Source organism: Lygodium microphyllum, chromosome 11 (assembly GCF_053477565.2).
Source record: "Lygodium microphyllum isolate KBCC chromosome 11, Lygodium_microphyllum_v1.1.10, whole genome shotgun sequence".
NCBI classification, from domain to species: Eukaryota; Viridiplantae; Streptophyta; class Polypodiopsida; order Schizaeales; family Lygodiaceae; genus Lygodium; species Lygodium microphyllum.
This window is the reverse complement of record NC_141145.1, coordinates 152,334,441-152,404,991: the sequence shown is the minus strand read 5'-3', so window position 1 is coordinate 152,404,991 and position 70,551 is coordinate 152,334,441. Positions and strand designations below refer to the sequence as shown.

Sequence of the window (70,551 nt, the reverse complement as noted above, 5' to 3'; positions counted from 1 at the left end):
CCAGGATGATATAATGAATGAAACGCTTAGTGTGCTGGCTCAAAGGTTGAAAAACAAGAAGCATGGCATTGAGACCCCCAATGGCAGCACACCCCTAAAAAAGAAGGAAAAGAAGGCAGAGACTGCAAATAAGAACATGGGCCATTTGCTTGTTCTTACGCCAACAAGGAAAAGTAAAAGTAATACACCCACTTGTGTATCCACCTCATCTACTCATCTACCCAAAGCCAGGGCATGTAAAAGAGCATAATGCTTAATGTTATCTTGTATTTCCTTTTAATATTAAGAATGCAAGGGTCCTCTTCTTTTAAAGCCTTGTGTTGCTTGATCTTGTCAATTGTCTGTTTCTTTTCGATAGTCTCCTTCTTACATCAATGTTGAATTTTATTGAAGCTATCATTTTACTTCTGCCTCTTGTTAGTTTGTAAGCTTCCCTTTAATTATTTGAGCCCTAATGCATTCTATTGGGATTTAGTATGATGAGAGAATCAAGATGGAGGAGATCAAAGTGGAGGAGATAAACCAAACACCATCGATATATAAGACACCACCTGCTTTTAGTGAGGAGTCTCTTATAAGCTAGCATACGATCATATGTGAATTGAATGAGTTGTTTTTGGTTAGTTGCCACCAAGGACAGCCAATCCTAGTGTTAGCATGAGGAATCATGGAAAAAATGGGTTCTACATCAAAAACAATGGAGACCTCTTCTTGTTGGAGGTTGCCATGGTGGTACATGTAAATATTTGGACAACCTCATAGAAAGCATTAAGGTTGCATTTCCCTTAGCAAAGAACCATATTAAGGGAGTTATTGGGCAGGCAGGGTGCACTATTGCCAGTAAAGCCTTTGCATCCAAAAAGCCAATTTTCTTCAAGAATCTGAAACAGTTTTGGGAACTAATGCAATAGTCTAATCAAGATAGTACATTGATTGTGAATCCTGTGGACACCTTCATTGTGGTGCCTTCAATGTCAAAGATCAAAGTGTGGGTACAATGAACAATATTATGTTTGGTGATCTTGGAGTTCGGTTATTCAAATTGGGGAATTCCATGAAGCCCAGACAATGGGCACAAGTTGACAACTAGGGACAACAAGAGGATCCACGCCAATTGCACAAAGTGAATATTGCCAAGATGCAAACGACGACTCATGGGACAAAACTTGGCTAGAAAGAGTGGTTCAAATAAACTACAAGCAACCTACTCACTAAAGACAAATCATTGAATTAGCTATCATAGGTCCTAAACCCTAATACCATGGTATATCTCCCTTAATTATTTTGTCGATCAAGTAATGAGTGTATACTTATATACAAGTTTGTGTTGCCTTGTGTTTTCCAACACAAAATGGATGTATATTCTTGTGGACACTATCCAATTCACTAATGATGCATATATACTTTCTTTTGACTCAACAAACTATTTATGGCTATGAGAGTTACATTTGAGTACATGTTAAAATTATTACCATGGCAAAGAAGCACTTTGTGTTTAGTAGAAGCACTTTCCCTTGGAAAGAAAGATCTTTCTTGACTCCTAAGAGCTTTTGGACTACTCCAAAAGCACTTTGAGTAGTGCAAAATGTGCTTTTCCCAAAAATGAAAGCGCTTTGTGCTAAGACAAAGCACTTTCCCTTGGAAGGAAAGATCTCTCTTAACTCCCAAGAGCTTTTGCACTGTTCCAAAAGCACTTTGAGTAGTGCAAAAAGTGATTTCCCCAAAAATGAAAGCACTTTCTACACTGGGCAAGAAGCACTTTGACTACTGCAAGATAATTTTTCCTAGAAAAGAAAGTAGTTTTAGTGGTGCCAAAAATGCTTTCCCTAAGAAAACACTTTTTGTGATAGGCTAGAAGCACTTTGAGAAGTGTAGGAATACTTTTCCTAGGAAAGAAAGTAGTTTCTGAATAGCACAAAGGCTTTTGTATGTTAAGAAACACCATAGAGACATCTTAACATGGCCAAGATATGTGACACTTTGTGCTTTATTTCTTGAAAATGAAATACAAATTGAGAGTGGATAGGAGCTATCTAAATTGCTACATGCCAAAAGGCATGCTATTGTGAATATTCTCCTCAACCTCCTCATCCATTGTGTACAAGTTTGCATCACCTAGAATTGGATCCATCTCGAACTTGATGGCATGCACAATGTGTGAATACATCAATACATGTGGACTATCAACCAGTAGCCGCCAAGCATTACCCTACAATCTCTCATAATAGTGTCCAACAACGATCATTGCACATGCAAGCAAAACATTACCCCAATTCCTATCGTGCCCTTCCAATTCTAGTCTTTACACTCGTGCATTTGATGATGATGAAGTTTACATCTTCCTCTGCATTAAGAGCAAAAGTATGTCCCACTGATAATACATCACTTAGGACATCGGGGTGCCCTGTATACAAGGGTGAATTTTCCTCATCCTCGTCACTATTGCTTGCTACAACTTCAATCAACGACACAATATTGTGGTATTCCTAGCTCAGTACATATCACTTGTTGTTACATCTGGCACATCGCCCATCCATGCATTCATCACAAAAGCATGAGAATGAGTGATATCATATGGCAAGCATGTCAGTGGTGGAGTATCCATTTACTAAATGCATGGAGCAAGACTTGTCTATTTGCTTGAAATCCCAAGTGTTGTCTTCTCTAGACATCTCCCCTTCCTTGATCTCCCAAACAACCCTTTGCACATCATTGGAAGAGAACCTACCCTTCAGGAAAGCAACACAATCAATTGCACATTTAAGGGTGCAACCATTTGGTTTCAATTGCTCATGTGTGAGGGCTCATTTTATCACTCCACATGCACCATCATGTTCTCCCTTTGCGTGCCCAAAGCAAGGAAAACTCCATAGCATTTCTAATCTAGTGATGTTGAAAAATCTAGCCACAAAGTAGAATGGGCGTCATGCCTTGAATTGAGCTGCACAACCATCCAACCATACCCAATGTTGTTTGAATTGCTATCCCTATTCCTTCAACCAACTATCATGAAGAAGCGAACAATGCTGGACAAACATTATATCATGTGTTTTGTCATCAAAAATATAAAAGTGGTATGTGTTTTTCACATCCTTGTTCACATAGACATAGTTGGTGACCTGGTCACTGTACTAGTGCATGTGCTAAATCACATTTTGCTCCTTGAAAGTATAGTTCTCTGCAAAATCGATCCCTTTAAAAAAGACATCATCATGGAACCCTGTTAAGCCATCTTTAAATTGTTGTACTTGCCATTTGAAGATAAAGTTGTGCATAATGAAGCTTCCATTCTTGTTTTTCATGAAGGATATGAAATCTAGACACTTCATGTGCATGACCTTGAGATATTTTCTTGTGCCCCTTGCACCATCATTGTCTGCCTCATGGTCTCTTCTTGTGTATCTTACACCATCTTTTCCAGTTTGCTTTGGACACTCTTCAAACACCTTCATAGGTAGTAGCAATGATGTGTTCCCTTCTCATTTTCACACAAATGGAGCTTTCTGGCTCTAAAAATGCATTTTTTGTTGTGGAATGTGGAATGCTCTCCTTTGTTGAAAAGCAAAGACTCCCACAGTTGGGTCACACTACCGTAGACCTACTCACTTGCTATGCAAGCAGAACTATCAGGTATCTTGGAACACACTAGGCAAGTACAATTGCACCTTATGTCATGAAGTTTATTGCGCATGTAATTGAGGGCTTCCTTGACGTAAAACATCTGGACATGGGCTATAAAGCAATATGTATACCTGTCCTTTAATTTCCTTATGAAAAAAGGCTTCAATCCCTCAAAGCATCTTTAGGAAATCTGGACATGGGGATGGATTGATTTAAATCTTTTAAAAATCTCTGATTACAACAAAAAAGAAATGAACTTTAAGCCATAAGGAAATAGAGCTTTGAGATCGAAAAGTCCCATTCATATTTTATAGTGATTTTACTTTCAAGAAATCACTTTTTAAGAGTAGAAAAAGTGAACACAAACTGAATGTAGAGTACATGTAATCCCAAAAGTGCTTCCAACATAAAAAGAGCTTTTGCCTTCCAACAAAGGACTTTGATTGAGTAGAAAGTACTAATATAAAGTGAATGTATAGTGCATGCAATCTTGGAAGTGCTTCCAACTTAAAAACATGCTTATGCCTTGCAAACTAAGCACTTTGGATGAGCAAAAAGTGCTAATACAAAGTGAATGTACAATATAAGCCCAAAGGTACTTTATGCAGAAAAAGTGCTTGCGCCTTCCAAAAAACCACTTTGTATGAGCAGAAAGTGCTTGGATAAGTCAAGGTACTTAATCCTAAAAGTGCTTTGCACGTTAGATAGCCCTTTTTTGTAGTGGTTCTAAATTTGTTTTTCATAACAAAATGTACTTCCCTCATAGCAAATAGCTTCACACAAGAGGAAGTGCTTTCTTGAGAAGAAAGAGTTATTTTATATGGAAGTGTTTTTCCTCCAAAATGACAACTTCTATGACCTAAAGTGTTAACACACACAAAATCTGAAGTAATAATAGTCTTAAGAGTGATGTTGCATTCAAAAGTGCTTGCCAATATAGAGAACTTTTCCTTTGAAGAACACAGCTATTGCAACATGCCTTTTACCAACATAAAGAATATTTAGGAAGTACTTTTAATCATTGTTGTTACAATATAAATCAGGCCAATATGTACATGATATGCACCTAAGGCTCATCAAGCAAGTGAATAGAATGCACAACAACTACTAGTCATCCAATTCTTTTTTAGTAAACATTCTTTTGATTGGGTGATACACGCATCTCTACACTCCAAAACTTGCATACCATGCCTTCGATATCATTTGTTATTATGTAACTTTGAGGTGTTCTTCTATGGCATGTCTCCAAGGCAAAACTCCATGGACATCCAACTACAATCATGATTTGGCTACAAGCATATTTTGTTAGTGTACTCCCAAAACTTTTATTGTATTTACTATGCTTATAGGTCTATGTACTCCACTATTATATGCAAGTCCTTCACCATTGAGTATGCTCAATACCATTGACTGGTTTAGGAAGAGCTCGTTGTTTGATTTTGGTATTTTCACTTGAGCTAATGTACTTGGAACGTTGATAATAAATCCTTGATTGAACTTTGCTTTGTCACACTATAATTTCCTAAATTTAGGATGTTGTAGGAGCTTCTTAAATATCTATTTTTGTGTATCCATGTCCATGCCCTTCGTTTGTCTAACCCAGCTCTTTGCCATATTTTTGCATATCTTCTTCTTTAGCCTATTGTCAATGAATGTCAGTTCAACCCTCATATTCTTTAACTTATCTTGATGCTCTCTTTGCTTTGTAGCCCAATACTCTCTCATTACTCTCAAGCCTTCATATTGATTGCCCGAAATCGAACAAATGAATAACTCTCCTTGACACTGCACATTGTGTCCATGATTTTCTTGATCACTTTGCAAGTGAGGTTGATAGAACTCCTACATATCCATGCTTGGAAACCCATTGCGCTTTGGTTGGATACCCAAAGGGAAGCCTGAGTATGTTCTTGGCAAGGAAACTCCACAGAGAGAGAGAGAGAGAGAGAGAGAGAGAGAGAGAACTAGAGCTTTAGCAAGGTAATTGCTCTGCAAAATGGAAAAATGAGCAAGAGCATGGCCAACCAAGTAACCTAGTAGACACTTACACACACGCACACACACACAGGGAGGGGGTGGTATACTCATTGCTAAAAGCTAGAGAGAAACTATTGTAGCTCGTGGCACATCTCCCTCTTTAAAACTAAAGCAATTTAATAAAATAAGACCCTACTATTTCCTAAAGACCCATACCAATAGGCACAATATACCACTTACCAAAGGACTATCAATTACACCCCTTTTGGTACCACCTAACCATGCTTCCACCCTATTAGCTTGGATATATAATCTTTTAGGATCATCGAATCTAGCCAAGAGTTATTTATCAACCTTCTTAATGAAATTTTTAGTACATGTTCAATAGACATCACAAAAGTTGTGAAAACATCCCACATAATGGATAGAATGGCCTCAAAACTATTATTGGCATCATCATAAAAATGGCATACAAGTTAAAGAAACAACTTCTTATCATTTCATAAAGGTATTGGAATTTGGAGTAACTCCTTATTCAACACTCATGATAAAGTGTGTACACATCTTAATGCAAGGATCAATAGCAACACCTTTATCACTCTTACCCACAAAATCAAAAGGAAAACACAAGGGATCCCCATGGGCTTTAGTTGTTCACATACATTTAGGTACTATGACAACCTCTTATTGGTTAATGTGCATAAACCCACACTAGTCCTACAAGACAACTCAAACTCCACTTCATGATCTATAAAAGTGTTCCACTAAAGTTTGACATCTCTAGAAAATCCTTCTACTTCTCTAAATAGGATACTATGTCTACTTGTGTGCTATTACTATCACGTTAAACCCTCTTAACTATGTAATCTAAATGGCACCATCATGTGATTCATAGTATTTTATGTTGTTGTTGTCAAATAAAATGAATTATTTAGATGTAGAACATCCTTGAGGGTTGTCTACTGGCTATGTAATCTATCATACTCTATCATACTCCTTTGTGCTCTTTTGTTCAATTGCACTAAAGTATGGCCACTTTGTGCTTCTATGCAAGTACCATGCTTCATTTCATGATTATGTGCATCTTGCTACTATGCTCCTTTTGAGCATAGGAGAGATTTATCTAGTAGGTTCACTCAATTGCAACTTTTGAACATGCTAGTTCATGGAGTGGTTATACATCAACATGATTATGTTTGAGCCTTTTGGCAAACGGTTCAATGCTTCATGGACACCATTACACATACAAGTACTATTAGCTAGAACTATATGGAGCTCTCTAGAGAGCACTAAGAAAAATGAGGTAATACCACAAGAAAGCCTAGCTTGTATTATACACTTCCACCACATTCATCTCTTTAATGTGCAAAACCAAGTTAAAGAACAACCACTGGAACTACGTAGCACAAAGTATCGCAACTTTGCAAAGTCCCCCACAAATGTATCTTTATTATTGCACATCTTTACCTTCTTTAGCATAATAATATTCTCAATATAAAGAAAGAGAAACATCAAATGAATCCATTTTTAAAATTCTATTTATGGCACTAAATTATATGCTTAATCTTCGTGTCACATGTTCTCTCACAAATGCAATCTTTTGATAAAGTTGGTTGTCTCTTTTCTCACAATTACTCCTAATCAAAAAGCATAACAAAATAATCAGTAATCTCTCTTCTTTTTATAGAGGCACTCTCAAAAGTCATCTTCTAGTTTGTTAGCCTTCATAAGCACCTCACAATAGGCATGAATTGAGAGAGAAAGAATATGCATTTGCTTATTATATTTCAACCATGTTGACCTTTGTAGTTTGCTAGCAATTTGCTTTCATTAAACTTTGGATATATTTATCCCAACACTTTTTTATTCTCTTGGATTCATCACTTCAACAATTGAAGGAGTCCAACTTTAACTAAGTGTTGCATCATTAAATATATAATGTTTATACCTTGGGAAAAATGTCATGATTTGGTTGTGTTTTTTTCCTTGCAATTGTTGATTTTCCTAAAGGCTACATTCTCCTACCTAAAACCCTATATGCCATGATCAACCACCATTGCCATCCATGTGAATCTTTCCCACATAAGACTACTATCCACATGGCTCTTTAGCCATATTATCTACCCTTGCCCATTTCATCACCTACCCAACATACGAGCACATGTATGTGGGCCACTACCCATGTATACTATGACCTAGCTAGCCACAAACAAGTGTAAATCTATTATTTTCAAGAGGTTAAAATCCATAATCATCCGAGAAATAGAAGCCTATAAAGTTATACAAAATCTCACAAATACTTATAAGACCTCACAAAAGCATAAAGAGAAACTAATCGAAACTTAACTAACTAATAACTAAGAATATAAGCCATGTCAATCAATCAAACCATGTCAAAAAACCACAAATCAATAGTCTAAATTGTTCATCTACTTTCTACCTATCCAAAATAAAGGACAACAATACCTTTATAAAGCCATATAGAATCAAACAAAACCATACACAACACAACAAACTCAACTTTTAAGCTTTTAAAAATATTAAACCGATGAGAGTTAAATATCTCCAACTACTCCACACTCCATCACACATATTTAATCCAACTAATCTCAATTTATACCAAAAATCACATTTTTGAGACTCAAAATACACACTTTAATTAAGCAAGCACTCAATATATTCCCACACTTAGCTAAGTAGTGTACTTTCAACCTTTGAAAAAGACAAGGAAGATGAAAATTTTTGAAGCCATCTACCTTTCTTAATTAGCATCATCTTCAAACCACCATCCTCGAACACATACCTAGCCCCAATATAATCTTCCATTAGTCCAATACATCTAGATTGGACTTGGATCTAAACCATCCACTTAAAGAAAACTTGTTAACCATCAATATTCACACATTTATCATTGAGAGATTGAATAATCTATAAAGGAGATGAGAACTTTCAAGCATCTTCAATCCACACTCAACATCATCATATACTAAAGAAAGGATCTCTACAAATCGATTTTTCCACCCCAAAATTATTCGTGTTGATGGGTCAATAGTTTAGAATAGATGCATTGGATTATCAATTAGTTCAACTAAGGGAGAGAAATTATCATTGGGAAGGAGAAGAACATGGAAGGTAATAGGAGAGGTAGAATGGAGAGGAAGAAAGATATTCTAATAGTTCAAATGTTTAGTGTACCTTTAAGTGCACCACCAATCAATTAATTCATCATCAAGAAAAAACTACAATAGTGTGCATAGGAAATCATTACAATAGATTAAAGACACAAATACAAATATGAACACCATACTAAACAAATAAAAAGTGAGCTCTATTGTAGGCATGAACAAAGCACACAGAGTCGCAGGGTTGTGGGGGAGGGTGTTTGGGGGATTTAGAGTAAGAGCTCAAACATATGCGGGAGGTTGTTTCAATTGGAGATGAGAGGTACCAAGGGTGGGTTCAGACAAGCAGCGGCAAAGATATATCAAAGGGGCGTGCTTTTGATGTGGCATCCCCCAAATGGCTAAGACTTCCCTCCTCTTTCCGTCGAACCCACCCTCTTTCTACCGACCCCTCCTCCTCGGAAGAGCCTTGGCACTAAGAAAAAACCTCTCTTTACCTTCTTGTAGCACACTATGCCTTAGGCTTCACTGTTCACACAAAGGAGGCAGAAGGTTGATCATGGTTTGCAGTGCTACCGCCTCCGTCTCTGAACCCAGCCTAAAGCTACCTTAATAGGCAATCATTCCAAGTGTCCATCTTTGCATGCCATGAGTAACTCATAGTCCCATATTTTATCCAATTAAATCCTTTTATAAAAGATTTTGGGCAAGGAAGAAACCCCTTTCGGGACCACTTTTCAAGACTACCAAAATAGTGGAATTTTAGTACCACCTAAGAGTCCTTCTACCCAACAAAGTAGGGCTACTTTTTTATTTAGCTCTATATGATGTAAGTATGTATGGGAGAACAATTTAATATTATAAGTATACACAATTTGAAGCATTAGTAGCCATTTGAACTCAATTTTGTGTACTTTATGATAAAATTATACCTAGTAATAGTAGATTACAAGTGATTGTGGTGACTGCTAAATTAGCGTATACATGATTGTGGTGACTACAAGATATCTTACGATGACTATGGTGACTTTAGCTAGCATACAAGTGACTATTAAACTAATAAAATAGGTGACTATTAACTAGCATACAGTTGATTGTTAGCTAGCATACAAGTAATCTCTTGTAACTAACATACAAGTAAATAAAATGTGCATGTGAAAGCGACATTAGCTAGAGGCTTAATCATTAGGGGATAATTTTAACACGATCATGGATATGGTATAACATCAATCAAACTATAGAATATCCTAAACTTAGTCCAAGCTTCCATGACAATTGTAAATAGAAATGTAGCCACTTTTGAGTAACTAATATCTCTCAACAATTCAGAATTTGAACCTAACTTGAAATGTAAAGTTGTAGCCCATGATATGATTAAAATTTGTACAAAATCTGACCATTCATCTATTCCTTGCCAAAAAGATATTATCTATTCAATCAACCCCAAGTATTAGAAATCTCAAGTAGATTGTTTGCTACTAAGTACTATATAAACCCATGTATATAGCTAATGTAAACATACAACTAGAGAAATCTAAGTTGAAAGTGAGCTAGTGTGAGGATTATTAGTTCAATATCAAGGATTGAATCAATTCTCCTTCTTGTTAAGCCTATTGCATAATATACTCAAATTGTTGTAGTCTTATTGCAATACAAGCTTTCTATACTTCAGTCTCATTATCTGAATCATTCCATTCTATTCGTTAGTTTTTGGTTCACTTGTATTTACTAGAGCTCAGTCTAAGATCAAGCCATTAGGTGGTTTATATGCAACTCTAGTTGATTTGCTACATTAGTAGTGACTATTTGCAACGATAACTAGTCTATGACCACCTTTCTAACATGATAATAGAGTAAGTATTTTGAACTCTAAATTGTGCAAGTCTTTGAGTGTACATAGAAAGCTTAATGATATCTCAACTCAAAACATCACATCCTTCATTTCACAATGCTTAACAATATCTCAACTCAAAACATCACATACTTCATTTCACAATGGCTCCAAGTGATATGCCCTTACTTGGTGATGCAAATAACTTGACAAGACCAACTACAATGCATGGAAGTTTAGAATGCAAACACTTTTAATGATTACTAATATGTTGAAGATTGTCACTGGTCAAGAAGCAAGACCTTGCCCACAAAGGAGAAAAAAAGAGTGTTTGGTATGGAAGAGCAATTGAAGCTCAAGGTCTCATAAACATCGATGTCAATGACAACATAGTTGGCTTGTTAGCCTTATTTTCGAAGAGCAAAGTTGAAGGAAAAAAGAAGTATAAAATTGATAAGAATCAATTCTATAGACAGATGTGACAAGATCTTCATCAAACCAAATTAAGAATACTTAATTTTCAAAATGTCATTATACTTTAGTTGTATTACTCAAGAGCCACTGAGGATTTTGTCACTTCTTAGTTAGGAGAGAGTCAAATATTAAATCTCTAAACATGTGCATGTAACATAAGGACTAGTCAAGAGCCCAATAAAGAGACCAATTTTTAAGGGGAAAACCCTAAAATTTGAGTCCATGTATAAAAGGTTGAAATTTGAATGTTATTCTTGTATGTACCAACTTTGAGAGCTCTTCTTCTTACTTACATCTTATCCATTGGAGCATCTTATATATGTGTGTGCATGTGTATGTACGTGTGTGTAAGGAAGAGTGAGGGGCCATTGGAGAAGCTACTATCCAACTCTTGTGCCATTTCCTTCTTCTTCTCTTCATTCATAATCACTTGAAGAATATGTGGACTAAGTTGAAGCTATAGTGAATCAAGAGGCAACATTTGAATCATGGATCTACCTGCAAGCCCATCAAAGTGATGAAGACTACAATGAGATAGGTAAGTAGATGAGCTCACTACATCTTAAATCTAATCGTGAATTTGTTTTCTTGGTAGATCAAAGAGTGTGTATTGGATAGAGGAAGTGTATTATGGCTAGGTGAGAGATAGCATATGCAACATAGCAGGAGCTCTTCAAATAATAAGAGTCTTATCAAAGTCTTGCCATTGAGCAAAAAGCTCCGCATTTATTGTTGAGATGAAGAGAGAACCAACTATTGAGATACATACACTCTTATCTTACAATAACATAGCAGACTCATTAGGGTAGAGGTACTTTCAAATATTGATAGCTAGATTAAGAAGGCTAGATCAAGTTGATATTGATAGATTGGTTATTTTCTCTGTATTTTGATTTTTACGTGGTGTTTTGATTAGATTATGATAGGATTAAAGGTTAGAAAATGGAAAAAACCACATAAAAACTCAAAAAATATTTTTAAAAACACCCACAAAATGTAAGTCTCAATGTCTCTAGATAACTCACTGCAAACCCACAAAACTCCATTACATAGAATACACTTAACCACATGTATAGGACTTGTTGATAATGAAATGGAGAAACTATAGATACGTGAGCTTGTACATAAAAGAATTTCAATGTATGGGTTTGTGATTTGAGGGTCATTGAAGAGTGAGCATAGTGAGGAATCAAAGCTTGATTTGTGTATCCTTTCAAGGTATCATGAGTAGTTAATTGTATTGTATCTGCAGGACAAGGAGAGGAGCCTTTGCCTTTTGATTTTGCTTTTGTAAAGATTTAGTGCAATGTGCTAAGAAAGAATAGTTTTATTGATTTTGCTTTAGAGAAAAAAAAAAGATCCTCACTTTTTGCTTTCAAAGCAAGAAGGAGAGCAACCACATAACTTAATAGGATTGCAAAAAGGGAGAGGAGAAGAAAGAGGAGATGGAAGAAGATTAAGGGAGAAGAGAAGGGGATCACCATCATCAACATTATTATCATCTTCGCCATCATCTCTATAGATCCCAATACGATCGTCACCTTATACTGGTTGTTGTGTTTTCTTCTTTAAGAAGAAGGTTGAGACTCCTTTCAATTATCTTTGTGTACTTGGGTATGGCCTCATGATTAAAGCTTGTGTCCTAGCACTTCGATCCATCGACGTTGCCTCATATTGAGTTCATTCTGGGTGAAGATCCATTTAAGACTCTTGTGGTCCGTTACTAAGGAAAATTTGTTACCTAGAAAGTAATGTCTCCAAAGTTTGAGAGCATGGATGACAACCAACAACTTAAGGTCGTGGGTAGCATAATTCATTTCATGGCTCTTCAATTTTCTTGAAGAATATGCTACGGGATGACCTTCTTGCATAAGTACACATCCTAAAGCAAGTGCGCTAGCATCAGTTACCACTTCAAACTCCTTACTAAGATCAGGAAGTTTCAGGATGGGTGTGCTGATACTAAGCTTTGCTTTAGTTTGTCAAAGCTGGTCTGTTCAGCAGGTAACCATACAATTGCTACTTGCTTCAGGTACCTCATGATACCCTTGACAACATCATAATACCATCTACTAGGAGTAGCAATATAGCATGCCACAACTCCCATTGCAAATGCTATGTCAGGGCTATCATGGTATACATAAAACTACCCACTACGGATGCATAAGAGACCTTGGATATCTCAGCTTTTTGCTAATTAGACTACGGATAATTAGCTTGACTAACCTTCACATGAGAAGGCAAAGGACAACTAATAGGCTTGACATCATGCAGATGAAATCGCTCAGGGACCTTCTATCCCTTTCCTCCCTCGCGCGGGTATAAAGTGAGCTTGCTTACTGAATCTATCAATGATAGTCCAGATTGCATCATTGCCTGCTTGTGTGCGAGGCTCCATGATAAAGTCCATGGCTATACTTTCCCAAGGCTCATTGGGAATAGGTAATGGCTTCAGTAGACTAGGTGGTTTATGCATATCATACTTTACTTTTTGGCATATCTTGCACTCGCGGACATATCTTTCAATGTCAGCTCTAAGAGTGGGCCAAAAGAAATATCTTTCCAATGCTTGAGTAGTGGGTAGAATACCCCTATGTCCAGCATATGGAGATGCATGTGCTTCATCCATTACCTTGTGTCACAATGGTAATGCTACACAAATTGCTTGATGATGATACAAATAACCATCCCAAATCAAGTAAGGTGCAATCATGTGCTTCATCCATTAGCTTGTGTCACAATGGTAATGCTACACAAATTGCTTGATGATGATACAAATAACCATCTCGAATCAAGTAAGGTGCAATCAATTGATCTGAGTTAAGCTGATCCCATATGGTTGAGAAGTTGGAATCAGTTGCATACATTTTGGGTAAATCCATGAACTCATTATGGTAAACAGTTGTGATTGCATTCACTCGAGGTCGTCGTGATAGAGCAACTGCTACTACATTCTTAGTTCTAGATGTGTGAAGGATTTGAAAATGAAACATAGATAAGAAATTTGCCCCACGCATCTATTTCTCTGAGAGCTTCTTCTGAGTGAGGAAGTATCTTAGACTTTGGTGATCTATTTTAATAACAAAATCTGCACCAAGTAAATAGTGTTTCCATACTTGAAGAGCATGTACCACCGCCATAAGCTCTTTCTCATATACTGGAGCATGTAGCTCATGGTCCTTGAGACGTCGGCTCCTCAAATGCTACTGCATGATGCTCTTGGTTCAGCACAGCTCCAATGCAATCTTAGAAGCATTGTAGTGAACTTCAAAAGGTTTTTGAATATCCTGAACTATGAGAATTGGTTCTTGAATCACAAGAAACTTAATTCTTTCAAAGGCTTGTAGTTGCATTGATCCCCAGCAAAAAGGCATTTGCTTCTTAGTAAGGTCATGTAGAGGAGATGCAACATACGCAAAACCTTGTATGAATCTCCTATAGTATGAACATAGGCCCAAGAAACTTCTAACTCCATATACAAAAGTAGGTGTAGGCCATTCAACAATGGCTCGAATCTTCTCAAGATCCATTCTCACCAAATTGTGAGAAACAATATGGCCTAAGTAATGAATTTCCGAAAGGAAAAATTCACTCTTCTTAGCATTGACATGTAGTCTATGCTTGCGAAGCTCTTGAAAAACAATAGATATATGTTTTCTATGCTCTTCTTCAGACTGTGAAAATATTAGAATGTCATCAAAGAAGACACATGTGAACTTTGAGTGAGGTCTAAAAATTCTCTCCATCATTCGATTGAATGTGGTGGGTGTATTAGTCAAACGAAATGTCATGACTAAGAACTCGTATAGTCCAAATGTCGTACGAAAAGCTATCTTATGAACATCTTTAGGTGCTATCCGTATCTGGTGATAGTCGCTCTTGAGATCAATGCGACTAAAGATACTAGCCTCTTGCAACTTATCCAAGACATCATCTATCCTTGGGATAGGAAAATGATTCTTGATTGTGATCTTATTCAAAGATCTGTAGTCTATGCACATACATTGTTTGAGCTTGAGCTATCAAGCTCAACCAAACCCCAACCTCTGCAGACCTCAACCCCTCATATAAGTGTAAATCTATCCTTACAATGGCCAGGACCTAGCCGCAAATATGGGGGACGATTTAGTCACCTGCATCAGATGCTTGGGTGCCACATTCACCATGCTAGCAAGGAACTATGAACGGTTGGACTTAGGCCTCCTCGATAAGACATTAATGATGGAAGTGCGCTCCTTGCCATGAACTTGGGAGAACTATAAGTTTGTGTTCATCAAGATTCCCGAGGCATCCAAGGAACTGGTTGACAATGAGATCTCTCGAGCGCAATCTTGCACACAATGGCTAATCCCATCATATTGCAAGACCAAAGTCGTTGCAACAAGCCAAGAGCTAGAAATGCTGGCAAAGCTAGCTGACTCTGACTCCTCTTTCTTAATAAAATGGTATGCTCTCTGGCTTCAATGGGAGTAAGAGGGCTGCCAAATCATGACCAACGCTGAGCAACGACGTGCCATCACAACCTTAGAGTATGACCCCACTTATGTAGCTCTAGTCTCCTATAGGGTATCGACTACTATTTGTAATTGACCCCCCTAGAAGAGCACATCCTAACCCACCCATATTTAGATCGCATTCTATTTGAGGAGGAGTTACACATTGCCAGTCGAATTGACTCCGATGACTTCTCACAGATGTTCTCACCTACATCACTCAAGTAGGCATCTGTCCTTTCGACATGGACTGCTATGCTAATTTAGAGTAAAACCCAAACTTATATGATTGGCTCGTGTAAAAGTAAAACACTGCAAGCATGAGTTGAATACCCTTGACCTCTCAAACCTTAATCCTAAGAAGGATTCTTCCCAATTCCAAAGGGGAGGGTGTAAGGTGAATCAAGCATGTAAACAAACATGTAAACATGCAAGGTGAATGAAACATGCAAGGATAAAAAAGCCTCAATCAATGTCCAAAAGCGAAAAAGAGTGGATGAAAATCAACTTGTGATTGAGGAAAAGTGTCATAAAATTTTGAAAGTGGATAGAACTGCCTAAAGGAAAAGTTTCTTTCTATACTTAGGCATTTCAATTGCCCATAAGCACATAATCTTTCAGCGAGAATTTGTTTTAAGACAACTAATCGTGAGCATGGCTTCATGGCAAGCACCTACAATGGCAAGACAGGAGAAAACCAACAAGCTGTCATTCTTGGAGGAGGAAAAGGCGAAGTACACCCTCTCAGTGGAAACAAGGGTCTACAGCCAATTCAAATTCAAGCACATCCTGAATTTGGAAGACATCATAATGGAAGAGCCAACCACCATCAAGCAACTTGTGAAGCAAGTACATGGAGAAAAGGTAGGCCTGCAAGAGGAGAGTCCCCTGCTTCTAAGGCAACAAGAAAGGCATCGTCCTCAAAGGCCTCAACCATCAAGTTTGGTGGCTAAACTGTTATCATCAAGGAAGCCTTGGGGGAAGAACATGGAGAAGGAGAAGGAATTGATGAAACACCTTATAGGTCGCCTCCATATTAGGAACCAAAACAATCCAGTGAAAGAATAGTAAGTGACGAGAAAGGAGAGCAGCAAGCATCGTCTAGCCAGGAAGCGGCCAAGAAATCAAAGAAAAAAACTCCACTAAAGAAGGTCGAAGATGAGAGCAAGATGAAAGAAAAAGAAGATATGACAAAATCCCAAAGGGAGTCCAAAAGTGTCGAACAAAGAAGAAAAGGAAGAGAGGAGGAGGAGACAAAAAGAATAAAGGAGGAATCCAGGAAGGCCGAAGAGGAAAGGAGCAGGAAAGCAGAGCAAGAGGCAGAGGAGTTAAGGAGGAAGGAAGAAGAATACATAGCCCCCCTTGCCATCCACCTCTCAATGGAGCAGCCTTCAAGGGAAGAAGAGGTGGCTGCCATGAGTCCACCCAAATGCGAAGGTCCAAGCACTAGCCCGACGTCATTTATGATGAGCTAGTAGTGTTGTATAAATACCTACATAAGGAAAATGAAAATATACAAAATGCCACGGAGCAGCTAGCAGCAGCAAAAAAAGAGAGAAGCCAACAACGCCAAAAGCACTTAAAATATCTGAAAAATATGATGGCCTTAGAGCTTGAAAAGCAACAACGCTTGGAAAGACAAATCAAGGAATAGGAGAGGAGGCTAAGGGTGTTAGCCTACAGGCACAATGAAAGCCTAGAAGAAATGAAGAAAAGAGTAGATGAATGGGTGGACAGGAGCAAAGAAAGGGTGAGAGACTTAGCATGTCGGCTAGCCCTTATAGAAGGCAACAAGGTGTTAGTAGAGAGTAGGGCAGAGGCTACACAATGACTTTGGAAGCCCAACAATGCACCTTCCTCCACACTCTCTTGGATGCTATGCAATCTAAGGAAGAGGAGGCCATTGAGTCATTAAGGAAAAAGTTGGAGATCTTCAGCACGGCTCTAAGACATGGGTTGCATGTCCAACTTCAAACTGTAGGGCCCAAAGAAGCCAAGACACTAGAGCACAGGGGAGAAGAGAGGCAAAGGCCAACTAAAGACATAGGGCCAAGTTTTGAAAGGGGGCAGCATGACGTGGCTCCTTAGTAGAAGGTTTTTAAGACAAGACCCTACTTTACAAAAATGCCACTTCCCACCACTCTTCTTTGACCTCAACATTGGCAAAGATATCTATGCAATGGCTAGATCAATGATGCACCCAAAAAAAAAGGGAGAAATGCACTGCACGTAGGTCACAGTCACTGCACCTAGGGGTCCTCAAGTTAGAAATGTCCGGTGGCTTCGGTCGGTTGGCTCTGTCCCTAACCCCCTATTCCATTTTGATTCTCCACATCACGCCTAGGGCACATCAAGAGTACAATATGCCTAGGGAGGTCACCCACACCTATGGTTAGACCTGTCTTCCTAAACCACACTCATTGCACCACCCTTATGCACAAATTGGGTCCTCGAGCATGGGAGGAGGCTTGCATGTGGTATGACCCAACTCCCAGTTCCACTAGCATGAGCACAATGCACCACACGGTGAGGTAAACATACCCCCAGGTAGTGCACCTTCTTTTCTTTTTAGGAAATACAAATGCTACAACCCACAGACTTCGGAGGCCCCATCATCCACTCAATTCGCTCTCGACCTCCACCACCTCAACTGGTTGCTTAGTTTCTTCCCATGACCAATCCCCATGAGACCCCATCATCGTCAACTCCCATGATCACCTTTTAAATCACCGAATCTTCATCAACTCAAAACCGCAAGTGCCATGGAACTAGCACTCGTCTAAGAGGGGGGTAATGTTACATGACATGTCACCATGAAGTTGAAACAAATCAGAGGAGGACCAAACCCAAGTCAAAAAGTGAGTGAAGAAGCTCATTCTACCCTTGCAGGAAAAGTGGAGGAGAAAGCAAGGTGCTCTCCGAAGATTCTAGCAAGGTGCTCAAAAAGAACGTGGGGAAGCACCAAATGTTTTAGCAATGCTCTCTCAAGGATGAGGGAGAACCTCCAAGGGCTCTCGCAAGGAAAGTGTGGGGTGCAATGTAATTCATTTTATAAAAATGCCAAGCTCCATCCTATGCAAGTTGTAATGTCCAAACGGACATAGGTAAAGGGATAAGGCAACTTGAAGGGAATAGAAAAAAGCTAGGTTAAGATTGCATCGTATCGACCTCAGCGGTCAAGAGAAGGGATCCATCCAACACCATATTCAATTTCAAGGATAGATCCGTCCAGTCACCATTCTCCAAGGGGAATCCGTCCAACACCATCTTAAATTTCAAAGGACCAATCAACCCACCGTCAGCATCAGGGAGGGACCTGCCCCAACTTCATCTTCAATTTCAAGGGCAAATCCATCCAACACCATCCTCAACAAGGGCTTGTATACAAACTCAAAAGGCCTCTTGGCTACACCCATCCCACCTTCCAACAACTACCCATTAGTGCCATGGGACTGACACTCAACTAGAAGGGGGGTAATGTTAATCTTAGCGTAAGAAAAAGCAGAACAAGTGGAAAAGCGCAAGTCGGGAGGCTGAAAGAGGTAGCCCAGAAGGAAATCCGACACAATGAAAGAAGTAGGAAGGGAAACAACCGAAAGCATAAGGGCGGCCTCAAAAGCTAAGTCAAAGGAAAAAGTGCATTTTTAAATGCAAGGTGCCCCTGAAACTTTTGTAAAAGAGTGCCATGCTCCCTTATCTACAAAGTGTAAGGATAGACATGCGATAGAAAGGAAGATTGGAGGACAATAGGAAAGAGGGCCTAGGGCATGGCCAGCCATGTAAAAAAAGGGATGATCGCCCAAAAGGGATTAGGTTTTTGTATATAAACTCAAAAAGTGAATGAGAAGCTCATTCTTTGGTGTGTGGCAAATGTGATCTCTTCTTCTTCTCTTCTTATCTCCTTCTTGCTTGCTTGTGTGTGCTTGAGAGAGGGAGTGTGAGAGTGTGAGGGAGTGAGTGTGTGAGGGTGTGAGGGTTCTCTTCTCTTGTCACGTGTGGCTATGGAGGATGGAGCTTGAAGGTGGAGTTTGAGGTTCTTGAACTCGCATCTAGAATCATGGAGCTACCGGGTTGCTTGAGGGAGGAGGCTACTCGTTCTGGCGTCAAGGTAAGCTCACTATATCCCCATAGTATCAAAGGGGCATTGGCTAGGTGAGAGATAGCCATTTGTGCTCACTTGAAATGCTTGAAAGAATAAGTGGTCCGTGGGTCTTGGCGGTTGAGTGTGAGCTCCCACTACACTTGCAATCAGGTGCCTCAAGTTCACTAAATCAAAGGATTGAGTATTATCCCAATAACAAAACCATGAAACCAACCTTTCTTCTTAGAGAGGACGGTAAGATCTAATCGTGTACTTAATTATAACAATTAAGAAATGAATATAAACTGAAATACACACGTCACAATTATAATCTTGGACATTGAACACCCTATTGGTCCCCCAAAATTGGTGCTCCTTGCGATATTCTTTAATTTGTATTGCTATTAGAAGGAGTATAAATTGAGATATCTTTATCTCCTCCATTGATCCATTACTGTCACAAATGATCTATAAGTAACTCGGGCTAATTGCCCCTTGATCTTCACCCAGGACTTATACAAATGGAACCACAAACTAGCCAAATGCTGCCAAATCAAATGGAATGGGCCGGCATATGAAATCTTTAATAATTCTTTGAATTTCAACTCTCCTAATTTCAATGTATGATACATTTGACTAATGGCATGGAACCACAAACTAGCCAAATGCTACCCAAATCGAATGGAATGGGCTGGCATCTGAAATCTTTAATAATTCCTTGAATTTCAACTCTCCTAATTTCAATGTACCATACATTTGACTAATGGAATGGATCCCAAGGTGACTACTAATCCCTAATTTCTACAATGAATTTTAGTTTATAACAAAATTCTCATTGCTATCGTCCACAAATCTGACTAAGAACACCTTCAATTAGCTAAGAAATGCTGGGATTTTCAGAGAATAGGTTGGAGAAGGTGAGAGAATGTTGAGATGAGAGAGAAGTTAGAGTTTTCACATGAGAGACCCTCAAAACTGGTTGTTGCCCTATCAGATCAGCAAATGGAGCTACCACCTACTATCCTGAGGCCACCAAAATGATGCCGCTCGATGTTCTTGTTGCATTAAATGCAATCATCTAGTTCTGGGAGCCTCTTGGTAGTTTTTTTCTTACCTCTAATGGCTCTTTTTTGCTCCAAAATTAGATCAATAGTACCTCCTCTCTCCCAAGCAGCATACATACTAATTGAGTCTCTCTCAATCCCAAATACCCTTCTCTACCATTGCATGGGCATTTTTGCCCAAGTGGCAACTTTCTTATCCCATTTTCTACCAATTTCCAACCAATTAATTAATTCTAAATTTTAATTTCAATCCTTTTGGCCTTACCCAAAATTAAAGATGCCCATCCACAATTTTATTAGCTAGGCCATTTGCAACCCCAAGTGGTCCCCAACCTTCATTGTCACTTAGATTGGTATTAATTAATTAATTAATACTTAATCTCTAGTGTCATCACTAACACTTAATGGGCAAATAATTATCATAGGCCAAACTGAGACCAACTCACACCCAAAACTCATATGGCATAACTTGTCACAACTTTTGCCTTTAGCATTCATTACTTCCTCGAGGTCCTTAGTTTGCTACCATGACATAACTGCCATGTGTATCACATGTGCCTTACAACATTACACATTTGATTTTTAAATTAATCAAATGTCACTAGCAAGAGCAAAGCATCTCAAAATTTTCGAGTTCCCATGACAAGCTCTCTCCCATGACATGCTGCTCCTAATGCTCCTAGAGAAGGGGTTGGTGCTTCAATGCTTATGTTGTTCCTTTGTACTATGTGGAGTATTGGTTTCTATGGTTCTATCCTTCCCTCTATCCAATGTTTGAATACCTTCCAAAGGTTAAGACTACTCCAAAGCAGTAACCGTAGCAACATTGTCATATTGGTTGAGGCCAATCTGGCAAGAAGGCCAAGTTCTATCTCATTTCAATAGAACCAATGGTTTATATCATGTATGATTGTTGACTTTCTTGTCATTTTCCAAAATATAGTTGTTGGGTCTAATGCTAGTTTCTTTATATCATGCTCTTGTTCTAGGGAACACAATGGTGATATGCTAGATAATCCTATCACTATCATTTCAAAAGGGGTGTTTGCCTCTTGTTTTGTTATTCAAGGCTTCTTGCATCCATTTCTTAACTTTTTCTATTATCTTAAGCTACCATTCTATGATGTATGGATTAATGTATTCTTTCTTCTCAATCAATGTTCCACATGATGGACTAGAGTGTCACTTGGAGTATGAGTGATAATTAGAGTTGGGATTTGAGCTATGCCTAAAGGGTTAATTTCCACTCCTACATGTGGGTTTTGATCAAGGGAGCTCACAAGGCTAGTTGTAGAGGCCTAGAATAATAAAATACCCTATTTTATTATGGATATGCATTATTGTTGTACAAGTTTGGATATGGCAAGTACCTAGGAACTCAATAGTAAGCTACTTCATACCCAAGGTGTTGAGAGTTCATGCAAACTCATGGAGGAGGCCATCAACATTCAAATGGAAGATAATTGCCTCCCCATTGCACACTAGATATTTTGCCAATACAGTGGTGGTTGTTTCAAGGCAGTAGCCTGTTTGGCAATCTCAATTTGCTCTTGTTTGAAAGCGGTGAGTAGGTCTTATATCGTGATAAGTTTTGAACTACTCCTTATGAATATGACATTGCTTTCTAGCCTAGTCATGGTTTCTCTCTCTATGTAGTCATCAATGTGCATGGCTTCATCCAAGACCTCATTGAGGCTAGATTTATCTAGTGCTAAGTTGCTAGCCATGGCATCGTACATTTGCTTGTCTTGAATGCCTTTTCTAAATGCTTTGGCAATTCATGCTATAACTATTGTTGTCATTGCCGCGATTTCTCCCCACTCTTTTGGCATGGGAAAACCTATTGAATCTATTGTACTACATTGAAAGAGTAGCCACAAGTGATTGTGCTCTCATCAAAGCATCTTCTAGGTCAATGGACCTCATAGCTTCCAACTACCTTGGATGATGATGATGATGGTGGTGGTAGTTGTGGGGGGGGGGGGGGGGGGGGAGGGAGGTGGAGGAGGGGTGAGGTGGAAGCTTAGTTAGTGAAACCATAAATAGGCTACCTCCCTCCCATTAATTCGTTCCCTTATCTTCTCTATTATTGAAGATTTTAACCTTATGCATTTTGCCCCAATTTTCATATGGACTTTTAAAGCCAATTTTGGTGTGTTTTAATTCATGTAATCCTCGTGTATAGGCAAAATGATGAGCCTTAAATGTTTTAAAATAATTTGATGATCGATGAAAATTTGCAAGATTGAAATTTTATTTTGTTGTCATGAGATAAATCATGAAAAAGTATAGTTGTTTAGGAATATTGCACTTAGTGACCTGTATATAAAAGAAAATGCAACCTCACAAGTTTACTAGTTTAAAAAACTTCTTGATCTCCATGGAGGAGGGGCCTTTGACATCTAATCACCCCAATGATTCAACAATATGTTCAGCCAACTAACGTCTCAAAAGAATGTTTTCATGATTAAGTAAATGTCATGTTCTTGCTAGTCACCTTCGTAAGAGTTGGGATACTTTTAGAACTGCCATGAATAATGCATCTATAGGTTATCTTACAATGTGCTTATGGTGAGAGGAAAGTGAAATGCGAAGGGAAACTCTTATGAGAGGGGTAAGTCAAGAAGCATTACATAGTAAAAAGGATGTGGATTGCTTCATTCATAATAAGAAGAAACACATAAAAAATGATTGCTACAAGTTGAAGAATAAACAAAATGAGGATTACGGCAAAAAGGAAGAGAAAAGAAAGGCAAAGATAGAGGAGATAAATGCATGCAACAATGATGATGGTGATGTTTTGTATGTAGCTTGTTTGTGTGATGCATTCTTGGTTGCTATGGATAATGGCATGTCTCAAAACTAGCTTTTGGATTCCAAAGCATCATTCCATGTTACTTCACATAGAGAATGACTCTCTACTTGTGATGCTGAAAAGAGAGGATGCATCCATCTTGAAAATAACTATGCATGTAACATTGTTGGCATTGAATAGATACACTTGTTATTATCAAATGGTTCTTATTTTGCCTTACAAAATGTACAACATGTTTTAGACTTGACAAAATGTTTGATCAATATAAGATAGCTTAGTGATTGTTATTAAAGAGTAATATTTGATAATCGTGTGTGAAAGATTTGCAAGGGATCTCTTGTGTTGTTGGTTGAAGGGTCGAGATTTGGTGCTTTGTATCTTTACATGTTTTTGGTGTTAAAGACCCTGTTGTAGCTATCATTGAATAGTCATTTGTTTCTTTATGGCATCACTATGTTGGGCATAAATCAATCAATGGAAGGGAAGCTTTGTGCCATTTGGACTATGTTTACTATCTATTTTTTTGAATTTTGGTTTTACGAGGTTTTTCTCTTTGGAAAGCAAGCTAAGATGTGGCATAAAAGAGGTATTGAGAGTAGAATATTAAAATGTCCTCATTGAGTTCATAGTAATTTGTTGGCCCACTATTTCACTAGGTGAAGTATCATATTTTGTCACTTTTATAGATGATGCCACAAGGAAGGTTTGGGCTTATCCTCTTTGCAAGAAGAGTGATGTGTCAAATGCATTTCAAAAGTTGTTGGCATTGATAGATAATCAATTAGGCAAGAAGCTTAAGTGCTTGGGGACTAATAATGGTGGAGAATACACCTCGTATGCTTTTACAAACTTTTGTGTAAGCCGTGGTATCAAGAGAGAGTTGAAAGCTCATGAGAAACTTGCTCGAAATGGTGTGGCTAAAAAGATGAATAGGACCATTCAAGAAAGGGTTAGTAGTATGCTCTCTAATACTAGTCTCACTCTTGGATTTTAGGCTGAAGCTATAAAGACAACTATGAATTTGATTGATAGGTCTCTTACAATCCATTGGATGACAAGATACTAGAGGAGTTATGATCTGAAAAGAGGCTTGGTTATGATCACTTACATGTTTTTGGCAATGAGATATTTATGCATATACCTAGGGACAAGCAAAGTAAGCTTGATCCTAAGTCTAAGAAATGCATTTTTCTTAGTTATGGAGAGTCAAGTGAAATGAGCCATCACTTGTGGGATCCTAAATCAAAGAAGGTAGTATGTATCCATGATGTCATTTTTGGTGAGGATAAAATGCATAACCAACATATTAAAATGGTTGAGATCCATAAAGTGGTGTTTCAAGAGGATGGGCAATAAGCATATGAGCAATTTGTATGACCTACTCCACATGATGTAGGGCTTGGATAACTTGCTAATGCTGAGGCGGGAGTAGCCCACAAGATGGTGGGATAGCCTCATGTCTTATAGGATAGATAAGTGAGACATTCAAAGGCTCTTGCTAAGCTAGTTTTACAAAGGTTTATGAGAGTTTCTAGACCACTAGGTAGATATATTCCATCTCTAGACTATATCATGGTCATGGATTGTGGTGTGCCTTCTTGTTATGCGACTGCTATGACTAGATACTATAGTCATAAGTGAAAGAGGGTTATGTAGGTGGATATGGATTCTTTAGAAAATAATGATACATGGAAGTTAAGTCCTTTGCCTAAGGGAAAAACTGCACTACCATGTAAGTGAGTCTACGAGCTAAAGGTATCTCCATCTGATGCATTGCCTAAGTACAAGGTAAGATTGGTTGCCAAAGGATTTTAGTAGGAGGAGTATTGAGGATTGACTTAGATTAGGATCTTCTCACTAGTAGTCAAGATGACTACCCTTTGCAATGTTCTTGATTTGGTTGCTAGGGAGGATATGGAGTTCATTCAGATAGAGGTAAATATGGCTTTTTTGCATGGGGACTTGCATGAGGATATCATGATTTTTTATGTGGGTGACATGCTAATTGTTGAAAAGCCTATTAAGGATGTGGATGTGGATGTGGATGCTTTTAAAAAAAGATTGCATGAAACCTTTGACGTGACGGATTTGGACAATGCTAGTCACATTCTTGGTATGCATATTATGAGAGGTGGAGAGAAAAATATACTCTATTTGTCTTAGAAGGAATACATTATGAAGGTATTGAAGCATTTCAATATGGAAAGGGGGAAGGCTATTGGTGTTGCCTTGTCTCCATATTTGAAACTTAGCTCTAGAAGGAGCCCCAAGTTAGACGAGTAGAAGGATGAAATGACCAAGATTTCTTATGTATGTACAATTGGTATCTTGATGTATGCCATGGTTTCTACACATTGAGACATTGTCTACATAGTGGGAGTTGTTAGTAGGTGTACGGCAAATTCTAATAAGAAGCATTGGGAGGAAGTAGAGTATCATGAGATACTTGATCATATGGATCTCATCAACATTGAGCTTGGTTACATTAGCCATATATTGCAATTTATGAGCTCAATTATTGAGTCATGAAACAAGTAATGAGAATTGTTACCACATTTTGTGTTTTTTTAGTATTTGTTTACGTAGAAAATTTCCCCAAATTTTCAAACTCTCAACTATTGTGTTTTGTGACAAGTTGTCTTGAAGATAGATTCACTTTGCACTAAGCACAAAGGTGTAAATGCAACATCAAGACTTGAGCCTACATGCTTTTGGTTCATTAACTCCACTTGATTGATGACCATAAAGGACCCATATATTCTTCTTGTGTGCTATGAAAAAGCATTTATTTATAGAGATCCAAAGTCTCCTATTGCACCATGGTTACAAATAGTATTAATGAATTTTAGAGGATGACGATTTTTTGACAATTCAAATCTCAATATGGGTGGGAGCAAAGAAGAGGACAACATGACATTAGAGATCAAAGCAAGAGGGATATTGAAGCCACAACATTTAAGCCCATCAATAGATGACAATGAGGAGAGTGATATAGAGATATCCAAGAAAAAGCTAAATTGTCAGAATTGAAGTTGGAACATATCAAAGAAATGCTAGAAGCAATTGATGAAAAGATTTTAGTGTACGAGCTCAAAGGAGTCATTAGGGATAATGCGATCATTGAGTTGATCAATGACCATTCCATCAAAAGTATACATTGAGAGATGTACGTAGGTTCTTGTAGCTTCAAAAAGGCAAGTAACTTGTTTAAGTTAGTACCATTCTTATACCTTGAAAAAGTGAGCATTTCATTCTTGTACCTTAAAATAGTGAGGTGGAAATGTCAAATAACCATGCATTGAAGTTGATGTCTAGAGAGATTAGGCAATATTATGGTGCTTATTCCATTATTAAGATCAATAAAAAATCATTCTTTTATTGTATAGCTTAATTCTTATAACCTCGATAGAGTTATTCTTCCTCATGTCTTGATACTAAAGATAAATGCTCCAATAATGTTGTTCCTAATTTGAATCCTTCTCAATGTTTGTGCAATGATATCAAGCCTATATGCAAGCATTTAGCAAGAAGGTCATTGAGGCAAATATTATAAAAAGAACCAATATTGGGGATGAAGTGTTCATTCTAAATATAATTTTCATCCCAACTATTTTACAACTTTCTTTCTTTGTAAAACACATGCAATTTATCGTTTATTTGGCATGTACAATCATAGTTAATAAGTCTCGAGGATAAAATTATCACGTTGGGGTTGTATCTAAAACCCTAAGTCTTTACTCACATGCAAAACTACACTAGATTCTCTCAAGTAAGGTCACGACACACATTGAGAGTTTTGCTTGATAAAAAAGAGGATATGGTAAATGCCGCACTCTATTTAATGAAGTTCTCTAGAATGTATCACCAATTCTCATTCCCTAGTTCAATAACTTGTCAATATTTCATACGAGGAAGTTCTTTGAAATTGTCTAACAAGTGGTGTAATCTTTCATTGCTTGCTTCAAGCACCATTTTCCTTTAAAACATGTTTGCATATAACTTCAATTTATACATAATCAAACTTTTCTTTATTTCTTTAGCTATTTTGTATTGGTTCATTATTTATTGATTTATTCAGTATTAGCATTATCCCTAAGAACATTTCCCAATGTTAATACCCTATGAATGTCTTAGTCCTTCTCTTTGAGTTCATTTTTCCTTTTCTTTTTCTAGGTTAGATCACCACTTCTTACCATGCTTTAGCCTATCAAATAAAATTGCAAGACATGTTACATTAAATAGGTACAAATGACATCATTTGTAGAAGTCTATGTGAGTAATAGAGTGACATTATTGATATGGGTGCTCCTTTAGACATAGAGGTTAAGTACTATGGCTACATTCAATTTTATTATATATTGCCATTTGATTGTGTGTAAAAGGTATCTCAAATTAGACATAGAGGTCAAGTACTATGGCTACATTCAATTTTATTATACATTGCCATTTGATTGTGTGTACAAGGTATCTCAATCACACACTAAATAGATATCCCCAATAATTGGAGTAAAATGGAAGCTACCCCCTTCTATCCTTAAAGGGAATCCCATGAATACCGCTATGATTTTCAACATAAAGAAACTAATCACTAAATCATACACATGTCAACCCTGGAGTGTCAAAAAGGCAGCAAGTACTAGAGACTAGGTCCAGGCTTCCCACTTTTGCAACACCAATCAAAGCCAATCAAGTAAATCAACATGGGATAGTTATGCCTGGTCCAATACTTGAAAATTTCAATTAAAAACCTACAATTTTATGGTTTCCAAGAATTTTGGGTGTGGAATTTCAAATAAGTACAAACTATGAGTCATATGGAGTTCCCACCAACTCGTTGGTGCCCCGGACAACCCCCCACCAAGCTTGCAATTGAGTAGATGACCAAACCAACCTAATTCATCCAAAAAGTAGTAAATTTCAAAGAATAAGCTAAACTTTGTATATGTGCAAAACGCTCATTGCATACAAATTCAACTTAATAAACTATACCCGCGAAGGAGCTAATCGACACCCAATGAGAAACTCTTTCTTGTCCTGTAAAGCACACGGGTTCAATGTCTCAAATTATCCAAAAAATCAAAGAATTGCAAGTTGTTGGCCTAATATGGCTGTAAATTAAGAAAACACCAAGATTTGTCAGCAAAAAGAGTACTTTAAGGTGTTTAGAAAGTGTTGTTTAGTGCACAAAAATAAAACACAACATGATTGAAGACTTGTAAAGAGGGGGGATAAAGTGACCATTAAATTTGTTTATTTGAGTTGATGCAACTTGATAACACTACATGCAATCTTAACTTGAGCTTTGAAGCCTTATACCACATTATTTATGGTATCATGCCATTTTGTTGGATTGATTTCTATTGAATAATAATGGTCACCTTCATTGTTGAGATATAGCTTAAAAATCAAGAAAGTAGGTTACTAAGATAAATATTTTAGAATGTTTTGAAACATTATACATCCATGAAGCTACCTTCCTTATTGAGACGTAGCTTGAAAATCAATAAATCAAGTCAGTATGTATAATTTTTTTTAAATGCACATATGAAGGATAAGTATGCTTGACAATGCTATTTTGTCTTTTCAATAATGCTTAACAACACTCTTTGTTGCATGGAGCATGGATTAGGGTGTCAAGCACCCTTCATTCTTGTAATGCATGAAGCACAACTAAGGTGTGAAGCATGACATCATGCATACATCATGACACTCCCCCCCTCATGGGTGCGAAGGATTGATTTAGATATAAAAAACTATGGAGCCCATATTGTTTCATACAACAACCCAAAATTAGGATCATCTCAACATGAAGTAGTAGTAACAAGTGCTCATTTAGATGTATAAGTAAGAGAAAATACAAGAACTAGCCCTTGCTTTAGGAAAATTCTATTTTGCATAAGGTGACAAGTCAAAGTTAAAAGGTGGATCAAAGCAGTAAGAGATTAAAACATAGAATTGACTGTGGTCAATGGCTTGATCATTGTGTTGTTTTTTGTGCCTCCCAATATCGATGCATCAATGTTCTAATATTCTACACAATGATATCATCACCATAACCATCGATTTTTACTTGTAGCATCATCGTAATTGTTTGGATTGGTTCATCTGCTTCCTCAATTCCATTGAATAGATAATCATTGATAATTTTTTCTGATGTGTCTATGGGCATCCTTTTGGTCATGCCATATGCTCCAATAATGGGGCTTTGATGCCGATTATTTCAATTTCCATCAATTGTCAAGTTGTCTCTATTTGGCAAGGGTTGGACAAAGTAAGTCCTCATCATCACCATGGGGAGGTGGACATGTATGGATGTTCATGATTTTTGAGCTCTAATTATTTCATGGATTGCCACAAGATAGTTGTATGTATAAGGTGCAAAGTCATAGAATTGAGTGCTTGATGAACCATAGCAAACTTATTTTCAAAGGCTAAAGGTTGTAAACTTCCAATTAAAAAACCTTGATGATTGTTGATGGACTTGCCATTGTATCATATAATTTGATAGATCTAAGATGACAGATTGGAGGGAGAGAAAAGTATCATACTAACTTTGGATACTATTATGGTTTGCTCAACTTTGGACAAATTTTTGCTCTGTGTGTGTGTGTGTGTGTCTCTCTCTCTCTCTCTCTCTCTATATATATATATATATATATATATATGTATGCATATATATCATAACACTCCAAGATTCAGTAGTCCTTAATACATCTTTGTAGGAGAAGAGAGGCAAAGCTCCATAGGGGTGTGTGATGGAGGACAAGGAGGTGAGACTAAGTTGGAAGATGAGAAAGAGGACGAGTGCATATAAGTGTCACTTGTTCGATGGCTATAACAATGGTGGTTTCACATGGCATTAACACTCAGGATGAGATGTTCATGAGGAAGAAGCGGAGAAGGCCAAAGCTAGAAGTACTCAAACAACTATAGGGAATCAAAGCTACTTATGTCTTACTATTGTGTGTATAATGTCCATCATTTAGCTCATTTACATAGAGCGCATAGTGTATTCATAGAGCACATACATAGAGCGCATAGTGCATACATGTCTATCACTATGTATATTGTTCATGTACATAAGGATTTGAGATAAAAGACACCTCAAGAGTGTCTTATAATTACAATGTATTCGTGATGCATTTCTTTGTGATGATAAGGATCAATCATAGATCATCCATGATAATTATGTAAGTAAGTCGCTTAGTGATTGACATCCCAATTGTAAGTTCATCGCCTTAGCTCTATATTTATTCATGTAAGTGATTCTTCTTCATTAATATTTTGCAAAATATTTGTTAAAATCTCAAGCATTTGGTACTTGCAATTTTGGAGTACATGAGTAAGTGTTGGACTATGCTACCCTCCTCTCACTAAATAGGTTAAGAAAACAAATCTAACCCCCAATAGTTCTAAATCCAAGTTTGCCATTACCCTTGGTAAACTTATTCTTAAATTAACACCCATATATAAATGCATATGAGTGTGTGTGCATGACCCTTTATAAATGGACCAAAAGAAACAAACTTAAGTTGCTAAATCTTTATACATCTAGCCTAATCATGTATGCAAAGTGTTGCAAGTACATAACCCTTTATCTTTTACTAGCAAGCATGGCCAACATCTCCATGATGCATTTTTGCACAAAGCTTAATTTACAATGAGGGGCCAAGAGAGTTGTTTGAAGGTTGTATGAAAGTGAAGATATAAAAAGTATAAATTATTAGAGTCACATATAACCTCCATTTAGTATATTAGAATTTGCTTCATACATCCAAATAGCTTTTAAAAGAATGCAAGCATTGCACGTGGAATGTATTATTTGTTATATATGAAGTGTACAATTTGTTAATTTGCTATATTTTTTGTGAGCAAAAGAAAGCTAGCACTTGCTCTAAGAGGCTTGAAGCCGCTATTGTTGCTTCCCTTGGCTTACAGACACTCGAAACCAAAGAGACATACCTGTAAGCTTCACAATGATGCCAACAGCATGCCTCCCCCCCTCCCCGAATACACCCCGGCCCCCAATACACAGACATATATATAGGTAGACAGAGAGAGAGAGAGAGTGTGTGCGTGTTGACGTGGGTCTTCAGACTTGCAGCAAAACTCTTTTGACTGCTGATGGCTGGGAGGTTCAGGCGCCTCTGCTGTAAAAGTCGCTCGCTATTTTCTGTCTCACCATCGCCACCGGTCTGTCCTCAGGTTCATCTTTGCAATGGACTTGCACCAGCAGCATCTCCTCGTCTTTATCATGGCCTCCCGTGGGACATCGCCAACCGTATCGCTCCGTCTTCGTCGATCACTCAGGTACACAGTCTCCTATTGCCCCCTCGCGCCTGTTGCACGCACAGCCGTTTTCCCAGCAACCCAGCAAAATTTTAACTTGTGGGAGCATGTGACAGATCGCCACTACACGGCGGCTGCATTTCCGGCATCCATGGCTCCTATTGAGCAAGCACCTAAGCAGCAGCGTTCCCTCAGAGGTAAGATACCTTTCCTGCTATTTTTAGAGAGAGAGAGAGAGAGAGAGAGAGAGAGAGAGAGAGAGAGAGAGAGAGCATGGAGCTGATACAATCCCTTCGATTCGGGGGGATCTTTACTTGTTGATTTTGCATTGCCCTGCAGGCAGACAATCCCGAGGGTGAGCACAAGGATTTCAGGACCCTTTCCTTTCGAGAGTTCATGTCCAGTGTTGGAACTGCACCTATGGTGCCCATGGTGCTCGGTGTTGCCGGTGCCATTCCGTTCCTCGTTTTGACGCCTCCGTTTCCGTATTGGCTTCCTTTACCAGTGAGTTCGCAACAGAACTCTCGCCACGCAGTACCTATCAGCATAGAAGTTTCTTTTCATTCTTTTTAAGTGCAAGTATCTACGCTTTGCCTAAGCGAGAGCCACTCTTGCTCGTGAAGGGAATCTTTAGGAGGTTTTGTCTGCGCATCCTATCGAAGCTCAAACACTCTATGCAGCTGTCATACTGTCCTTTTTAGGCGCTCCACATTGGGGACTTGCTATGGTTGGCATTCGAGGTAGCTCTTCAATCTTAACTACTAGTCGTATGGTATTTCACCTTTTTAAAATAAGGCCAAGTTGGATATTAGTGTTTTAAAGTAGAAGGGATCGCTCAAAATGTGCCACCTAGTATAGTCTTTGGTGGAAGGAAAGCACAATTCAATCATGGTAGTCATGTTGTGACAAAGATGACAATAATTTTTGTAATAGAGTAAAAGTGTCTAAATGCCTTAGCCAATAACTTACTAGGGTTAAGTATAAAAGGCTAAGTTCTAACTAGCCTCGGATTTTTTTGCCATTTTACAACATTTTATGTTTGAGGTCTCTACCTTCCACCATTTAAGAGGGTGCATACTCTTGGCCACCATAGTTTGGGGTGCATACCATGTTGTAGTCTCTCATCATTTGATTCTCAGCCATTCATGGTAATATCACTTCATGTTTAGACACCTTGGCTATGGTTTCTAAAAATTTAGTCTATTTCTTTGTATTTCAATTTAATCATACATGAATGGGCAGCAACATGTATATGATCATGATTTTGGATATGAGCAGCATTATGTTAGTGAACATGGGCAGCATGTTGATCAATACGTCTATGATGATTAGCCATCCCATAGTCAATATTATGATGATGATCAACCATTTCTTGGACATTAGCATTATGCTAGTAGAAATGAATGTGGTCATGACCATGGAAAACCATTTTATCATGAAAAGTATGACAATCATAGTGGCTAGCTTGATGTTATTTGAGGAAAACTCTTAACCAGTGATGATATTAGAGGACTACATGCACAAGGCTTATGTTATAGATGTGTTGAACCAATATCTTCTAATCATAAAGATATATGTAGGAAAAGGAATGGTAAAGTGATGCTGGTTATAGAGTTTTCGGATAATGAAGAGGAAGTTGAAGGGGTCGAAGAGGAAGTGGGTTGTAAAGTCTAAGATGGAGAGTCTTACAAATCCTTTGAAGTTGATCATGATGCCTATCAGCTTTTTAACCTACATGCTAAAGACCAAGTGAATGCAGTAATTGAAGAGAGATATGTAAAGGAGCCTCATGAATCCATAAACCAATCTATGGACTCAAATGACATGTTCTCAATTGATGATTTGTAGTTATAGGACAGTGGATAGCTTGATGTGTGAATTTTCTGTCATGAATTACATAGTCCTTTTTGGCAACATAATTGAATTCTATGTTTTGAATAGGGCCCTTATGGTCTTTTCTATCTAACAAGACTTTATTTGTGCCATTTGGACTCTTCTATCACGAGTTATGGGCAACTTTTATGGGTATCCATGTTTTACATTTTGTAGCAGTCCATTGACCTCTCTTAGTTATTTTCATATTTTGAAGGACTCTTCTTTGTGACATGAAGACTTTTATTTCAGCATGCAGTCTTAGTTCAGTATGACTTCATCTATTTCAAGGTATTCTTTTACTCATCCTTGTATCTTGTCCCAAATTCAGCTTTGAGGACAAAGCTCTTCTAGGTCGGGTTGGCTTGTAATAGAGTAAAAGTGCATAAATGCCTTAGCCAATATTTAGCCTACTAGGGTTAAGTATAAAAGGCTAAGTTGTAACTACCCTAGGATCTTTTTGCCATTTTACAACATTTTATGTTTGAGGTCTCTACCTTCCACCATTTAAGAGGGTGCATACACTTGGCCACCATAGCTTGGGGTGTTTACCATGTTGTAGCCTCTCATAATTTGATTCTTAGCCAACAATGGTAATATCATTTCATGGCTAGCCACCTTGGCTATGGTTTCTTGGTTAAATAGTCTATTTCTTTGTATTTTCAGTTTAATGGTTTCTTGTGGGAATTAGCTTCTTTACAATTTTTTGTACAAGTATTAGATTTAAGGTAAAAGAAGGGTTGTCTTTGGAAAGAGCTAGATAAATTGGTTAAGAGCAAAGTTAGCATATTAGTATTTATTTGTATGGTCCTTCAACGATTTGTGTTCACAACCTTATTTTGTGAGACCATTTTTAAACTTTCAAATCAAAGTATAAGAGAGATTGCTCTTAGACAAGGACAATCACCAAAAATATGAGAAACAATATCAAAGTTCACGAGAGATTGTTTTCAGACAAGGACAAAGCATGAGAAAGATGACCAATTCATTTGGTGACTTGTGGCTCTTGGACTGGTTGTATTAGAGATTAGGTTTTTTGATGCAATGAAAAAGATAACAGCAATATCATGATTTATGTGAGCATTTCAGCCATGTGGAATGCTGAATAGTAGTGCCTTGAGGCCCTCTATCTGCCACCAAAATGGTTTTGTTGTTGATGGAAGCACTTATCAAGGTGCCATAGTTGTCTTTGAGCTTAAGGCTTATTTGTTTTAGTGATTTGGATAGTGTACATTTGTGTCTTGGAAGTCATATGCATGTGCTGTGCATAATAATACTTGTTGAACATCTTATAATTTATGGACATCTCCTTCTCACATGATTTAACCATGCCCTTATTCTTTGTGCTTGTGTGCTTCATGAAGCATGTGCTAAATGTTCTAACATTATTTTATCGTAAATTTGTGCCAAATTTTGATTTCAAAGCATTGTAAATAGTTTATACACTGACCCACAATGTGTAAGAGCAAAGATTGCTCCAAATTGCATCTTTACTATCTTAAGTTAAAATTAGTCAATGCAAGATGGACACATTCTCCTTGATCAACATAGAGGAGAGGATCTAGCCAGTTTCTGGCTCTTTGTTAGCTTGGTTGAGCTTCATATTGTACTGGATTGCCATCTTTAGGGGCCAATTAAGTGCTTGCCATTGAGCATAACCATCTATGCTTGGCCTCTTAGCTCCAAGAGCCGTTAACATTTTTTTGGGAACAGAAAAAGCCTACATGTTAGGAAACATATCAAATTGCCTACTTGATTTATGTTTCTTTCTAAGCATGTTTCTTGCTCTTATATAGTAAAGAATATATAAAAATTCTTCTTAATGTTTCTGCCTTAATGTTAGGGTTGCTAAAGGGGCATTGCGTGTTTACTTATTAGTGAATGCCTTTGTTGGTCTCATTAGAAAGATTGCATTGTTTAGCTCGTTTGCATTAGCTTGATTACTTTGTTATTTTTGCAGCATCCCCAAGGAACAAAGTCTTCAATTTTGCTATCAATACATTACGGTGAGCAATCTGATGCTTCCTTGTAAACTATTTAAAGCATGTCAGGAAACATGTATGAGCTTGAAAGTTGCAGCATACCAGGGGGTTAGTCTGACAATAAAGCTTTCAATCAAAATTTTGACAAAAAACACAACTTGAGTTAATGGACAAGAGAGATTAGCGCTAGGAGTAGAGTTGTTCCACCTGTTTTCTAGAATGTCCCTAAAAAATGGGAGTTAGTAACTAATCTATCAGACCATGAAATCTATTGAAGCTATACTGATGTTTTGTTCAGCAAGCCCATGTCTTTCAACTAGGAGATGCCATTGTATTAAGTTTTCAGCACCATGCAAATACTGATGAGATGCACAACCTTAGATCTGCCTCTAGAAGCTGAGTTAGATTAAATGGATGCATGATTGCATTCTGTCCATGGACAGATCCAAACAGTACAATCCATCCAATCAGGTTGGACCTGTACGATCCGTAGGGGATCTGCACAATCTGGACTGGTCAAAGAAATTGTCCAAATTTTGGACCATTAAAGCTGCTGAAAAGTACCTTCCTACTCTTTTTTTGGCCATTCTATGACCATTTTCTAACTATTTGTTCCTCACACTTGTCTCTCATCCCTGGAGAGCTCACCTGTATCTATCTTTGTGAGCTTCAAACTCTTTCTCTCCTTCTTCCTCCTCTTCCTCTTCCTCTTCCTCTTCAACTACCTCTGTCCATACTTCTCTTACCACATCTTTGTCTAAATCTCTTACCTCCTCTTTGTCTACCTCCTCTCTCTCTTCCTTTCATCTGCTTTACTCTCTAGAGTCTACCTTTTCCACTTGCTACTTTTCCTTCTCTCTCTCATCCTTACCCCTAGCTCTCCTCTTCCAAGTTCCTTTACCTCCTTTATTTGGAGCTTGTATCTATCTTTATCATTACTCGCCTTGTCACTCTATCTAGTTGAAACATCTTAGTAGCCAGAGGAAGATAAAGCAAGAGCATCACAGGTCATCGTGTTGAAAGAATGAAGTTTAAAGCTTATATTTACAGGTCAGTGTCAATTTCGTATGTAATTATTTTGACAGTACAAAACACCGTGCTCTATCCGCTAAATCTGTGTGTTCATTCAGTACTGTGCTAAGTTTGCTTTGGACACATTGTATGAATTGTATCTGACAACCCTGAATGGATGGACTGATGACAGCATAGACCACAGTTATCTACACCGCTGGGGCAGTCAACCTTTGGCTTGGGAGTAGAGCTGGTGTTCCTCAGCCTTTTATTTTTCCTTTTCTCTTTTTCTTTTTGCTAGTTTTTTGGGGATGAGAAGCAGACATGACTTTTTATCTAAGCTATGTTGGACTTTGTGTTTGCATTCTTTGAAACACAAAATGCTTAATAGACGATTTTAGAGCCATCCCAACAGGTGACGCACAACCTGGGACCTTGGATATTCGACCTGAAGTTAAGTTAGGGACATGAGCTCTTGTGCTGGGGGTTTGGCTTGACATACTACTAGTCTTGAGCTCATCGGTGAGTTGGTTTTTAAAATTGAGGTTGGCCAACATTAAATGTTATTGGACAACCAGTGCTTGATTGGGCCCAACAACTAGTACTCATTGCAGTATTTCTTTATCTTATATTGTTATAAGGTTGAAGTAGACTTAGATATAGGCTGATCTTCTTCCATCTTCAATACAAATGGCTGTCGTAAATGACCAGCATTGCTCGGGTAAAATTTGCCCCTTGATTGTACAATAATCCGGGTCCAATTTGGGTCTTCAATTTCTTGTATGCGGCCACAATAATTTGGGAATGGGCTACCCCTTGGATTAGCTGCAAATTAATGCCTTAAGCTGCTACAATGAGCACTTGGATCTTCAGTAATTGGGCACGGATCCAAAGATGGCTGTGGAAACTCTCAGCATATTCCAACCATTGATGAAGAGCAATTGAAGAAATTGTTGCTGAACCCCTCATTTGCATCAGCATGATGAAATTTTAGAGGATGAGAGAGAAAATCAGTTGAAAGGAGTATCTTTTGAATAGTTAGTGCGATTGGCAAGCCCTCCTCTTCTATTGCTGCCTCTTAGAAGGAAACTTGCTGGTTGTGACTTGTCGTGATGCATGATCAACTTTTGCCTCTTTCAAAGCTCATTTGATGCCGGCTCTTTTCTCTCTTAGCCTCTTGATATTGGAATGATCCTCAATCAATCCCCAAACAACCTTCTCTTAGCTTGCATAGGTAATTTTGACAAGTGGCAACCTTATAATTGTAATTAATTATTTGACCTTGCTCAAGATTTGGCTAGTGTCCATTCACTATTAATGTGCTAACCCCTATGGGACATTTAATGGTCCCAACATTAATTGACATTGGCTTAGCACATAGTTGATGCGTAGTTCCACAATGTCACCACTAGATGTTTAATGGTCCAGTTAACCTCCTAGACACCAAGTACCCACAAGTATTTATTTTGTTAGAGTGTCATCTCTTGGTTATGAGGTCCATTAGAGTTTGATGGAGACATAGGAGCTTCGACTTAGTTTATGTGCATTTCTTAGGTTTGCTAGTTAGTTTCTAGCCTATGCTACCTTGTCAAATAGTATCCAGCCTTCCTAGGAGTTTGCACTTGCATCAACTACCATGTCGGCATTTTTTCACTTTTTTAATGTGCTACAGTTGGTTAGGCTGGTACAAGTTGGTCTGTTTGGCTGATTTCCAACTATATATAGCTGGCTATTGGTTAGGGTAGATCACTCTCATTAAGTGGCTTCAGCTTCTCCTTCTTTGGCATGGAATGCAGGCTGCATACTCTTTGTCTCTATCATTGTCTCATAAAATTAACAAAGTAACATGAAAGGCATTATATCTCTGCTAGTGTGGAGGCAATTTTGGCCTATAAGCAACATCATTGATCTTCTCCAACACTTGGAAGGGCCCATAATAACGCATACTCATCTTTGGATACAATTTCTCTTTGCCTTTCATATTTTTCAGCCTTGCCTTTTCAAAGTGCAGCAACACATAATCGCCCTTTGCAACTTGCAAAGCACGTTTATGGTGATCCATTGCCCTCTTTTGCTTTCCTTGTGATCTTTGAAGTACATACTTAACCTTCTCATATGTTGCATCCATATTCTCCACAAAATGATTAGCCCCAAAGCTCTTATCCTTGGTGTGCAAAATAAGGGGCACTTTCTTGCCACCCTCCACAATTCACATGGAGTTTGACTCATGGGACTATGCACTGTATTACTGTATGCAAACTTTACCAAAGGCAAGTATTGTAAAGAAATGCTCTCTAACACACAAAACACAACACAATCGTATGACAAATACACAAATTGATAAAGAAACATAGTTAGGGTTAGAATAACTTAGAAACAATGAATACAATGAATGATAATGAATGAATATTGAATATAATACAATGCTCAATGCAGCAAACACACTATGCAGTGAAGAATATTGAACCTCAAACTCCCATGTCTTAAGGATCGGGGTAGAGATGATGTGTTTGAGAGTGTGTCTTACTCTGATGGATCTCAAAACGTAGCAGGCAATCTCCAGATGTGTCTACCGGCGGGGCAAACACAGTTGGTTGAAGCTGGACTAGTGTTAGACGGGTAGTAGACCGTACAGAAACAGCAAATGCAGCAGTAGGATGATGATATGGCAATTGATGATAACTTTGGACAGCAAAACATAGCTTTAGTAGGTGTAGATTAGGTAGGGCAGCAGCTGGCAGGTCTAAACGCAGGAGTAGGGGTCGCCAGTTGTAGGCAGCAGCAGTAGAGATCAAAATGCAGGCTGCTAGATGATGTGCAGCAGTAAACGCAGTCTCTGGAGTGAACGGGCAGATGTAGACAGCAGCTGGAACAGATGCAGGCAGCAATTGCCTTGTTGGACGACAATGAGAAGAGGTTGGAAACAATTGAAATCTGCAATAGAAGGTTGGGCAATAGGTGCTTGATGGTAGACAACGTGAACGGGGTGTGAATGGCTAAGCGCTAACACTTGCAAAGTGCAAAAATGAGATTGAGACTGGATGGAGGGTATTATGCCTATTATAGAAAGTTTGGGTTTTCCCAACAAGGCTTGTGCTTATGGGATAGAGACACTCTCTCTAATGTATCTTTAGCGTGTTCCACATTAGTCATTTGAAAGAATGCTTGGAACAAGGTGAATTGATTGTTCTGATTGAGAAAGTCCCACGACTTGAGGACACCACTCAATTAATTCCATTCGAACTTGAACTGGTTCTTGACCTTAGGACTAAACCATAGTTACTTGGAATGGGGAACGGGAATAGGAATGGGGACCCTTGGAATGGGGGGAACATTCAAGGTCGGGGAACGGGAATGGGGGGAATGGCACATGTCTTAAGTGCCCCAAATATGCCATGCATGACCCAAATTGCCCCAAAGAATGTCCCTCTAATTACCCCAATACTCCTCACTGCTCCAAATTGACCCAAATGTTCTAAAATTGACTAGATTACCCCATAGTTGCAAATTGCCCTGAATTGCCCCAATTATCCCAAATTTCCTTGAAATTAGACAATATAAATGGATTATTACCTTGGAATTGAGGATAGGCTGAAATTTGATTGTGATTTGCAAGAGTTGATAATGCATTGAATTTGAACTTTGCATGGACTCTTGATTGACTTGTGGGTTGTCTTGGTACTTTGAATCTTCAATGAGAGAGAGAGAGAGAGAGAGAGAGAGAGAGAGAGAGAGAGAGAGAGAGAGAGAGAGAGAGAGATTAGTGTGTGCTCATTAGACAACGGAGATGGGTGAACTTGTGGTAGGAGTGTGACACAAGCGAAAATAAAAACTAGAAAAAATATCAATTTTTGGTCAACAAGCCTGGAACAAGTGTTCTGAACAGGGAACGGCAAGGAATGGCAGGGAGTGGCCTTGGGAACGATAGGGAACGTTCCTTGGCCATTTCACCTGCTCGGAGGGTTTGAAACGTGTTAGGTCATTCCTACAAGCCGAAATGGTTGTTCCCTGTTTCTATGGACTAAATGATCCCATCGGACCATTTATCCCAAGTATTTGGTCAAGGAGAAACTTCTTGGAGGCAGAAGCTACTTGGGATTGGTACGTTAATTGAAGAGTCGCTTTCTCCACTTCGTCCTTGAGGATATTGTCGAGGACAATAATCATTCATAAGGAGGGGAGTATTACATCCTTGGATCTCCGGATGGGTACTAGTAACATTGGTCACAGTGGTTATGAAGTGACTTAGTACAAATGCACAAAGGGTACTTCGGTGTTAGGGCAATTGAGTTCTTACGAGGATGTGAAATTTTGAGATGCTTTAATCTTGTTGATAACATTTGATTAAGTTACTAATCAAATATGCATGGTTGTTTAGCACATGATGCACATGGCAGTTATTTTATGGTAACAAGTCGAGGATCTCGAGGATGTAGTGGATGTCAAAGACAAAAGTTGTGATAAGTTATGCCAATTGGGCTAGTGGTCAGTTTGTGTCAGTTTTGACCCTAGGACAATTGTTTGGCTAATAAGTGTCAGTGATGACATGAGGGGCTAGCATTAATTAATTAATTAATGCCAGTCCAAGGGTCAATAGAGATTGGGGACCACTCCAAGATTGCAAATGGCCTAGCCAATTTAATTATGGATGGGCACATTTAATTTTGGGCAGGGTTAGAATAGCTGAAATTGATTTTCAGAATGATTTAAATTTGAAAATTAATTTAATAGTTGTATAATAATTAACTAATTAATGCTAGTCTAAGGGTCAATAGAGGTTTGGGACCACTCCAAGTTTGCAAATGGCCTAGCCAATTTAATTATGGATGGGCACATTTAATTTTGGGTAAGGTTAGAATGGATGAAATTGATTTTCAGAATGATTTAATTCTGAAAATTAATTTAATAGTTGGATAATACTGAAACTTGGGTTTAGAAGGCTGCCACTTGGCAAAAATATCCATGCAAACCGAGATAACATTTTTAGGCCGTGGTCTTAGCCATTCAGCTCGGTTTTCAATCGGAGGAGCAGAGAGAGAGAGAAGGCTGCTAGTCCATTTTTTGAGTAGAAAATAACAGATTACAACAAATGACAGCCATTTGGAGCCATCAACAAGCAGGTCATAGCAGGAGAAGGTCGATTAGGGGGTGGCGATATCATTAGCTGTCTAGCGATAGCAATATTGGTGCTCCCAAGCTGCATATGATTGCTTTTCTTGCTGGTTGAAATAGGCAATAGGTAGATTGGAGGGTTTCTTCATGAGAAATCTCTGAACTTTTTCTCTCACTTTGGCATTCTGTTACCTCCTTCAATTCTCAGAAGATCTCAGCTTACCTCATCCATTTGGAGCAGACCTTAGCTAGATTTGGCGGACAATTCTGTTGTAAACTCTAAAGTTTTGCAAAAATTAGAGTTTAGCAGCCATCTTGGGACCCGTGCCATCAGTAGAGGGCATTGTATACTAAATTTAGCACTTGAAATTTGTGGAATTATTAGGGAATTCAAATGCGAGTCCATCCATTGTGAATTTGGGCAACATTTGGCCATTTGGGATCCAATTAAAGCAAGTCTTGGATGTTTAAGGGGCAATTCACCCAATTTGTATGCTGATTGTCAGAACAACAGAGGGGTTTTGGATCAGTCAAGGAGATAGTGGAATCATAGCTTGTAATCAATCCATTAGCAATTGAAGATAAAAAATACCGAAAGGGACACTGGTTTTGGTGCCAATGGGGTGTTCATTGTTTAAGATTTTGAAGGTAAAGTATGCATTTCATTTCATGTTTATTTACTTATTGTTGTAATTAAGTGCTTGATTAGGGAATTATCACCTCTCCATTGAAAGAAGGTTGGTTTCATGATTCCATTGTTGGGATATGATTCAATTTCTTGATTTGGTGGACTCGAGGCTCCTGATTGTAAGCCAAAGCTTTGTGCTAGTGTTGATTTTTGTGGTCAGCTAAGAAATTATAGCAAGATGTCTTCATACAGTGAAATGTAATCAAGTAGTGATGATGTCTCTTAGTATGGACATTTACATGAGAAAGAAGGAAATGCAATGCCTGATTTTGGACAAGGCTCAAACCGTGGACAACAAGCTGAAAATGTTGTTGTTGGGCAAGATACAGGGCCTTTAAGGCATAATAAGGTTGATAACCAGTAAAGTGAAGAGGAATTTGATGACCAGTTCAAGAATTGGACGAGGACAACAGCAAATCTCTTTGCTGATTGGAAAGGATTCTCAGTTCACCCGATTTTTGAATGCTCCGAAGAAGGATAGATTTTAGCATATATATCAGCTCATGTGTGAGTCAGTGCATGTAGAGGTTGGGTACATTATTTAGGATATTTAGGTATTTTTTATTTGTGCCTTTTATGGTCATTTGTAGCATTTATGATTGGCCGACCAACATTAAATATTGACCGATCAAAATTTTATGCTCCTTTTTCAGCCTATATATTCAGGCTCCTCCTCCTTACTCAGTCACTCATCTGCCATTACACGTGTGGATACTACGTGAAGAGAGGATCTAGTGCTAGTGCCCGCGCAGCCAGTGACTCACTATTATATGCGACTGTCTTGTGTTGGATATATGGATTTCATTTTCCGAGCATACATTTGAGTTCTCATCTTTAGTGTTCTTTCTTTCCCTTTCTCTTTTGTCTTGTGTTTCAGCAGTTTATTACAGCATATGTTCATACTTCCATTGTTGCTCTACTTTTGACACAGCAAGGGCAAGAAGAAAAAGTCATCTTCTACACCTTTGGGATAGCATTGAAGGTAATGCTAAAGCCTTTACTTGAAGCTTCCAAAGAGGGCAATGAAGCAAAATAGTTGGTACTTACGGGGCAAGGAATGCAAATGTAAGGCCAACATGGAAGTGTCAATTCAATGGATTTTGGACAACTGGGCATGTATGCAATGATGGGGTAGCCAGGGTACTTTGGTGGTAGCACAATTTTTCATGCAATGGTTGGATAAGGACCGCATACGGGAATGTATGGCACAACTCCCTATGGTATGTAGTAGCCAGTGCATGGTGTGCAAAGCCCAATGTATTCGGGTATGGCTGTAAATGTGTATAATCTTATGTATAGTAGCATTGGTTTGATGCCTGGGGCACAAAGTGGCATGTTTGGTAATGGAACTACATGCCTTAATGCTTATGGGGCTCAAGGAATGAGTGCTGGTCATGCAAATGCTTCTATTGGTGTTGGTTTTGATATAAATTCAGCAAATGCACCCTTTTTGCAGTAGCCAGTGTATGACAACTTGACACCCAAAGGGGCATCAAAGAATTATGATGAGGGTGGAAAAGCAGTGAAGTTTTAGTCCTTCAGTGGTGCAGAAGATAGGTTGAAAGCTTTGACTTTCATTCAACAGTTTGTTGTAGCCTATTTAAGGGAAAACTTCACCGAATCCTCTAAGATTCGAAAGGTAGCCACATTCTTGAAGGAATAAGATGGATGCTAAGGAATGCAAGAATTTGGAGTAATACAATAAGAAGTTTTGGGATGCATTGTTGCATGTCACTTCTTATCGCCCTGTACTCCTTCATGAGCAAGTGGAAAAATATGTTTATGGGTTGCCTAAAGGAAATAGGGATTTTTGCATTAAATTCATTGTCTCTAGCATGTCTCAACTTATAGAGATTGCTGCTTCAACAGATGCTTTGTTGGGTGGAAAGGATTTGGGCTTCCTAGAGAGTGGGAAGAAGCTGAATAAAAAGTTGTTTAAGGTTGAGAAAGGGGGACAGATCTGAAAATCAGCCTGATAAGAGGCCAAAATGGCAAAGCAAGGGCTCGAAAACATTGGCACAACGTACGGAGTTGATGGTTTCAAATAAATGCTTTATCTGTGAATAGGAGGGTTGCATTGCAAGGGATTGTTCCAATAGACAACAAGTTGGAAAATTAGAAAATTAAGGAGATCCTAAGGGATAGAAGCCCAAAACATCAATGGGATTGGTGTTCGATGTTGTTAGTGATCACCCCAGTGATGATGTCACTCAATTGTGTAGAGCATGGGGCAAAATTAGGAACTAGCATATGCATTGATATTCTTTGATAATAGTGCACGAATCAACTTTATCTCTATAGACATGGCAGCTTGTCTAGGCATCAGAGAGGATGAGATGGGGTCCATGTGGGAAGTTGAATGGCATGTAAGAGTCATGCAAAGCCCGTCACACCGCTCATTGGAAAGCTTTTGTTGCATATACATGGATATATGGATAGCGAAGAGTTTCTTCATTGCTCCACTTAAGGGTTGTGATGTGTTGCTTCAAGGTACACCATGGTGTCACCGTACGCATGTAGTGATTGATTCATGTGCAAAAGAGATCACTATTCAGTACAAGGAAAAGACTCTCACACTTGATGTAAAATTGAAAGAGGAATCTATTCTTGTTGTATGTGGAGCTTCTATTTCTAAAGTAATGAAAAATCATCTTTTAGCGTACTTGTTTTTACTAAGGATAAGGATGACGAATGTTGGGAATATATCTAAGTTAGAGAAAGGTCACATGTCGTTTTTAAAAATATATGCTGATTGCTTCTCTCAGTCACTTCCAGGGTAGCTATTGCTTGAAAGGCATGAAGATCATAGCATAGATTTTATGTACCTAAGACAACTTTTAGGACATCTTTAAAAAAATATTTTGGGTCCCAAATGAGCCGTATCTTTTTGATTTCTTCATTGTGTGGCTATTTGTGCACTAATTAGTTTTATGTATGTATCAAATTTCAGTTTTACTATTCAATGTTATGTAGATGTTAACTATTTAATGCTTAAAGGTTTCAATTTTCATGGTCATAAATAGGAAACGTATATATAACACGATAATTATTTGGTAATTGATTAGTGAATCTCCAGTGAATGATATGCATTGTGTGTAGTAATGTCTCTCTAAGTAGTTTGGATGATATGTATAATGTATGGTGGGAAATATCGTAAAATGTCATCTTGTTTATTATTATTTTTACAAAAGTACGTAGGTTTACGCACCAAAATTTTTAATCCATATAGAACGACATACAATACGTATCTATATGTACTGCACATTACGTATGGAACCACCTTGGATCTCAGCCAGATTTTGTGGACAATAGAGGGAATTCAAGTATAAACCCTACGTTTATATAGAACTCAGGGTTTGACAGTCACCTTGGGATGTGTGGCATGAGTAGAAGCATCATACACTAAATTCAACACTTGAAATTTGTGGATTATCAATGGATTCAGATGCCATCCATTGTGAATTTGGGGCAACATTTGGCAATTTAGGGTCCAATTAGAGCAAGTCCTAGGTGAAATTTAAGGGGCAATTTACCCAATTTGCACATTGATTGTTGGAACACCAGAGGGCTTTTCGATTAGCCGAGGAGATAGTGGAATCTTGCTTGTAACCAATGCATTAGCAATTGAAGATAAAGAAATATCAAAAGGGGTGCTAGTTTTGGAACCAACAGGGTGTCCATTGTCCAAGATTTTGAAGGTAAAGTATGCATTTCAATTTATATTTATTTACTTATTGCTGTAATTAAGTGCTTGATCAGGGAATTACCACCTCTCCATGGAAGGAAAGTTGGTTTCACGGGTCCTATTTATAGGAGTCAAGGCACTATCGTTCACATTACTATGTGATCATTACTCTTGGACTCTTGGCTCATTGGTTGATGCGTCTGTATACTAGGATGGTGTGGGTTGGTGGTATGGGATGCCTACCCTTGGGATGTGGTTGTGATCCGGAGTGTTGCTTGCTCCCAGGCGTGGGGGTGAGCTTGTTTGGCTCCATGGTTGGGGGGCGAGTCTGATGTCCAATTCCTTTTATTTGTAGATATGGTGTGTGTTGTGTCTTGTGTGGAGGTTCGATCTTAGGGAGACGTTTCACAAGGCCTATCGGGTATAGACAAGGGTTCCAATAAACTTTGCATCTTTTGCCTCTCATATGTGACCTTTTGATAGACAATGGATAGACTGATCTACATCGTGTCTCAAAGTTGGCCAATAGAAAAAGTGCTCCACTGCCTTCATTGTAGCATAATGCTTCTTTGTCCTGCGTAAGGAGGAGTACGATTTTCTTCATCATTTGGTTGGAATATGTTGAGAATTGCTAAAGGAATGCTAGAGAATGAGAGAGTATGAAATGAGGCTTCCTCTTCGGATAGGGTGGTAAAAACTTGATCAAGCACTTAATGACATCAATTAATAACCGAGCATGAACTGAAAATGCACGCATTACATTAACAATCTTGGACAATAGACACCCGCTTGGCCCTAAAATTAGTGCCCCTTTCGGTACTTCTTTAACTTTGATTGCTAATAGACTTTTTACAATTTGAGATTCCACGATTTTCGTTACTGATCCAAAAGCCTCTTGTTGTACATACAATCAGCAAGCAATTTGGGCCAATTGCCCCTTGATTTTCACCTAGGACTTGCATAATTGGAACCACCATTTGCCCAAATGCTACCCCAATTTACAATGGGTGGGTTGATATTTTAAATTTGGGTCAATTCCACAAATTTCAAGTGTTGATTTCAGTGTATGATGCCTTCTCCCGTTGGTACGGATCCCAAGGTGGATATCAAACCCTAATTTTTAAAATTTAGGGTTTATTGTTGAAATCCTCTTGTTGTCCGCCAAATCTGGCTGAGAATGGCTAAGTGTTGAGATTTGTTGAGAAATTATTGGAGAAGGTGAGAGAAAGCCAAGATGAGATAGGAATCTGATTTTCTTCGCAACAAGACTCTAAAATCTGCCTAGTGCTTGTTGCAACCTGCATTTAATGCGGTAACTTACTGCCAGACATCTCCAAAATACTATCACCTAATCAACAATGCTGTTGCTAGCCCCTAGAAGGTGTCTCCTTGTTGTCCCTTGTCTTGCTGAGGCACCTAGATGATTGTCTTTTGCAACAAATTGTTGCTCTTTGATTAGAAAATGGACCAATAGTGTCCTCTCTCTCTCTCTCTCTCTCTCTCTCTCTCTCTCTCCCCTAGGCTTTAAACTAACCGAATGGTTAATATCCAGCCCTCGAAAACGTTTTCTTAGTTTACATTGGCATTTTTGTGAAGCGACAGCCTTCTAAACCCATTTTTCAACAGTACCCAGCCATTTGATCAGGATTAAATAATATTGAAAATTAATTTCAACCCTTTTGACCTTGCCCAAAATTAAATGTGCCCATCCATAATTAAAAACGGCTAGGCCATTTGCAGCTTGGAGTTGTCCCCAACCTCTACTGACCCTTAGACTAACGTTAATTAATTAATTAATTACAATCCCTAGTGTCACCACACTAATACTTATTGGCCAAACAATTGTCCCAGGCTCATAATTGACACCAAGTGACCCCCAAAGCCCAATTGGCATACCTTATCACAACTGTTGCCTTTGATACCCACTACATCCTCCAGGCCCTTGGCTTGTGACCATGAAATGGTAACTGCCATGTGTATCATATATGCTAAACAACCTTGCGCATTTGATTAATAGCTTAATCAAATGTTATCGGCAAGATCAAAACATCTCAAAATTTCACATCCTTGTGATGGAGAAAATTAGTTGAAAGGAGTATCTTTTGAATGATAGCTCTAATGGCTATTTTGATGGTGCCAACAACTTCAAAAGGAGGGCGTAAAATGCTAGTGTGATAGGTGAGTCCTCCTCTTCTATTGCTTCTCTCACTGCGTGATCAATTGTCACGTCTTTCAGAGCTCATCCGACGGTGGCTCCTTCCTTCCTCAATCTCTGAACGAGACATCTATTCATAATTTTTGCTAGTCCAATTATATTTGGCATAACTTAGTCCGATTATATTTAATTTGGCATAATCTTGTCTAGAGATGTCTCGTTCAGAGATTGACGGTACCCGCAAATATATTTGACATAACCTTGTCCAACTTTGGTCAATGTCATCCACTATTCACTTGGGTTACTTAAGCCATCATTGGACTTAATTGACTTGTACTTCACATGTGCACCTCACATATACGCAACTTAATAATGGCAAAGCTAAGCATTAAAAATATACGTCCTTGTGACAACAATTGTTGTGCTAGCATTTTTGTTGGAGAAAGTCAAAGAATTTTCTTGAATTTGTTGCTCATCTCTTCTTCCTTGGCAGATTTGATAATTCTCAGCTCTAATTTGTTGGTACAACTTTGAAATTGTGTAGAAATTGGGATGTCTTAGTAGTCTTGAGAAGTGTGCCATCAAATCTCAGCCATGCAACAAGGGGATTTTTTCGTGAAATTCGAGAAATTGCAGTAGAATTGAGGAGGATTCCTCATTTACAATCAGGGTGACTTTGATGCAAGTGAAGAAAATCCAATTTGTGCCTGCATGTGCTTCAAATCGAGTGGCAAATTTGGGGATTTTGTTGCTGGTCACATTTGAGGGCTGAATTGCAGAAATTTCTCTCTGTGCAGCATGCATTCTCTCCCTCTTACAAGCTCTTAGGCATTCTCAAATTTGCTAAGGTGTTTAAAGATGGAGATCAATGTATATGCTGTTAAAACCCTAATTTAGAGTAAAAATCAAGGTTTTTTAGCCATTCCAAACTGTGTCCATTAAAGAGAAGCCCAAAGATCACAACAATTTTGTTGGATATGAAGTATTTACAGCAAGTGAACATCCACATTGAAGCTGATCCACATGCAAGTGGACTAGATTCAACTTGTTTCCAAATTGTGTCAAAATCAAGGGGCAAATTGGATTTGATGCAATTGGTCATTGTTGAAAGCCAAATGCATTAGAATTTGTAGAGAGATTAGCCTATATCTCAATGTACACTGTACTATAAATTCAAGCAATACAAGCTAAAGAAATACCGCAAGAGATATCAATTTTGGGGTCAATTGAGAACTGACTTTCCAAGATTAATAGGTGCAGGGCGAGTCCAGGGCTCGTTAGGAGCTCCGATGTCATTTCTGGCACACTTGGGGCGGCCAGGACCTGTTTTTCGTGTTGCAGGCAGGCAGCCTTAGATGGCGATACACCGCCTCTCCATGGCTTCTTGCCTCCATCCCCCCTAGACCCCTTGAGAGGCTTGTATACATGATATATTTGTGACTTTCATCAGCTCCAGCTTGTCTGTTGAGCATGAGTAGTACTCCGTTGTAATTAGTTTTTTTTAGTAATATAATCAGCCACATTTTACTTGCAAAAAAATAAAATAAAAAGCAAGATTTGATTAAGGAGCAACCCAAGTTTGAAGACAACCATTTTTCTCTTCTTTGTTGTAGGATTTGTTGGTCTCAGCCATGGAACATGAGTTGATAGTATGTGTAGAGTGAGGATAGTAACCGATCTTTTTCTCTCAGTATGGGGAATCCATTGGGCACCTTTGTAACTCCATTTGTAGCAAGGTATGCTGTTTTTCTTGATCTAAGTATCATAAAAACAAGATATTACAATACTATGGCCTAAAATCCTTTATTTTCTTCAATATCTCAAAGCCATCTGTACTTTCTAGATAACTTTTGTGTGAAGAAAGTATATTTCTTAGCAAAGAGAGGGAGATTAGAGGCACTCTGGTGTTAAACTATAGTCTATGTAGCTTATACCATAGTATATTGAAATGTCATTTTGGATAGCCCGAAATGGAACGTGTGTTTTTGCTCAAAATTGTGTATTTTTGCTCTATTCCATCTCTTGTGTCCATGCAATTTACAACTCTTTTCTCCCTTTCTTTTTCTTTTTTTTCTTTTTCTTCTTTAGATGCATGGATTCTCAAATGATGCATAGACATATCCCAAAGTGCTATCATCGGTGTTCTATAGACTATGATTTATCATGCTATGAATTTGATTAGATGATGTTGCATGTATCTTAATTCTACTATCATGTGTCTCGTGTCTTGGACTTAACATTATGATTCATTTAGTTGTTTTGAGTCTTGATAGTAGTATTTGGGTCGTGGGATCTATCATTTTACCAGTATATATCATGTACTCCTCATGGTCCTTTAAATTTTCTAATATCTATGCATATTGCAGCCCTATAACTCTCTCAACGCTCATTGTTTGTAACTCAATGTTTTTACGTTCCTCAATCTTGTAATGACCATGTATGATGTAAGTGAGGATATATTCAAACTTTATGAATCATGTGGCATAAAGGCTCGAAGTTTTATGTGAAATTTTACTAAATGTTGTTGCAGGCATTTGATATATTTAAGTACCTATGGATAAACTAAATGCCAAAATTCGAAACTTCTCTCGTTTCCAAGACTAGCCAAAACATCAAAACTCGAAAACTCCTCGTTTTATTGTTTTTGTTTTCCTTCTTTTTCAAAACTCATGTGCACTATGGTTTGTACTTGTTTGTCTCATACTTTGGGAGAGAGGATTTCATGGCTCATTTCTTCATTCATTGAATTTATGTGTTTTTACTTTATTTGTTTATCACGATTAACATTTAATAGTTTGTTATTTATTACTTCGGTTTACTTTTCTCATTCTTTTATCATCATGGTCCCAAAGGAAGTAGTTTTCTAGTCCTAATTGTAACATCATTCATTGAATTTATGTGTTTTTACTTTATTTGTTTATCACGATTAACATTTAATAGTTTGTTATTTATTACTTCGGTTTACTTTTCTCATTCTTTTATCATCATGGTCCCAAAGGAAGTAGTTTTCTAGTCCTAATTGTAACATTTGTTAGGTAGTGATAATGAAACCAGCCTTCTTGGATAGAGTGGTAAATAACGTAAGTGAAATCTTGATTATAACAATTTAAAAAAAAGATCAGCAAGTCTTCAATTTGATTTGCCCCTCAACTCGGGTAGTCAATTGGTCTTCACTCACTTTGATGCAGATGGAAAATTTTCCAAATTCATTGATTTGTTAGTCCCTCCACTTAAATTTGTCTAAAAACATCTTCAGCCTTGTTGAATCCAAGTCTTGGAGCTTCCAATTTCTAGCGCGCTTTTCGAGGCTACCGCTAAACCTTAATTTTTGCTGCAGATTAGGGTTTTCAATAGAGAAATCTAAAATTTCTCAGCCTCTGGTGATCTCAATGCTGTCATCTTCGAAGCAAGGCTGTAGAAAGGTTAGGAGATCAGAGAGAATACTGAGGAGAGAGAAAATTCAGACTTTCTTTGTGAAGAACTGAAGAAAATTAGGCATTTACTGTTGTTGCCCTGTCACAATAGCTTGTAGGTGCTGTCACCTACGGTTGATTGGTCTTCTCCTACCCTTTGCTGCCTTGGAAAGTTCTCTAATGGGTGCAATCAGACCAGCAGCATCTCCTCTCTCTCTCTTGTAGGATGAATACACTAAAATGCCTCTCTTCAGTCTCTAAAGACGTTTTACAGTCTTACATAGGTTTTAATGACAAGTGGCAGTCTTCCCAAATCGTTTTTCTAGCATTATCTATAATTAAATATTAATTTTCAGTCCTTAAATACTTAAAATTAATCTAATAATCATTTCGGTGTTTTGAAAAATAATCAAATTGGCCAATAATTAAATTGACTAGGTAACTTTCATTTCCGAGTGTCTTCGTGTCATATTTGACCATCAGATTGGCATTAGGTACCATTAATCGTTACTTCTTTAGTGCCACAATTTAACACTTATGGCCAAATGTGTGACCTAGGCCAATAATTAGCACTAGATACTACCAAGTACATGTGCGGCATAACTTATAGCATCTTTTGCCTTTGACATCTCGTGATTTTCTCGGGTCTCAGACTCGCAAATTTACTCTAATCTCAATTACACCTCACATGTATAACATTTACTTAACCATGCGATTAAAAATTAATCCACATATTAAGTGAGGTTTCAAAAACACATATCCTCATGACAGACCAAGTCCATGAAATCTTTGCAATCATTTTTGATTGCATTGCATTGTGCCAAAGGAAAAGCATACTACACTGGAATTTCCATAAGCCATCACAGTCATAACATTGGCCACTGATGTCCAACTATGCCATATGTCCCAAACTTGCTGAAAATTTTCAGCGAGCATATATATAACATAAAATTAAAAATTAGTCTAAAATTGTTGTTAGAAACTTGTTGGATACATCTATAATTCATATTTCTCAACTGTTCTAACTTCAGAACCACGGGAAAGTATATTCTCAGCATAAACCATTGTTGAAACTATCAATGGCATTTACTAATATGATGCTATCCATGGAATCAATTGTAAACCATTGAAAACTGATCATAAACTGATTATGAAGTGATTACTTTCTGATCTAAGAACTGATTGCGAAAATTGACCAGTAACTAATGCAAAAATTGATGCAAAATTGATCTCAAAAGTGACCATAAATGGTTCTCAAACTAATAAAAAATTAAGTTGAAATTGATTAGAATATTTGCCTCAAAACTGAGGCAAAAACTCATGCCAAACTGATCATAAACTGATGCAAAAGTATAGTATTAGTGCCCAGGTGAAACTCATACTTATCTGCATACCTCACAGTGACTAGTACATTGAGTAGTGACCTCATGGTAGACATACTGTCAGCATAGTACCTTGGATGCATGGTAAATATATCCAAGATGCACTACATACGAGAGTTGTCTGCAATTGGTGGAGTGGAAGTGCTACCTTTTCCTTGAGTATCATGCAATGCTTTGGACTTCTGTTCTATTGAACCTGACCGAGCTCGAACCAATGTCGGCTCTAATTAAAAGGCATCTCAGTGAAATTGCAATAATTGAGGATGGTCTGCTAGGTTACCCTCTTACATCCACTTTGGATCTATTGATGAAACAATGTTGAAGCTTCACCAAGAAGCATATGAAAACTTTATCTCTAACTTCACTTGCCTCAAACCTCCACTAGGTTGTAGGCCTTTATTCCCCTTAAGCATTGTGATGCTTTATACTTTCACATTGTTGCAATTCCAACTTAGCTAATATGCAACATTGCATTGAGTTGACTAGTCCCTCATGTATACTTGACATGCTAGAGCACCAAATGCATTAGGAACTATTTTTATTTGTATACTTTGGACCATTGCAATGTGAGTGTGCACAAGAATTTGCATACTACCGACCATACTAAGATACATTTTTCCATATGTTGTATGTATTACTAGCTGCATTTTTTCTCATGATCAATACTATACAGAGCATTTGCATGACCAACATTGATATCATGAGTTCCAAACACAGTGCACTGCATATATGCACTGCCAAACTTGCCACTTTGTGTCCTAACATTATGCCAACATTGTTATACATGGTTTTATGTATATTACCAGCCATACTCGCATACATTGGGCCTTGCACACCGCGCATTGGTTGTTGCACATAATAAGGAGTTGTGTCATACATCCCCGTATGTGGTCCCTGACCACCATAGCATGGAGACTAGTGTCACCACAAAAGTACCTTGGTTGCCTCGTAATTGCATGCATGCCTTGTTGTCCAAAAGACATTGGATTAGCACTTCCAAGTTGGCCTTGCCTATGCATCAATTGCCCCACTAGCATCATTTTCTTATGCTCACTATCCACATTTAGAACATCATGCTATTGTAGTGGCTCTTCCTTTGGTGCATCTTGTTGTTCCGAAGCTTTCGAAGATGATTTTCTCTTTTTGTCTTTGCTACCCTTCTCTTAGAGGTTCAAAAAGCGTATAAACTAAGGATCATTTGCCAATTTCATTAACATTTCATTGGTCATCAAATTTCTCTTCCTCTTCATGGTCGTCAGCTTCAAGAGACTAGAAGGACCCATTTCTTGTCAAATTCTAGTGAAGAAAATACCCTAACATAGAAACACTAACACTGTACGACAAAGCACAGATTGATAGAAGAACAGAGCTAGGGTTAGGGTAACTCAGAGACAATGAACACAGAGAATGAATGAAATGATATGACTATTGAATATACAATGCTCATGCAACAAACACACTATGCAGTGAATGAATATTATACCTTGAACTCTTGTATCTCAAGAATCAAGGCAAGGGTAATGAGTTGGAGAGAGTGTCGTATTGCGATTGGATCTTGAATTACAGCAAGGCAGCCTCCGGATGTTGAACACCAGCAAACACAGCCAAGGAAGATTGGATCTGATGTAGATGGTAGTGTAGGAAAGAGAAAGACTGCAAACGTAGGTGAGGAGAGAGTACTAAAAATGCAAGTGAGGAGAGAGAAAACAATGAACACAATTGGGAGGAGAGAGAAAACTGCAAATGCAGGCTGCAAGAGAGAAAACAGCAGCAAGAGACTGGGGAGATGATGGTGATAGTTGGAGGAGAGAGAAAATCTGTAGGGCGGCAGTTGGGGCCGAGGTTGTACGATAGCTGGATAACAGACGCAGCAGTCGCGTGGCTAGAAACACAGCCAAGGAAGACTGGATCTGATGTAGACGGTAGTGCAGGAGAGAGAAAGATTGCAAACACTGGATAACAAACACAGCCAAGGAAGGTTGGATCTGATGTACGAAAGCTGGATAACAAACACAGCCAAGGAAGAATGGATTTGATGTAGACGGTAGTGCAGGAGAGAGAAAGTGCAACGCAGTTGAGGAGAGAGAAATACTAAAAATGCAAGTGAGGAGAGAGAAAACAATGAACACAATTGGGAGGAGAGAGAAAACTGCAAATGCAGGCTGCAAGAGAGAAAACAGCAGCAAGAGATTGGGGAGATGATGGTGATAGTTGGAGGAGAGAGAAAATTTGTAGGGTGGCAGCTGGGGCCGAGGCTGTACGATAGCTGGATAACAGACGCAGCAGTTGCGTGGCTAGAAACAGTAGTAAACTGATGACGGAGGGCTGGAAACAAGCACCAGATGAGTGAAGACTGCAATGGACAGCTTGGACAGTGATATCCTCTGCGAATGAGGTGTGGGCAGCAAGCTGAAAACACCCGAAACCTGCAAAAATGAGACTATGGTTGAATGGAGGGCAGCATATCTATTTATAGAAAGTTTTGGACCCTCCCAAGTGGGTTTATGCTTATGGGATACAGACACTCTCTAGGAACACATTTCTTTTTAAATAAACAAGGTTTCTTCCTTCACTAAGGATGTTTTGGAAGCTTGGACAATGATATCCTTTGCGAACGAGGTGTGGGCAGCAAGCTGAAAACACCCGAAACCTGCAAAAATGAGACTATGGCTGAATGGAGGGCAGCATATCTATTTATAGAAAGTTTTGGGCCCTCCCAAGTGGGTTTATGCTTATGGGATACAAACACTCTCTAGGAACACATTTCTTTTTAAATCAACAAGGTTTCTTCCTTAACTAAGGATGTTTTGGAACTGTTTAAGTGAAGCTAATGCATTTGTAGCTCAACAATTTCCTCATTCTCAGCTTGCTATCCATGCTCCATGCCTTGTCCAAGATCAAGCATTGCATTTTTCCCAAAACTTTATGAATTTTTAGATTAAGAGGCATCATCCTTGCATGATCCCATCTCACTATTTGAAGACATTCTTGTTGTAATGTTCAGCTGAATACAATTTCAGCACTAGAGCGAAGCTTTTGACCTTCAATCAGTTGCCTTTGGTCCACCAATTCGAGGGAATTGATGGTATCTCGGTGATGGAACCATGAAACTAGCCTTTCTTCTTGGATAAGGTGGTAAATAACCTAATTAAGCACTTAATTACAACAATTAACAAATTCACAAAATTGAATTGCAGATTTTACCCTACAATCTTGGACATTGGATAGCCTATTGGTCCTAAGATTGGTGCCCCTTGCGATATTTCTTTAACTCTTATTGCAAACGGATGGAGTACAACAGAGATTCTCTAACCTCCTTTGCTAACCAAAGTGCCTCTTGCTATCGCAACTGACCAACAAGCCTCCAAACCAATTTACCCCTTGGTTTGCTTGGGGATTGGCTTTCACCTTGCTCCTTGAAAGATAAATTCAACCCCAAATCTGATATGAGCTGGCTGGCCTTTTGAATCTCCTTGAAATTCCTCAATTTCAACTACTGGAATTCAAGTCCTAAGCTCTCAATTTTGAGCACACATCCCGAGGTGGCTGTCAAAACTCTAATTTTTACTGTAAATTAGGGTTTATAGCAGAGATTGATTGAAATCTTTTCCTCTGGTAGCTCCAATTGTTGGAAAATGTTGAAATAACTTGAGAGTTGGTTGGGGGATGAGATAAAATTATGTAGAGAGAAAGATTTTAGAGTTTCATTGCAAGAAACACTAAAAAGCTATTGTTGCACTGCTTAAACGGCCATGGAAGCTATCACCTATAACTTAGGACCACCAGAAAGACCGCTTCCCCCTCTTGCATATGCTATCATCTACACTAGAAGGACCTTGGGTTGTTGTCCCCTACTCTTGGAGGCCTGCAAACTGCTATCATATTTTGAAAATTAATTTAATAATCATTTTAGTGCTAAAAAAATTAATTTCGCCAACCAATAGTTAAATTGGCTAGGTTAATTTGTTTTCAAAGTATCCCTGAGGAGTTATTAGCCCTTAGATCGGCATTAATTAATTAATTAATGCCTAGTATTTAATATCACCACTGATATTAGCAGCCAATAAATTGGACTAGGCCAAAATCTGATGCCGAGTACTACCTAGTACTTGTTAGGCATAACTTATTACAACTTTTGCCTTTGGCACCGACTGATATCTCGGGGTCCCATGTCCGACAGTGCGAAATAATTGACTTGCACCTCACATATGCAAGTCACATTAGGACATTTGATTAACTTTTAATCAAATGCTAAGCAAAGCAATAAAATTTCACGTCCTGCTGACAAATGATGGGTGTTGAGGTTGGAAACTCATCCAAAGATGATATTCCAAACTTATTTTTGTATAAACCAAGCCTTCATGACCACACTCCCAAGTAGGATAGTTAGGACCTTGGAGCTTATCCTCTTTGTTGGTACAAGGGGGACCATTAGAGAGGAAGGAAGATAGAAATGAGAAATGTAGAGAACCGAAATGAAACACAAGTCCAACAGCTCACAAGTCATAGCTCAACAACACACTAGTCAAATGCAAATGTATGATGGAGAATGGGGACCACAATGAACAGAAACACCGAATCAAACAGTGAAGACCCCATCTCAAACACCAAATGCTTATGATAGAGTGTAAGAATGTGCAAGCCACAGTGCCTCCAGTCCCCCTCTCCAATACATGGAAGGTGATGATACAAGATGAGTACGAGGAGGGGGGTGGGCTGACAGGGCGATATATAGCTAGCAGTGGAGCACAAAAGACAACAGATGAGCCAGCCTCTGAGGGGGCTAAATAATCAGGTCGGTCAGTAGAGATGCAGCTGCCCTGGTCGGAGCACAAATGACAACAGATCAGCCAGCCTCTAGGAGCTAAATAATCAGATTGGAGCACGAAAAACAACAGATCATCCAACCTGAGGCGAAATAATTAGGTTGGCCAGCCACCCAGCTAATGCCAATGCCCATTGCGAGAGAAGAAAAGGTAAAAGGTGCACATGTGATAATGCAAGGTCAGTTAAACTTTCCATATATTTCACTTAGTGGATGCGATTTTCATGATTTTTGTCCTAAATCGATCAGATGATCATGCAGTTTAGAAACTCGTCGACACATTGCATTACTGTGTTCTAAAATTTCTTGCTTGTTTAGATGTTATGCTGGATGTAATGTATTGGTGGATAATAGTCTATAACTTCATGTGCTAAGGTATGCACTGAAACCACAGGTACATATGGAGTGTTGTGCCAACACTACTAGCTTGGCCTGCTTTATTGCTTTCTACTGTTCCGAGACTTCAGCTTCTTATCTGCTCATTTGGTCTGGTAAGGGGTTCCTAACGATCTTATTTTAGGTGTATGATTGGTTTGAAATAAAGTGTGGAAGAAGAATCCATCTCTGTGAGGGTGAAGCCTAATGCAAGAAAGGTGTTAAAACATAGCAACAGATAATACTCACCCTCACTATCATCAGGTTCTGAAAAGGCCTGTATGAACTGTTGCATAAATCCATACTACAACAAAAAGTGCACCTAACAAATGGGGCTGTAAATCTGCATGTATCTAAATTTGAATTTACCTTTGTGCATAAATGAATCACTTCCTTCTAATGCTTCCATACTGTGGCAGTGAGGGAATTCAGCAGTATTGACCAACTGCAATAAATAGGATACATCTTAGATACACCTGGGTTTTGAGGTTCACATATTCAGAGTGTTGAAGGGTTCAAGATCATCCAAGCATTATTAGGTGAAACATTAAACTTAGTAAGTGGATGCGGAAACATTTCCAACCATCTCTATGTGAAAGATTTTGTGGATACATTATGGAGTGTGATGGGTTCAACTGTGGTTGGTTTTTGGTGTTTCAGTCATGAGTCCTTTGTGGAATACTTTAATAACCTGGCTTGTAGTGTGGGATATCAGCTTGGGTAGCAGTTTTATTACAGTGGGAGGCAACAAGAGTCAGAAGCCATCTTTTGTTTTCTCTAGTTGGTTCATCTCTGCATGCTTTAAGTGGATCATGGTAGGATTCCTTGTGAGATTTTGAACACGAGAGATTTGTGCCAATTTGAATGTGATTGCGGGACTGTCATAAAAGGCTACCACTTTCTCAAATGCTATTGACACATTCTTGTTGAAAATTCACTCATAATAGACAGCGTTGAAGAAAACTGGGGGAATATAAAGACTAAGGACAGGAAAAAATCTACGGGGGTTGAGAGTAAGGAGATTCATCATATTGTATTTAGACCATATTCAAAACTTTGATAGGCTTTGCAGCTCAACATCATTTCCTTTAGCTCCCAGGCTTCACTTGTATGTTTAAATATGTTAGAACATTCTTAAATCTCTAAAACCAAAAATAATTATGGATATTGTGATGTAAAGCTGTGGTGCTATTCACAAAACTAAAATGTTTGACTCATCATGCATAAGGTGAATCTGTGGGGAAAGATATCTTTGCCAATCTGCATGGGAACAGACCTGTCCCAATAGTAGCCGAGTTTTTAGCAGGTTGCTCTGATTCTTGCTCTCTTAGCCTTGTCATTGATTCACTGATCTATTCATCTTTTCTCAGGCTCTTGCTGTGGACATATTCTTTGCAGGGCATGGACTTACACCTCCATGGTTAGCTGCACTTTCCGTCTCTTCTGTTGTCTTTATGTTGGTTGGAGAGTATGCATGGCTGAAGGTTATGTCTGTAAATTTTATTGTTTTAAGGCTAACAAAGAGTTTGTGCAGGTATCTACCATTAAGAATGCTGCTATCAGGCATTGTCATTCTTTGCTTAATGACATCCTTGATCGAAGTTTTTCTGATCCAAAAGCTTAAGGCACAGGAACATGCGTCTAAAGGGGAATCCTGACTTCAACAATATTGACAAGACCGAATCAACAAAGCAGTACCATGTCGAGTTTGGGAAGCCAAACACATCAGTATTCATAATAGTAAAAGAATTTCTAGTGTAGGGAAAAATATTGCATGAGCTCATGATAAACCATGGGGGAACTTTCATGTTTGAGAGAAGTGACCATGGCTAGCTAGTCTCTTGAAGAAGTCGCACTGAGGTTTTGAAATGTTCTCACATGTGCGAGTTATGACATTGTGGCTGGATAAGCAATTTCCCATTGCAAACAAGCTTGTTAATACTTGGGCTTGTATGGCTGTAGGACTAACCTCACATTTGAATATAACAAGTCAATTTTGTCTTCGTGCTGGTAAACGTTGATCAAAACACAGTTGTCATCTTGTAGTATGTTCAATTTTCCACTTAAGGATGTTCAATGCTGCACTATGATGTATACCTGAACTATTGTAAATGACAAAAGCCTTGGCAAGAGCTCCCTTAGCTCAGAGGTCTTGTCGACAAAGCCTTGAGTGGTGCAGTACATCAGTAAGTAGGAGATGGGCATGAAATCCTTCCCAAATCAAAACTACTGTAAGGTAGAGGGTAGAGACACTGTATGACGTCCCAACGGTTACAGTGAGATCTGTACAGGCAAGCATCCTGATGATGTTGGGAGAAATCAATGGCAGATAACCTATCAGCATAACATTGAAGTAGCTAGGCGAGGAAGCACAGAGGATTGGAGTCGGGGACATCTCTCACTTCAGCTTCTTTCTCAGACTGAAGGTGACAGGCTATCCCTCTGTTGTGGATTTACATCTCTCAGATTTTAGTGAGTTGACATGTGATCCAAATTGCTTTGAAGTGGATCCCCCCGTCTCTTGTAACGCCATTGGTTAGAAAAGCCTCTTTTGGTGGGAAACCATTTTCCGAGTGAAAATTTGCCGTATGAGGAAAGAAACGCGTGCCCGCTTGGAGGGTTAAAGATGGCCTTCGTGTTCAAGGAGATAATCATGGGTAAGGAGAGCAATTTGGGTTCTCAACAAAGTTTAAAAGATAAGTGAAATCTTGGTCATGTGCTCTCTATGACCATGCATGTAAGTCTTAATATAACTAAGAGTGTATTGCTTTGGCCATCAAGTTCTACTTACCCTTGTATAGTTGGAGGTTGTTGGAAGGTGTTTCCTTCCAAGTCTTTATGGAGTGTAAGTACATTGCTTTACTTTCTTAGGAGTAGTCATCTCCCTACCTATTTGTGTAAGCTTAGTATAATCAGCTTAGATGGGGTTTGTTAAAGAGTGATTCTCATTCTTTCTCAACTTATGTAAAAAAATGGGTTTTGATAAGGGCGGTTCTTGGTTTTTCCTAACTTTCTAGCCTAATTTAGGAAGTTGACTTGATACGTGAGAAAAATTTTCAAGAAAGATCTAGTTATTGGAAGGTCTTAATCCTTATGAAAGATCAGTCTCTCAAGTTGGTGGACCTGTACATACCCTTTGTTCTTTTAAAGCCACGGAATGCATATAGTGTCTCTTGGAGTACTAGACTTGCATGGAAAGGCCTACAAAATCTTGATCTTGTTAGGAATATCTCCTATCACATGCCTTCACTGGAGTCTAGACAAATTGATGCCAATGTCTCAAGTGCCAGCTTACATATGCCCTATTTTTTTAAAAGCTCATGTAATTGGTGTTTGACAATGTATTAAGACTTTTCATGGCAATACTTGTTAGTAGGTCTTGACATTGTCACAAATATTTCGATTAACTTGTCTTCTCACTCTAATGTAGAGAATGTTGTGGGATATGGATCATATCTAAGCTCTAATTGTTGAGATAATTAGAAAGAAGTTGACATGTTCAAGCGATGTCAAAAGGGAACTTAAGAATTTCAATTGGCTTGGGCATATTTAGGAGTCTCATTTGCATCAGAGGCAAGTGGGTGATAGATTTTGTACATGTGGAGTATGAGGGTTTCTTCATGTTGTTGTATGGGAAGGGAGACTTTGCAGATTGGAAGCATGAAGTGCATCTTCCTAGGAGTATTGATGCTCTCTTACCAATTAGGCTTAGTCACAAATTCTTTTGGATCTTACGAGGTTTTTAGAGGCACATCTCTTTTTCAAATGTGAAAGTAATATTACGTTCGTATTCACGACATCAATAGACAAGTATACATGCAAAGAGCATAGAGCTACATGAGATTACAAAAGGTTCAAGCTACTTTGGGTGCTAAGATTTGAAGTTGAGAGACACATGCAAAAAACATAGAGCTAGGGGAGATTACAAAAGGTTCAAGCTACCTCCACCAACTACAAGGAAATTTTGAAGACAGGTCATATGTTTGTCTAGATAGACTTTGGGTGCTAAGATTTGAAGAGGGAAATGACTTGGATTGTATACTAAGGTCTTGAAGCAATCACTTAATGGAAAAGGATGTAAGGTGTATATGCTTTGAGTCTACCAAAGATATCCAACATGCTACTCAATTTCATCAAGAAGATATCTAAAATTTTTAAATTTATTGTGTACATGACCATTCCTAAAATGCCAAATTGTTCAGAGGGTGAAATCCCTCAGATTGTGTCATAGTCTCTAGGCTTCTTCATCCATATGGCCTTGGTTGCCAAGGATTGCCATCTTCATGGTGACATTGCCATTAAAACACTTTGTTAATCCATTGATCACCAACCTTATATGAGGGCACAAGCCTCCCTACAATCCCAAAGGAGGTGGGGGGATACTCTCTTTAGCCTTGCTATAGAGTGTGAATTGAGGATAGTAGGATCTAGATCTAGCCAAGGTGCTCCTAGTAGGGCATCCCTATGAGATAATCCTCTAGAGAATTAGATTTAGCCTAGGTGAAGGTGTGGCTTTTTGGGTTTTTTTCGCAATATTTCCTTGACCTAGGCAATAAGCTTATATTTTTTCCAATATTTATGGTGTTTGCACTTGTTCAAGGGTCTATTAGAAGGTGTGACTGAGTATTTGATAAGGTTGTCCTTGTAGGCAAAGGGAGAAAAGGCCATTCATCAAATTTTATGCTCAAGTCTATGAGGAACCATTTTTTTCATCTGTTGCTCAAAATAAAGGTGTTGGTCAAATTGTGAGTATTGGGAAAATCCAATGCTTGGAAATTTGAGAGATCCACCCAAGTATAAAGGCCTTTGTTGTATTTTGATTTGGTAATCTTAGAGTGGTCATTGGTCGAAAAGTACAAATCAATAAGGAAATCATTTGTGAAGAAAGGGATCACTCTAGGCATCCTCGACTCTAGACCAAAGGCAAGTTCCCAGAAGGAGCTCTTAAGTCTAGACATGTTGATTTAAGTGCTTGATAATGATTGGACTACCCTAACCAAGGGCTAGGGTGCACCCACTGGTAGTGGAGGCAGTTGACCCCACTTCACCCATTATCACTTGGTTGCCCCCAAGGTGAACAAGGTGAGTGGGATTTTCTTACCCCCATGTTCCCCTACTAACACTTGTAGAAAATGTGATTTAACCTAGCGCTTATGGGGTTAACCCTTCTCATTGGTCCATTCAAGATTTGCAACATGCACCATCCAACTAGATGCAGCTCTTTGACAAAGTTTTTTGTACTCTAATTAAAAAACCATTGTTTTAAGGAATGGGTGCAACCACAATTATCATATCATACAAATATACTACTAGGATTGTTGCCCTTGGTGCAACTGGGCTTTAAGGAGTATAGCTTCCTAAGGCATGTCATGTTAAAAGTCAAGGGTTGACTAGAGTCCTTTTGGCTATGTTAGGTTTATCTAATTGGCTTTTCTCTTTTAGGGAGTTTTCCCCCTAGTCTCGAACTTGTGGAGCATTGACCAGAAGGACCAAAGAAGGGTTTTGAAGAGTTACTTTGCTTTGACTTAGGCCACTTTGTTGAAGAGAAAGGCCACAACCACAAAAAATATGGAAGACGAAAGAATTGACTTGATGATGGTGAGCTTGCCTAAGAAACTAAGAGGGAGGTTGGACCACTTTTCCATCTTGGAGCTAAGTTTGGAAAAGAGCCACTTTAAAGCTTTGGTTGGGTGGTGTCAGTAGGCCTAGAGGGTAGTTAAGGTACCTCAAGCTTGGCCTTCCTTGATAATCATCATTGTTGATAAGTACTATCTCAATTTTGTGAAGGATTGCCATAGAACCAGAAAGATAGGAGAAGTGATCATAAACTTGCATTAGCGAGTCTGAGAATGCTTTCCCCATCTAAACTAGAATGGTGTCATTATTGGCAAACATTTCCTCAGAGAAGTTGCCTCCAACATGTTAGGGAAGACCTTTGAGTGGACCTTTTAAAACCTTCTTCTCAAGGTTTTTAGTAGGTGATCGATGATTAGGTAAAAAATGAGGGGTCCCAATATGCAGTCTTGCCTCATTGATAATAGAAGAGAAAAGCCTTTAAAAGATAGTGCCACCAATGCATATTTGAGTAGATGCATTGCTAAACAAAAGCATCTAAAACTTTGATAAAGTTTGGGCCAAATCCAACTTGCAATTACCATAAAGGAGTGCTAGTTCACTCGGTCATACGTTGAAATGGACAACCTTGTAGCTTTTACCAAATATGCAGTATCGTGCATTACTAATGCAAGATGGAGGATGGCATCATGGATTTTGCTTTTTCCTATAAATCTTTATTGATTCTTTTAGCCATGGCTTTAGCAAGGACCTTATATCCATGTTCAACATAGCCTAGGAATGACAATGAATCACCTTCTTCCTTTCCAAGGACTTAGGAATTCGTTGAGTTAGACATGTATTAACTTCAATAGAGATATCTCGGGAAGCTAACCACATGCTGATACAGAGATCAAAACTTCTTTAGAAGAATTCTACGAGGATGTCGATATAGTTGAGTGACTTAACTTTCAAGCTTTCCTCATCTTGAAGAGACCACTTGATTTAGTTTCTCTATTGTGAAGGAATAGTCCAATGTTGGGAGGGATTTGTACATAGAGGCACCTCCAGCCTCATACCCTTCCTCCATCATCTATCTTATCCCATGATATAAGCCCATGGCATCTCACATAATAGTTGCCAAACCATGCATATGGTAAATGTCCAACTCTCTCTCCTTCTCTCTCATCCCATTCTCCACCCCTCCCCCTCTCTAATCAATTACACTTTCTATTTCTTCTCACTCTAACCCCCCTCTCTCTCCCCTAAAACTACACATCCTTCTTTATAATTCTATGATTTAGCACATATTTTAAGTCCTATGACTAAAATTTTCAACTATGTGCACCACACTACACATCACAATAGATAATCTAGTTTCACACCTAAAATGGATCTTGATTTCATGAGAGAGAGAGAGAGAGAGAGAGAGAGAGAGAGAGAGAGAGAGAGAGAGAGAGTGAGAGAGAGAGAGAGAGAGAGAGAGAGAGAGAGAGAGAGAGAGAGAGAGAGAGAGAGAGAGAGAGAGAGAGAGAGAGAGAGAGAGAGAGAGAGAGAGAGAGAGAGAGAGAGAGAGAGAGAGAGAGAGAGAGAGAGAGAGAGAGAGAATGAATCTATTTTCTTCATCTAGGTAGCCTTTAGTGAAGGTGTGGCGATTTGTCTTCTCTCTCTCTCTCATTTGATTGCAACATATTTTTACTTTGGAATTTTGTACTGCTAAATGCCCTCACTTACAAAATTAGAAGTGCTATCATTTTAGTTTAAAAAACTTTAATGTTTCAATTTCTAGCACTTTACCTCAAGCTCTTTGATATACCTATTGGCATTGATTCTCCCTTGTCTCTAAACAAGCTATGGCCATCAAATTGCTTAGCTTAAGCAACACTAGGCACATCCTTTTGTTCCACTCTAACTATTTTGTAAACAAATCCAAACATATAGATGCTATCTTGAGCGCTCTTTATTGATGAAATCTTGGTTTAGAGTTTCTATGGAGTGCATAAACTATCATCTCACATAATATGTGCCAAACCACACATATGGTAAATGTCCAACTCCTCTCTCTCATTCTCTTACTATCATCTCACATAATAGATGCCAAACCATGCATATGGTAAATGTCCAACTCTCTCTCTTTCTCTCTCATCCCATTCTCCACCCCTCCCCCTCTCTAATCAATTACACTTTCTATTTCTTCTCACTCTATCCCCCCTCTCTCTCCCCTAAAACCACACATCCTTCTTTATAATTCTATGATTTAGCACATATTTTAAGTCCTATGACTAAAATTTTCAACTATGTGCACCAAACTACACATCACAATAGATAATCTAGTTTCACACCTAAAATGGATCTTGATTTCATGAGAGAGAGAGAGAGAGAGAGAGAGAGAGAGAGAGAGAGAGAGAGAGAGAGAGAGAGAGAGAGAGAGAGAGAGAGAGAGAGAGAGAGAGAGAGAGAGAGAGATTACACCACAAGGACATGCACTTAGTATCTACTTCTACCAAAGTTTATTTCACGCACACACGCACACACGCGCACACACACACACACACACACACACACACACACACACACACACACACACACACACACACACACACACACACACACACACACACACACACACACACACACACACACACACACACACACACACACACACACACACACACACACACACACACACACACACACACACACATGCATGCACGCACGCACGCACGCATGCACGCATGCACCCCCCAAGGAGATGTGTGGTACATTGTGGAGCCTTGCTACTATCATTCTAAATTCTATTTTTTGAAAGCTTTTGGCTCTAGCTATGTTGGAAATATGGCATTGCACTTTGTGGGATGTGGATCATCATCAACATATCTCCTTTAACTAGTGGGTTAGGCACATACTTGAGATGGGCTTGACCATCACTTGTGTAAAAGCAATTTCACCCTTTAAGGGGATTTTGGGCCACTTTTGCTCTCTTGCCAACTTGGAATCCATCCATGATTGATGTTTTGAAGAGGCTTACATCTACCCTCTTACTTCGTGCTCTTGCATAACATTAAAGAGAATTGAGCTCATATCCTCATCTTAACTCTTGAATCCAAATATACTCAAAGATATTGATGGTTTAATTGCCTTGCTTGTGTATCCTTTATTTTAAACTTGAAGTTATATACCTAAGGTACCTATAATGTCAATGTGAAAATTTCTCTCCATGTTTGATCACTCCTTTTTTGTAGCCACATACATGGTCCATTGGAATAGGTTTTTAGTTGATGATGTCCATAAATTTGTTATTGTTACTCATTCTATTCCTAGGCTCTAAGCATTCTAATGGTAGGTCATTGCCATCAAAGATATTGGGTCTATAGGTAGGCCTAGGTTCAAGGATTTTTTATCTAAGCATTCTAATGGTAGATCATTGCCACCATAGGTATTGGGTCTATAGGTAGGTCTATATTCAAGGATATTTTCTATCCTCATCATTTCTTTCTTGAGATCAATATACCTTGCAATAGGCTTGATTCCTCCTTTTTCTTAATTGGCATTGAAACATTTGAAGGGTTCAAAGAGCTAATTTTGTTGCATATTTTGCAACCACAATGGATGCATTGATATTGGGTCTATGAGTTACCCTAGGGCTTAATGTTTTTTACTATCCTCATCATTTCTTGCTTGAGACAACCATGCCTTGTAATAGTCTTGATTCATGATATTTCTTTTTATCACCATAGAAACATCTAAATGGTCAAGATATCACAAGTTTGGGTATTATTATTGGTTCTTTTTAAGGAATCATACGTTCTAATACCTTCCTCAAAGACTCCAGTTAGATTTGACTTAGCCAAGCTTGAGTTGCTAACTATAGCCTTGTATAGCTCCTTATCTTTGATTTTGTTGATAAAGGCTATGGTAACTACCTTTTGCATGGATTAATGTCATGTGAATATTCTCCTATAAAGCCATAGATGCTTGTTACAAAATCCCTCATTGTTTCACTCTTCTTTTGTCTATGTTCATGAGCTCTCCGTGCTATCACCTTTTCTTTAACAATGACTCTTCCTTCTTTTACAACTTGTAGTTCAACCCTCTTATCCTTCCACAATAATCCACCATTAAGGACTACTAGCTAAGGATACTAAAAGAATATCATAATCTTTGGCAACTTTTTCATCCACCATCACTTCAACCACTAGTTACCAAGTACCAATAAACATATTTCATCAACAACTACTAGAACTCCTCCAAGGATGACACTTTGAGGTCTCCAACATCTATGAGTTTGGTGCAAGCTAAAGCATGCTACTTTGGATGATTGTAAGTGCCATGGGACTGGTACTTTTCTAGGAGGGGTTAAATGTTAACAGTAAAATAGAAATATAGAACATATGAAGATTAAGTACAAAGCATTGAAGATCAATTTTTGAATCACCTTTAATTGTAAAGGCAGAAGAGATTTTTTTGTAAATTATTGTATTGATTATGAGATATGGGCTCACTCCCATGCAAATTGTATTTATTTTCATAAATTGTCATGGTTAAACCAATATGCTCTATGTAGTTAGAGAGGCCCATAGACCTTGGGAAAAATGTGCAACTAAAGGAGGACCAATCATGAGGCTATAAAGCTAGCAAGATGTCTAAGAGGGGTAGAAAATCTTAAAACTTTACATATAAGTGATGAAAAGTAATAGAGCAAACTATTCATTGTGTGCAAACTTGAGTCTCCCTATTCTTACTTCTCACTTTCTTGCTTGTGAGAAAGTGAAGGAGAGCAAGAGAGTGAGAGTGAAAGGGAGCAAGGGAATTGAGAGTAAAGCTCCATCTATTCTCCTTTATTCTTATCCATTCCTTCATGGTGAGGGGTGGAGTAGAAGGCATGTGTAAGATTGAAATGAGAGAGAGTGAGGGATATGAATGAAGCTCTCCTTTCCCATCTTCTTCCCTTCCTCACCATATTCTCATCTCTATGTTGCATGTGAAATTGTTTGATGTATTGACCTACCTAAGCTAGGGGAGGTATTGTCTAGTGGTCGCGTGGACATCTCCACAAGTAGCAGCATCTAGACCTTGTTTGGCTTTATGGACTTAGTTGGTTGGGTACTCTCTAAGTCTAGCTTTTTTCATGAGACATCAAGGCCTCGTTTCAAAGGATCAACATGAGGGATTCTAAACTACTAAGGTTTCCTAGATGGTACTAGAATGCTCACCTAACAAGGGTTACTTTATAACCAATCAAAGCTAAGAGGGGACTAACACCATACTTGGTCCAAATAGAGTAGAGTTGTCTTAAAGTGGTGTTAAGCCAGCTAACTATTCTACTAATTTGGGGGTCATGTTTTAATAGGTGTATCTAGTGTTCGAGAACATTACATGGCTAGTCAACAATAGACTCAATCGTTAAGACTAAGGCCTTCCACTTTTCTCTTGACACATTTGTTTTAGTTAGCTAATTAATAGAGCATGCTACCACACTATTGAACCATATAAAAACATCTTTCTTTTAGTATCCCATTATGTAATGTTTGTTACACATAATTTAGGCAAAATACATAAAAAATCAATAAGAAAATTAGTTTCTTTTAATTAGGTTTCAATTTCATTATTATGGTCTCCACAATCCAACTTTTGTGACGCTATCTCAATCCTTGAAAAAGGACTCTCAACTCATCAAGATCATTTTGCCTCTTGACCAGTATTTGAGACCATCCATTTCTAACCATTTTACATCCTTGCCATAGGTCATTAAGGGATTTTCTAGCTTAGATCCCTTGCAAGATCCTCCACTAAATGTGATGCAGCAATGACACACTTGACCTTTTTCACCAGTAGCTCTCATCCCTAGATACCCAAGGAATGCCCTTCTGGATTTATCTCAATCACTCTGGCATTTCTGTTGGACCTTGGGGGCGAGTCCAACTACCGATGGCTTCATTGGTCCCATGGATCCAACAATGACATATCCTCTTTCTATTGATTCTGTGGATTCAATGGCCACATATCCTCTTAAATCTTCCATTAATTTACAAGCACAATAATAAAGCAGACTTACCAACACATGAAATATAACCGTTTCCAACCAATAAATATGTTTAACTAAAATAATACTTTTAACTCAAATAAAAATAAGTAAATATGAAGTAAATAATTCAAATTTGATTATCATGACTTAGTGTGATGTGGTCATTTTCTAAGTTCTTTGCTGGAGTGTCTTCCTCAAGTTCTTGAGAAGTGCCTTCTTTAACAACCTCCTTTTCTTCACAAATTTTCAGGGGGCCCTTGTTTAGAGAAAATTTAACAAAGATTTTGTACAATTGTGAAGCAAAAAGAAAAATCTAGGCAAATAACAACAAAGTTTCCACGTGATTTTAGAGAAATGAGAAAAATCTTGGTGGATTTCGATAGATATTCTGTGCGATTGAGGAGAAGAGACAAAAAGTGTGGTAGATTTCAATAGAGCTTCCACACACGTATGGAGAAGAGGATGAAAGCTTGATGGATTCTGATAGAACTTCCATTCACATGTGAAGAAGAAGGAGGAAGCTAAATGAATTTTAGTAGATCTTCTGTGCATACGTAGAGAAGAGGGGAGAAGCTGTTAACCCTCAAACAACAAGGTGGAAAAGCCGAAAAATCTAAAGTAGAAGACAAGGCCAAGGAAAAAGTGAAACAGAAGACGAAGGTGCGCCAAGAAGAATCTGGAAACACAAGAAGTGTAGAATAGTCCT

The 70,551-nt window shown here is 38.4% G+C and overlaps 1 protein-coding gene across 1 annotated transcript; it reads left to right on the top strand.

The window, feature by feature from the left end:
- Positions 1-31,399: 31,399 nt before the first annotated feature.
- On the top strand, positions 31,400-60,270 carry LOC148029537 (uncharacterized). Its single transcript, XM_087688393.1, has 8 exons — positions 31,400-31,788; positions 31,884-31,964; positions 32,107-32,271; positions 32,402-32,507; positions 35,600-35,645; positions 58,287-58,383; positions 59,638-59,687; positions 59,802-60,270. The coding sequence occupies exons 1-8, from the start codon at positions 31,603-31,605 to the stop codon at positions 59,923-59,925; spliced, it is 855 nt and encodes a 284-aa protein (XP_087544519.1). The 5' UTR covers positions 31,400-31,602; the 3' UTR covers positions 59,926-60,270.
- The last annotated feature ends 10,281 nt before the right edge of the window (positions 60,271-70,551 follow it).

Bases quoted from the DNA above. Each gene is read 5' to 3' on its own strand.
- LOC148029537 (XM_087688393.1), top strand. From the start codon at position 31,603: ATGGCTGGGAGGTTCAGGCGCCTCTGCTGTAAAAGTCGCTCGCTATTT. The intron at 32,508-35,599 runs GTAGCTCTTCAA...TTATTTTTGCAG, and splicing joins TGCTATGGTTGGCATTCGAG to CATCCCCAAGGAACAAAGTC. The intron at 58,384-59,637 runs GTAAGGGGTTCC...ATCTTTTCTCAG, and splicing joins TTATCTGCTCATTTGGTCTG to GCTCTTGCTGTGGACATATT.